General features: G+C 47.6%; 1 long non-coding RNA gene across 1 annotated transcript; it reads right to left on the bottom strand.

Moving 5' to 3' along the window:
- Positions 1-856: 856 nt before the first annotated feature.
- Positions 857-56,822, bottom strand: LOC135278803 (uncharacterized). The gene is made up of 5 exons (XR_010346201.1): positions 56,716-56,822; positions 50,767-50,883; positions 46,652-46,706; positions 43,307-43,486; positions 857-5,320 (listed from the first exon to the last, which is right to left on the bottom strand). It is a non-coding gene; the product is annotated as an uncharacterized LOC135278803 (long non-coding RNA).
- Positions 56,823-57,793: the final 971 nt, after the last annotated feature.

The following is a 57,793-nucleotide window of genomic DNA, read 5'->3' as shown; positions in this document are numbered from 1 at the left end:
TGAATTCCAAACCCTGCTTATCTCCTCAGACAGTGATGACACACATCATAACATCACCTCCACCATCAATTCCCTTATTTGTCACATTAGCAGTGGTGATACTGACACCAGCAACAAGGCAAAGAAAAAAATTGAGGAGATCCTGAGACAGAGGAACAAAGTAGAAGCCATGTCTGGGCACATTAATGAGTTCCTTGTAGCCAGCTTTCAATCAATCAAGTTTATCAACCAGCGGCAGGAAGAAGATAAGAAACAAGGGAAGGAACAAATCATTCTGTGATGTAATTGTGTCATCCTGTAACTCTCTCTTCCAGGAGAAGAAACTGGCTCTGTAGGCCTTAGTGGAAATGCTTAAGGATGCAATGAACAACCTCTCTACCTTAGTGCTAGAATTCCTGAATGGAGACATAGAGGAAAATCAGAAACTAACACAGCCATTAATGTCCTCATGAAGGGGGTGCTGGAAAAATCTGACCACATGCTGATCTTTTGTGCTCCAAGGCAGCCTGATTGCTGAGGGCAAGCCAGATAAGTTTTCTGAGCTGATGGCCAAGTGGCTGTGAAAGATCACATGGCTCCTGCCAGGTGCCATCAGCAGCAGCCTGGATGCAATCCTGCTGGATGCCCACACACTCAGGAAGACTTTCCAAAGGAAACACTGAGGCAGCACACGAACAACCTCCCACTGCAGACCCTGAAAAGTGTTGCATAACTTGTGCAAGCTGACAAAAGTGAGGATGCTGGACCACCTCACCCTGACTCAGGATGCAGCTGGCTCTGAGGTGGAAGCTTCCCTACAGTCCTACTGCCAAGCACAGGGCAAGTGGAACAACTGTAGGAGCAGAAGGGGAGGTGCCCAGGGCAGCTCACAGGACTGCAAAGCACAAAGCAGGTGATATTTCAGAAATCATTTTCTAGAAAGTTTTTTTCCAAATAGAGTTTGAAGGTCTAGAGGGGTTATATATATGAATGTAAGAAAAAGTGTCCTGGGGGAAGTTGGAGTTTTTCATAGAAAACCTCTCCCTGTTCTTGCAGAGCTGTGTGAAGCAAAGCCTGGCCATCATCCAGGCAGAACAGGACACCAGAGAAGCTTCTTCCTCCTCCTCCTCCCTTGGGGAATACCCTGAGGTGGAAACATCTCCTCTTAGATCCACAGAGATCACAGGAGGTTCCAGGAAGGGGAAGGTATTGATGCCATCCTGCCTCCTGGAAGACTGCAGCAACAGCCATTACCCTGCAGAAGCAACACAACCTTGCAAGCTGAACAGCCCACAAGAGATTCCCTGCCAGTCAGGTCCTCTCAAAGGATGCCATTATCATGTTTCTCCCCGGGGTGATGTTCCTGAGGGCAGGAAGAACTACAAGCAGAAAAAGCACTGGGACCTCAGAATTATCCAGGTCTCCTCCACGCACACATCAGCAGGCAGATGGTGAGAATCACAAACAAATAAAGAATAAACACCAGCATGAATAACCATGTGAATTATCTCTTTTTGCCATTTAAAAAAAGTAAGGTGGGTAACACCGATACCTCGGGTCAAAATTGAGCACAGGGCACAGAAATCTGGCCAGGGCAGAGAACCAGCTGTGTGCTGACCCTTCCTGGACAGCCTTCACAGGAGCCCTGCCATGGGATTTTCCAGCATTCTAACATTCCTAGTTAGCAAAGTATCAGACCAACTGTGCCATGGATCCCAGATGAGGGAGAGATCAGGGCATCCAAACAGTATCTCTACCCTCCTGAACATTGACCACCAGTTGCCCAGGGAGCCTGCCAAAGACAAAGGTTGCAAGAGGAAGATCATAGTGATTTGTAAAAGTTGCGGGTTTCTCTTAGGTAAAATCAATACATTGACTTTCAAACCCACTTTCACTTGTCAGACTGAAAGAGTTTGAGAGAGCAGAGCTGTTGTGGACGACTGCAGAATGCCAATGCCTCACCCTGACCATCCATCAGCTCTACTTTTCTGAGTACATGCTATTCTCATGTAAAATCGCCTTAATTTGTCTTTAACACCACTCTTGTCTCTAAGTTCTTAAGGTGGGAGTCCTTAGCTTTGTGTCAGGTATAACAGTAAGCACTTCAATGATGCTCACTAAATTACAAGGCTTTTTTACTCATAGACAATTCAGTCAATTACAAAATGCTATTAAGCATTTGTGCTCAGGCAGAGCGAGCTAGGTGCCTGGTGAACATGGCAAACCAATATTTTTAATTAAAATAAGAAAAAAGGAACACACAGGCTGATTACCAGCCAACAAGAAAATTACCTCCCAGAGATCTCAAAGTGTAATTACCCTTTCTGAATGACCAAAATGACTGGTTTGCTTCAGACTATAATTCTCTCTAATGCTGCTACAAAATCATGGCCACCCTCTCACCTATCCCATTCATCCAGCGCTGTACCTGCCCAGGGGCTGCTCAAGTACTCATGCAATCATGCTTTGGTGCTCATGTGTGGTTTCTGCCTAATTTTCTGGCTGTGTAGCTGGAGGATTCACAATGAGGACATGGCTGATGCCTGCAGAGGTTCTGTTCTTTTGTTCCTTGCTGCTCTGTCCTTGTGACACCCCCTGTTTTTGTGCTAAAGGACATACCTGGAGTGGAGCTGTGTCACTTACATGTAACATAATTGGCTGCCCTGTATGTGGTCCTCTAAGAGCAAATTCATATCCGTGTTGAACTCTGAGGTCAGGCAACTGGATGTGCTGCTCCAGGAGGCTTCCTCCAGTGCTGTGCTCCCTTTTTCCTAGTAGCAAGAGCCCCACGAGCATTCATTCCTGGAAATGCTCTCTACAGATGCCCAGACACCATTCCAGTATAGTTACCTGATAATTCTGTCCATCCACTGCCTTGTGACTCAGTCCACACTGAAATTTGCCCAGTAGGAATGTTCCCTTGCAAAAGCCTCCCCGGCCATGGGCTCTCACCAGGCTTCCCCCTGCCCCACACAGCAGCTGCAGTGCTGCATCTGGCTCAGTGCTCGAGGAAAAGCCATTAAAAATCTGACAGAACTAATATGGTGAGGCCACACACTATGTGCAGCCAGGGGACACGTGCAGACTCCTTTTCTATTATGCCTGAAGGCCTGATCCATTCCTTAAGGGTTCCAGAGACCGTAGGAAACGGGGGAAAGTCAAATGCTTGGAAGTTTTGCAATATTTGCCTGGCAGACAAACTATGCATTCATGTTATCAGAGTGCCTCAGAGCCCTTGCCAGCCATCAGAAGCCTCCTGTAGTGGGTGCAGAACAAAGTCAGAGCAGTGACAGTCCCTGTCCTGCAGATGCTGCATGTGATGGGAGATAAACACATCAGCAGAGATGCCCTGGTGTCCTACAGGAGCAAGCAGCCTTTCAAATATTCTCAGCAGCAGTGTTCTCTCAGCACAGCCCCAGAGCAGCTCTCAGGAGTGCCCTGAGCATCCAGATCATGATCTCTGCAAGTCATTCTTGCTTGCAGCTCCTTCCCCCAGGCAGACAACAACATGCAATGGGGTATCATGGGTCTAAGTGCTGATTCTGGAACTTACACCACAGCAGCAGGTTCCTGCCTGTGAAGCAGTGGTTAAGGAATGGGTCCTAACACACAGGATGATGCTCTTGCCAGCTCCACAGGCTGAGCTTTGCTGGATAACAATTCAATTTTCCCCTCTCCTGCCTCCCAGCCAGACAGTCCTCCAGGCTGTTCATCTTCCCCCACAGCCCTGGGGAAGACAAAAGAGCAGAAGAGCACCTGAGTCGCGAGACAAAGAGGGAGAGCTGCAAAGATCTCATAAGGGAAAGCTGACCTGATACCTTTTGCTCTTTCCTGGTTCAGTCCTCTTCCATTTGCTGGAATCACAATCAAACTGTGTTCTCAGGAGGTTGCAGGGTCAGGGAGATCAAGGAATTATAAATAAATACAGTATAAACAAATCAATCAGAGGGATAAAAACATTCGACAGAGACACACTAATTAAAAATATAATAATCCAGATAGTGGACATTTATTTTAAATGGTGCAATTACAGCTTTTAATCATCCTGGTTTAAATTAACAGCAGCAGTGAAGTGGCTGCGCAAATGTGTTCTCTGTAATGAACTGATATTAGAAAGCCAGCCTGGTGATCTCTCCCTCTCTCGGGCTAATTCTCCCTCCTCTCATTGTAAAATAACCTTTTGGTGTCATTTTCTTGTAGAGTCTTGAAGATGAAGACACAATATTGGAGCTAAATTAAATCCCCTTCACATATTTCTCTTCTTTCAAGCTGTAAAAATTGCTGGTATCAGTCATTCAATCTCTAGTGCTGACGCAACCACACTTGAGGAGAACATCTGGGGGCCCCAAGAGTCATTATAGGCAAAATAAAATCCTATATTACAATCAGTCAGCAATTAAAAGGCAGGATGCAGGAGGGCAAATCCTGCAAGATGCTGAGCAGGCTTGATGGGGAAATCAAATGTTAGACCTGTGATGCTCTGGGGCTCTTTTCTTCTCAACCAAGTCATTTGAGAGGAGATTAGAACATTTCTACATCTGCTCCTGCCCAGCACAAATGGTCTTGGAAATAGCTTTGTTATCTGAGTCAGTACTTACCCAGAGGCCACAGGTTTCATACCAACTGGCCCCGTCTGCAGGGCTGTGGGGCCAATCTTGCCTTGGCTTGGCAGGTCCCAGCCAGGCTTGGGATTCAGACAGCCATGGTGTGATGAAGGCAACACTCAGCTTGCCACGGTTACATGGGGTTACACATGGTTACAATGGGCTTGACTCAGGCACAGGAAAGTCAGAGACAGGAAAGCTCTCTGCCCCTGGTATGGTTCTGACTTGGGAACACGATGGGTCTGATCTGCCTGGGCAGCTGCCATGGCCTTTCTCCCACATGTGGATCTCCACTCCCCTGTTGATGCACCTTTCCTACAGAAAGCCCTGTGTCCACCAGACAAGATGCTGAGGATCTCACTGCACTGGAGGAATGGAGCAGAACTACAGACACGTGGCAAGTAAAACTGTTGGAGGAGAATCCTTCAGACATGGCTGTCCTGAGATGGATTCAAACTCACAGCCAAGGAGAGACAATTCTGCAGTGCCTGCTAAAGCTCTGCTGCTCTGCAACCCCTGCTCTGCCAGCCAGCAAGAGCAGCTCTGCCCTGGCCCTGCCTTCACTGTGTCATGCTCTGCACAGGGAGAGTCACAGCAAGCCAGAAACCAACCTAAAAGTTCCTGAACTCAAGATTCAGCCTCCAGCAGTGTCCCACAATTCGTGCTGGTGACAGCACAGGGCTGGTCCTGCTCACAGTGTTAGGATGCTTCACACCTCAGCTGGATGTGCTTCAAGACTGCAAGAAAAGGGACAAGAATTAAAAAAAAAAAAAAAAAAAAAAAATTGACTACCATGCAGGAGAGTAGACGTGTGACTCTGCGTGTGTGGATGACATAGCTTCTCGCAGAGCTGCTCACCCCCTCCTGGATTCTGACCATGGTCACCAAACACCATTACCTACCTGCATCCCTTAGTCCTGGGTGCATGATTAAAATCAGGAGCCCTTTGGAAAGAGAATTTCATCTCATTAGCACCAAACCTTCCTCTCCTTCCTGTTTACCCGAAGGGTGTGCAAACATACAGCAAGAGAGCAAGAGTCACGCAGCCCTCACTGCTGTGGTGGGCACTGCAATTACCTGGCATGCACATTAAGATTAATAAATATTAACTTTACTTGTGTTTATACTGTCCACTTAAAATGGAAACAACACGCTTTGCTACTTAATCAAATTAGAGCTATAAAATTATTTCCCTTTTAAAAGGTTCATTTCTGTTTGGTTGGCAATTAATGCTGATGATTTGAGTCCCATCTTTAAAGCATTTTGAAATACAGAAAAATGGCAGAAGTGCAACAGAGCTTTAATGGAGTCATAGCACACATCAGGTAATAAAGCATAACAGACCATTTACTTTGAGTACTCTAATTATTTGAGAGCTTTTTTAAAAACAGAAAACCGACATATGAAAACTGTAATTTCACTTGAATTAATTTTTTAAAAGAAGCTGGAAAAACCAAACAAATCAAAAAACAGAAAACCTGTTTCTAAAATGTTTCTTTCCAATTTTCTGCAGCCAGGCCAAGTTCCAGGCTGACACTGAGGAGCAAATTTTCTCTTTTGTTTTTCTCTAGCTTTTCTCTCTTCAGGGTGTGCAGGACAGGGATGACCAGTTACACACTGGGTCCTCACACAACTCCTCCTACACCATCACTGAAAACATCTCAAGGAATCAATACTCCTTCGAGTAGGTGAAGGTGCATTGTGCCACCCCTCTCTGAGCTGCAGGGGCAGAGCCACTGTCATTTCCTCATCTGAGACACAAAAACCCCTTCAAGATGTTTAGCACAACCAACAAAGTATTTATCAGCTGTACCTCAGTCTGGGACACAACCCTCTGGTGAGGCAGAGTGCACCTCCCACAGCTTTCTTGCCTCTGCAGGACTAGCAAGGTTTAATTGCTCTTCTTTTCCAGCCACCACCAAAGCAGCAACACAACTGAGGCAGGATGGGACCTCTGGAGGTCTCTGGCCCTCTCCTCTGCACAAAAGGTCCAGATTTACAGTTAGGCTGTGTTGCTCTGGTTTCATCATGCTGAGTTTTTAATATCTCCAAAGACAGAGATTCTCACAGTCACCATTTACTACAGCCACAGAGAAGACAAAATTACGTGGAAGGCAAAATTACAGGAAGAAAGGCTGGTTCCAGCAAGAGGAAGCAAGACCACACAAAGAAGAGGGGGGTGCAGAATCTGGCCCCAGATCTGGTGGCCTGGTTTCCTGCAGCACAGCTGTTCCCCCATTGCAGTACATGGGTTGCTTCACAACTAAATCTATTTGCAAGGCAGTACAAGCCAAGACAAATTTGCCCCCAAAGTAATAACTTTTCAATTACCTTCGTTATGCCTTGCTCAACACAACAGCACAGCACCTCTTGAGGGAGCAGCTGAGTATTTCTCTCCAGGGTGCACATTTATTATTTTAAGAATCATTTAATTTTCCATCTGAACAAAAGGGGCAAATGTAGGTCCTGAATGACTCCAGGGCCCTGTTCAATACAGTACTGTGTTATCCATCACAGCAATTACATGTGGTAATTCATCTCTGAGAAACTTCAGTGCGCAGATCTGAGAGCATTTGACATATCTGGCATGGCTCAAAGGTCTGGGAGCCCATGGGGAAAAAGGGATCATGACTGGGAATGTGCCATTATGCCCAAGAAACTCAGGCAAAAGTTTCAGTAGTAGGACTTCTGGCACACCAGCAGCCTGCAGCCTGGCTCCCAGTAACTTTCCCAAACTCTGGCTTCCCATAGCACACACTCATCCCTGCAAGCCCATTTACAGTATTTGTGTGGTGATGTTCTTCACAACAGGTTCCCTGTTGGCTCTGATAGTGAGAGAAATGTGACTAAACACCACCACAGCAAATAGTCCATCAGAGGCACCATTCACTCTCTGAGGTCTGTGTGTCTGTTATTCTCTGAGTGTCCATAATTCACTGGCTCTTCATCAGGGACCAAAACACACCAAGGGACAAAAAGAAAAGTTACCATTTCCATACCTAAAGGAATTACCAAGACAGCTCTGATCTTATAGCTGAGATCTCTCCATGCTTCCAACCACCCTCTGCCATCTTTATTTGCTTCCCAGGATCCATTTAGAAAAGGCTGCCTGGGACAGAGGTGCTACTGTGGCTTGTTTTTGGCACAGATCTAGCCAGGATCAGATATTCAGGATATTCTCCAGATCCTCCTTACCTGGCTGCCTGTCAGTGGTGAGAGCACAGTCCTGGTCTCTAAGGCTGGGCCCTGAGCACTGCACACAACTTCAGGGGGCTTATTCAGAAACTCCCCCTGCCAGCTGGGAGTGGGTGGGCTCCTGCCAGCTCCTCAGAAACAGAAGGAACAGTCTCAAAGGAGGCAACAGAGTTGTGGCCAGGCTCAAAAAATAATGAGAACCTCAGCTTGCTTCAAAATGCTTCAGCTACAGGTACATGCTGCAAACTGGGCACACGAGTGGTGTCCTGACTCTGTGATCACACATCTAAGGAATATCCCCTCTCCAGAGCCCTGAGCCCATCACACAGGCTGGGGTCACCAGGCACAAGAAACTGCTGCTTCATTGGAAAGTTAAAGGTAATTTTCATTGGGTCACATTTGGCTCCTGATGGTTTTTCGTTGTCCTGTCCTGCCCAGGCAGGTCACCAGAGTGAGCATCGTACAGATCCCAAGGAAAGGGTGGTTTGAGTCCTTAGTAAAGGAAAAGGTGAAAGTCAGCCCCTGGGATTCAATTTCCCTAAGTCCCAGGAAGATTAAAGATAGTGAGTAGAAAGTCTGGTTTCGTGTTGGTCTTTGATCAGGGAAAGCCAAACAACAGAGAAGCAGTGGGTTTTAGTAAAGTCTTAAGTTTAGAAACATTAATCTGACCCTTTATTTTGACATTGTGGACTACACAGTTTAGAAAGCTCCACCCAGATATCCAATGAGCCCTCATGATTGAATGGACCATATATTTTCTGGAAGGTTTCCCATCAGTGTTCAGGCTATTGAACCCCTGCAAACCTGAAAAGTCCTGGTGCTGCTGCAATTTCAATTATAATTCAGAACAGCCTGTATGGAGACTTCAATCCCCTCAGCCAGGGAACTCTGGCAGACACAGAATGTCCTGCAGGCTGTATTGGAAAGGCCACGTGAAAGCCTCTGAGATGCAGACTCAGAGAAGAAAACGCATTAAATAAGATGGTACTCACAGCCCAGGTCTGCTCAAAGCAAGATCCACCCATGAGGCTGTGGCAATTTGCATCCAAGGAATTGCTGCTGTGAGGCGGTGGATTTCTTCCATTTTCACCTGGACAGGCAGGTCTCTCTGTAGCTCTGCAGGAGCTGATGGAGTTCAGTGGGTGCTTGAGGACCAGCAGATCCTCTCCCTGAGCCCAACCCTTTTGCTACAGAGATCCCTGAGACTGGCATTGATCCTGTAGCATTTGCAGGAGTCCAACACTCAGGACAAACCCCAGAGAGAGCAGTAGAGCTCCCTTTGCCTTCATTTCTTCCTCATTGCTACGACTGTTGTGAAGCAGATCTCTGGCATTTTCCTGGATATTGAACATATTCAGGTATGAACCTGTTCCTGACTCTCTTAGTTTTTGAAGAGCAGAAATCAAAGGGTAGAAATGACAAGCAGATCTGCATAATGCATTGGTGAGTTCTCCACAGATCTCTCATGAGGTGACCTGTTAGTTTGGCTAATTGGAAAATAATCTCTGCCAGGTAAAGGGCTGCTCCTGAATTATCATTTCTCACAGTATCATTACTAGCAGGGGAGCAGAGAACAGATACCTCAAGTGTTTGCATTCCTGGTTGCTCACCTTTCTCTATCCAGCTGGTAAACAATTTATTTCTTTACAATTCCCCAAATTATCACAAGCCTGGAAATGCCTGGCTGCTGTGTCATTTAGCAAACAGTCTCTCACAGTGCCAGAAAAGCATGTGTCACTCGGCTCAGTGAGGAGAGAAGCATGGCAATGCTCAGATGTTGTTATTATTCCCAGTATCATGCCCTATCAAATTGTCCAAGGAATGTGGCTTTTCCATAGCCCACCCGAGGTGGCTTTTGCTGGATGTGTGTGCAACTGGGAGCCATCTCCTCTGCCTGCAGGAACAGGAGCAATTCCCTGCTCTCTGCCTGGTGTGACTGTGTTTGTGCCTAGAAGGGCAAGAACAGGTCTGAAACAGGGTTTAATTTGTAATGTCCATCTTTTCTGCCAATGATGAGGTTCCACATCTTCTGAAAGTGCCATGTACCAAGCAATTATGTCCTGTATGCACAGTTCCTCCCACTGCTGAGGGTTTTGCTCTGTGTAGCAAAATATTTGGCTGGGGTTTTTAAGCCAACACCTTGTCGTCTGATACAAACCAGGTTATCACATTCAAGTGAAGATTTCCCAAACTCTTTTTAGATTTACAAGTGGATTTCTTCTCCTCTTACCACCTTGGTGCACTTCTGCCACACGCAATTCATCGATGGCTCAGTGAGGCAGAGTCAGGACACAAGTGCCTTTGCCAACAGGGTCCTTCAGAGTGGCCATAAGAGCCTCTTTGCTGCTCTACTTAAACCTCTGCAAGGGCTAAATCAGGATGAGTGCAAATACAAAACAGGAGGCATGTGTAGCTCTCACCTGCCTCCATCTCCCTCTTGAAAAACAAAGCACTTAAGTCTAATTGTGTGGACTGGCTGTCAGCTACAGGGATGGCAGCAGGGTGAGTTGCAGAGCAAGGAGCTTAGCAGATTTTTTTAGCAGTGTGGGGTAGGCATTATCCAGGAATATCAGAGCATGTGAGCACTGCCAGACACATGAAACAGGGAGAACCACTGTATTCTGTTAGCACTGACAGGCCAAGGAGCTCTGCAGAGATGCTGATCTCCTGGAGTCTTGCACAGATTAAGATGTGGTAGAATGAACTTTCTTCCAGCATCATGTTTAGAGGATGCTCTTTGTTTCCTTTTGCTGATGATTGGAGTATAGCGACTATAAACATTTGATACCATGCAGGGTACACAGAAATAACAAGAAAATAACATGCCTAATTAGCCTCGTGGATTACTTTAACCAGCTCCCTCTGGAATACCCTCATTGAGCAGGGTTAGATTTCTTCCCTTCCCCCTACAACAGATCCTCACATTTAATTAAACTGGAAACCTGGCTGTGCCTGGCTCAGATGGAGTGTTTTACCACTTATATCATCTTCACAGACAAGAGACACTGCTACTATGGCACAAGTGGAGATGTGGCTGCTTTGTACATTTCCTCTGGGAGGCTGCAGCTCCAGCCACCTCAAACAGTGGCAGATGAAAGCAGAAATCCAAGATTAGAAGCACTAATTTCCATGCCTTCTATAGGCAAAACAATGCTGTTATTGATCCTTGATCCATTCACCTAATTGGAGGGGCTAAAAAAAAAAGTCAGGTGAATGGGACAGAAGAGCTGGGTCCAAGCTCAGACCTCACAAGGTCTGTGAGCTTCTCCAATAGCTTACTCCCAGAATGATGTCAGGCAGTTTTGGAGCAAACAGGATGGTCATCCCTTCCAGACAAGGGTACTCCAGGCAATGAAATCTGTATAATTAACAGCCAAGGTGAAATTGCACGATACAAAATCCTCTCTCCCACTGCCTGATCAACACATTTTCAAAGAACACACAATCAAGTCCCTCCAGAGAGGAAGGGATCATCCCACGAATAAGACAAGATACTGGGCTGAAAACTCAGCATGTCATCTGGGCTAGCCCCTGATAAGACCTTAAAAAGGGAACAACACAATTTTTTGTTCCCAAAAAATATTTGTTTATTTAGATCATAAATTCTTTAATGTCCAGACCTAGACCTTATCCTTTTTTCCATGCTGTCACCATTTGTCACCCCATTATATGTTGTGTCCACCCACAGCCAGAGACTCTGCCCCAAGGCAAGACTTGCAGAGGGCTGAGTGGCATCCTGGAGCTCTTTCTGCTACAGTTGGATTTGGTTTCGTTTTAGACTAGCAATAATTATGTTTGAATCACATAACTGTACAAAATTTTTGTCTTCTCAAAAGTCATTTTCTTCTGACAGGCTGAATTCCTCCCCTGCGTCTCTTCTTACACTAATGTGGAGCTTTTCAGACAAAGACTTCAAACTAATTGTGAACAGCAGCAGGTTAATATGATCAAAGGAGCTAATAGGCTTTCATATGTATTTACATGATTTAAGCTCCTAGATTCAAAAACTGGATCAAGAGATTTGAGATAAATTGCATGAGGATTATTTGTCTGCCTGTTGTGCAGCAGAGAACTTGTTTCTGCTCTGTTGGAAAAGTCAATGGAGTATTTGCCTGGGCTGGGAAATTGAAGCTTTCTCAATAACACCACCCAACTTTCCTCATCCATCATAAACACAGGGAAAGCTGGGTAGTGGCATTACCCTGACCAAGGTCCTTGTGCAACAGAAAAGAGAAACAGCCAGGCTTGGGAAGGGGGTTGGGAAGGTGCTCACAGGCAGAGTCTTTCTGCTGAGCAAGGAACACTGAGGGAAACACAAGAGGAGAAATGGGCAGAGGCTGGAGACATGCCAAGAAATGTGAGGGGGTTTAATTGGAGGACTGGGCAAATTTCACCTAATGAAAGCAATGGCTTCCTCTGGCTTCCTCAGACCAAGGAAGAGGAAAACACCCAGATGGAGGGACGCTGCTCTAAGTAGGGTCTAGGCAAAGCCTAACAGGTCTGTTCAATTTATCTTGTAGAAAAGTGAAACAGTTTGAATAGGACAAAATGAGAGAAGCCCATGACAGAAAAATTAAGCATTTGTTTTGGTTTTTAATAAGAGGCATCCAAATCTGTAAAGTATGCAGGTGAGGGATGTGAACTCTGGTTTCCTTCTTCCATCATGCCAGTCCATCAATAGAAGAGCAGTGTGGGAACCCCATATTTTTTAATTGAAATTCCACAAGTCTTTCTCTTGTTCCCCCCACCCCCAGTTCTGAAGTAGAAAACCATGAAGTTTTAAACTCTTCCAATGTTCTCAGCTAGTAAAAGCTGTTTTAATTGTAATGTCTAGTTTTAGTAAATTCAAGCTGCTTTTTGGTTTGACCTTTAAAGCTATATGAGAGGTACACACATTATAAACTGTGAATTTGTTTTTGAATCAAAACAGATGAAAAATGAAAATCATCCAATGCCAGCATATGAATACAGGATAATTTGAGCCTCTTTTCCCTAGACAATATTGTGCTGAAATGGATATGTTTTAGATTTTCATTTAAATCAAATAGCCTTTTTTTCAACCAAAACTGTAAAGATTTTCTGGCCAACTCTATTAGGGGCACAGCTGATTATCATCTCCCCTCTCTGGGTATCACTTTACTGAACATAGTGGAACCCACACCTGCAGCAGGGAGCTGTGCCTTTCAGCAATGCTGGTGCAGCAAAGGGGGACAGTGGGATTGAGGAGGGAGGAAAATGTCCCAGTGCCAGCAATGTGGCTTTGTAATGCCCCCTGTGTCTCAGTTTTTGACCAGTTTCTATGTACCAGTAACCAGTACACTGTTACTATTGTGACCTTATGGATCTGCAGAGCTTTGCAAAGCTCTGCAAGATCTCCCCAGGAAACATGCTGCTTAACAAAGCCTTTGCATGGCCTTTTTATTTCACCATCAGATTTGTGGTTTGGTTCCAGAATAGCACTGTCTCAAATGAGAAAGATAGTCTGAAATTTGTCATCTACTTTAAAAACAGAGAGAAGAAGAAAAGAGAGAAGGAAGGGAAGATGTGCTTTTCTGACATCCACACCGCATGGAGAACAGTGCTCAACAGTCCAGCCCCAAGACCTCCCAGCATCCTGCATGGGCAGAGGGTATTAGGCAATGAATTCCTCTTCTAACATAATTGTTAATTCTTTATAGAGATACATAACCTTTGGAGATGAAAGCCCATTTCCCATTGCTTTCCTGGGAGCACATTAAACGTGCTGATCCTTTTTGGAGAAAGAGATAGAAGGGACATGTCCTGGGAGATAGGGAAGAGGCCAAAGCCAGTGAGATGGGAGCTTTGGTGTCAAGCAGTGTCTAAAATATCCTCCTTGCATCATATTGGTTCTTTAATTGTCACCAACCACGGAGGAACTGATTGAGCCCAGCAAGGGTCCAGAAAAATAGATAATTTCTCTTAGGCATCTAAAATTCATGAACGCGGTGGTGGTCCTGTCACACCATTGCTATGTTGTTCCACGGCCCAGAGTCTCCCTTGAAGGGCAAAAATATCCAGGGTAATTTTTTTTCCCTGAGAGTGGAATACATTTGGGTTGTTAATGCAGGGCTCACACTTCAGGCAGATCCTCAGCGAAGGGCCGAGAGCTCGCCTCAAACCGCGTGTCGTAAATTAACTCTTAATGTGATGAATGCATTAAAGGGCTGTAAGGCCTGAAGGATGTGCTCGGAAACCCGACGTCCTGATTAAGGCCTTGATTCATAAAAGCTTTACGCACCATTTGCGCAGGTTTCCTTATTGGAATTGTTACTTGGAAAGAGCTCTTGAGTGGCTCCTTCCAGAGAAATGGGGTTAGGAGTCCGGACACGCAGGCTCACACGTGTGCTGGCAAGCACATGTACCTGCAGAGGCAAGGACAAGGAGTGGACACATGCAGAGACCCACAGGCACTCCTCACACACTCCTGTCACACGTGGCTGCTGGCCCTGAGCTTTGTGGAGTGGCCCAAGGTCCTGCTCCAGGCTCAGAGCCAGGCACTGCTCAGCCCACAACTTCAGTCCTGCTCAGGGATGTGTCCATGCATGGCTACTTCAGGCTGTGACTGGGCTAGAGACTCCCCAGCCACAGGGCTGCCTCCTCTCCTGGGCCTGTGGGGCACAGAGCTCCCCTGGTGCTCAGGGTTGGGGCAGCAAATCCTGCTGGGCTGGGCTGGGCTGGGCTGGGGTTAAGAGAGTTAACTCTCTTCACAGTGGCTGGTCTGGGGCTGTGTTTTGGATTTGCGTTGGATGCAGGGCTGAAATACAGAGATGTTTTTGTTATTGATTGGCAGGACTTAAGCAAACCCAAGGCCTTTTCTGCTTTTTGTACTGCCACGATGAAGTGGAGGGTGGGGGAGAGGCTGGGAGGAGATAACAGCCAGGCCAGCCGACACAAACTGACCAAAGGGGTGTTCCAGACCTTGTGACATCATGTTCAATATATAAAATTGTGAGAAGAAGGAGGAAGAGTAGGAGATTTGGAGTGATGGTGTTTGTCTTCCCAAGTCACAGTATGTGTGATGAGGCCCTGCTCTTCTGAGATGGCTGAACACTTGCCAGCCCATGGGCAGCAGTGATTTAAGTCCCTGATTTGCTTTCCTCATTTTACCACTTTTTGCTTTCCCTATTGAACTGTCTTTATCTCCACCCATGAGTTTCCTGGCTTTTACCCTTCTGATTCTCCCCTTGATCCTGCTGGTGGGGAAATGAGCAAATGGCTGTGAGGGTCTTGGATGCTGGCTGGGGTTAAACCACAACACCTCAGAGAGGGAAACCTCAGTGGGATGAATGAGGTGGTGCTGAGCCAGGGTGGATTTGAAGGGAAAAACCCAGAGAAATTCTGGAAAACACTTCCAAGAGGAAAAGCTCTGAGAAATGACCCATGCTGTGTGGGGCTGGGAAGTGTGGATGGGATCCCTTTGCTTATGTCTCATCTATACAAATTTGGGGCCTTCACATTTACAAAAAGATTCAGGCATCTCATGATGCAAGAATTGCACCGGAGCCTCCCTGGCAGGATTTTATCTCTTTCCTGTCTTTTCCTGGCATGAAAGAGAGGTGGAAGCCTGCTGCAGTGGTGCAGGGGTGCTACCTGGGCTGTGGGGCACAAACAGCATGTGTCCCCAAGGGGCTGTGACCAAGGCTGTGTCTCTGAAACCAGAAGGGACAAAGCAGCTCTGCTACCTGGGCTCCTGCTCGGGGGAAAATCTGTCCCTTGAGGAGGTAAGATGTTTAATTTCTACACTGGCTGCATGAAAGGAGCTATATGGCATTTTCTATATCTCACAGATCTATAGAGAGGAGCAGTCAGAAAATTGCTGGAGGAAAAAAGATAATTCATATTAAACATGTCATTCCAGGGGGATCTGGATGAATCAGGTTTTAAGTGACACCCCACGCTGCTCATGACAAACATCCCACATGCAAAGCAGCCTCAGGAATTGTACAGCCTTTACTTGAATATCTTACACTGGGAAAGAAGGAGAGTTTGCTTAGCTCTGAGCAGTGGGGTGGTGCTGTGCTCCTTGCTGCTTCTGCCCCGTGCTATGGATTGAAGGACAGCCTCAATAACAGCTGCTCTTGCACCAGCCCTGCTGACACTGTCAGAGTCCACAATCTCCAGGCAGCATGTTCAGGACATGTTCTGCCTCTGTGCAAATCCTTCTACTTGTTTTAAATTGGTGTCCTGCTAGTTTCAGTGAGGATGCTGTGGGGTGCAGTTAACAAATCACCTTACCTAAAACCTTCATGCTTACATCCTTCTCAAGCCCTCTCCTCTCCCTGCTAAAAATCCCAGCTTTTTTGTTGTCTATGGCAGCTCTCCCATCTTCTCCACTACTTCAGTCTTCTCTGTAACTCCTCTAAATATTCCACATCAGCTCCAAGACCAAGGCTGTCCACGGTGCTCAAGTGCATCCCCAAACCCACAGCAGGGCTTGGACTCAGGGTCTCACCCCCCAACTCCTGTGCCAGCTTCTATGAACCCAGACCATGGCAGGTGTTATTGCTCTGGGCAATAGGAACAGGTCTCATCTAATCCTTCAAGTTCTGAATTATTTTATGTTTTATGCCCTAAAATCTCTAATCCACCACTGCAATGTGTTCCCTTGTGCTGAAGGGAAAGGAACTGGAGGAAACTGCAGAGTCTGTCCTCTGCATTTCACCCAACATGCCTGCATGTGCACAAAGCCAGCAGCTCTTTTCATCAAAATTTAGTGATGACATTTATCCTGATTTTAATTATAACATGCTTCTGTGAGTCTGCTGTTAGCAGGATAGAATAATGGCCCGTTCAATCCAAGCAGTCTGCTTGATCCCAGAGATGTTTAATCAGGCAGCAGCAACTGTACCTGAAATCATCACATTAGCTATATGGCAACATCCCTCCTCTCAAGATGCTGCAATAATAAGTCCCTGTTCAACAGGAGGAGAGTTTTATTTGAAGGGCATAAGGAAAATGATGGATTTTTCTGGGTTTAATCTCAGTATTTTTTCTTATCAGCATCTGCTTGGGTCTCACAGCCAGTGTCTGCTCCAGAGCCCTGGCACAGCAAAGGGGCAGCTGTAGGTGGCTCATGTGCTGCACCCACTGCAGTCATGTCTGACCCCAAGTGCCAAGAAGTGAAAATGAAGAGGAAAAAGCAGTCAAAGGATAGGGAAAAAAAAAAAAAAGTGATTGCTCTTTATGACATTTAGGAGTGCCTAATTTTCAAATGTTCTGTTAGAAATTTGCTCAGCAGGCAAATACAGGGATGCGGCAGCCAGGAGTGGAGAATTGGCTGTGTCCAGGCTGTAATTCCATGTGCCAGGAAGGATAACCACATAGCCCTGCTATTCCTTAGCACCTTACTAGGTCTGTCCAAGGCAGCTCCCATTTGGGGTACAGAGTGTCTGAGCAGCCAAGAGAGCAGGACTGAGCCAGCAGAGGGGTTTGCCTGGACAAGGAGTGATCCCCACACCTTTGTCCTGTGCAGCCAGGGCTCAAGGTCCCTGTCTTGCTCTCCTCTCCTCTGCCCATGCAGCTCAGAGTCAAGCTGAAAAAATAAGAACCTGAACAATGGCAAAATGAAAAAAACAAATTTGTTTCCCAACATTGATTGTATTAACAACAAAATATTTTTTTTAAAAAATTAGTCTGGCAATTTTAAAGTAAACCTCAGAACTTTGAAGATGGAGGAGTATGTTCACTTTGAGAAGGTACAAGGTGATCAGGACAAACTGGAGGGCTTGTCCTGAGAGCTTGTTTACAAAGCTACTTTTTTCCATCTTTTTTCTTTTTTTTTTTTTCTGGCAGCATAAAGCAGTTTAATCACTGTTTGCCGAGGAACAGCCACAGGAAGCTCTGCTCCCAAGAGCAACAACCAGAGACATTCAATTTTGAAGCTGCCAGTCAACAAAAGGGCATGAAGTTATTAGCTCTGAAGGCTCCATTACCTGTCGGTTCAGACCCCAGATACCATCTTTCATAGATTTTTCTGGGGATTCCCATTTTGATTACAGCTAGAGGCCAGATTACTGCTAGGCAGTTTCCAAAACGCCTCCAGAGGGGTAGTAAACACAATTTAATGTTCAGTTAGTGCATTTTGATAAAAACAAGCATATTAACAAAGTAAATGTGCACAAGGATGTTTCCTTCCAGATATGTGAGTGCTTTTAGGACAAGCAGATGAAATGCATAATGATGGGAAATTTTGTGGGCAGATGGGGCTGTCTTGCTTCCTGCATCCCCTGTGGTTCCCAGACATCCCCCAGAGCATTCCATGCTCAGTCAGGGGATTCTCCTCAATTCCCAGGGCAGGTTGATGCCAGAACTGCCCTTCAGCAGAGGATGGGTCTGCAGGGGCAGGATGAGCTACACCTCAAAGGAACAGCAGGAAAAGTCTGATTTGAGCATTGAGGAGAAAATAAATGAGGGTTTGCTGCTTAATCCCTGCTCCAGCCAGGACTATTTCACATTTTTCAGCTGAACTGCGGGAGGATTTATCTCTCAAAGAATAACTTTGAACACCTTTAAAAAATGCAGGCAGAGGCCACAAAATGATGGTGTCAGACAGAGGGAAGTCAGCAGATAACAGGGTGAGGAGTGAGAGAGGGGTCAGTCCCTGTCCATCTGCCTGTCTGCCTATAAAAGTAAGTGGATTAAATCAGGAAAGTGAGCAAAATCCCCTAGAGTGGTAAATAAGGTTTAAACTGAGCAGCTTCAGTACACCCTCCAGGTTTTGTGGCTAATAGACTGGGGGGGGCTTTTTAGTACATTCCTCTTGGAGTATTTCCCATTATTTTTATCTTGAATAATCACATGTTCCCTGGTCTCCAACCCTTCCTTTCACAGCACAGCATTAATAAGGGTTTCTGAGCTGCAGAAGCTGCTCAAAGCACAGCCTTCCAGCTGAAGTACAGGGCTATCATTTTACAATTTGCCTGTGGGTAATGGAGTAAATAGAATGGAGTTCAGATAGTCACGATTTAAAAGGAAAAATATCTGTATTTATGGGCAGAAAGGAACGTGCTCACAGCTACCCTCTGCTGTGAATCTCTGCATATCAGGGCCGGGTGATGCTGAGCAGCTGGATGCAAAGATGCTGTAGCTAACAAGTGGTGGTGGCATCTGGACAAGATCAGAGAGGAGGTTGAGGATCACAGGGAATTGTAGAAGCACCAAGCAGGCTCGCCCACACTGGAGGCAGCTCGCTGCCTCTCAGGACTTCAAACAGGATAAATTCACAGGGGGTCCTTCCTTTGCTTTTCATGCAGCAGAGGAGGAGGAACAATGGCTCCAGGGAGCAATTTGGAGATGGCACCAGGCCTGAAGTCCTCCTCATGCTCTGACAGACCCCTTTCTCTTTCCAGTGCCCATGGAGTAATTAGGGGAACAGACAGCTGGTACAGCCAGACAAGGACAAGGCAGCATCTGGGTACAGAACAGCCTGAAACCACCACCATGAAACTCAGCACTGGAACTGCTGCTCCCCTCTGGCCCCTGTGCTCTGGGCAGAGTCTCACAAAAGCCTCCTTCAGCACCTAGGAGGAACCTCTGACAGCACTACCAAGCATTACAAAGCACCTGAGAGCTGTAATCTAGCCTTGCTGACACTTTAGGCAGAGCTGCTATCCAATTTATCTCTACTAATCCGCTCTTACACAGGTCTGTAAGATAGAAATCTCCAAAATGAAGGGAGAGCTGCCAGAAAGCTTTTGAATTGACTGTGGGTTGTTCAACTGTTTTAGCAGACTATCATCCTAAATTGCCTGCTGCTCAGTGCCTGTGCTGGCTGCCCTAATGGCACTCCTGTACGACACAGAACTGGAGGCTGCATTCTCCTGTGCTTATGAGAAACCAGGACATTACGTGAAGGGGGAATAAAACATCTCCAAGATCAGTTGTTAGCACCAAGGATGTTTGATTTGTTGGTCCATGGGAAAAACTTTGGAAGAGCAGTAGGGATGCCCCAGGGGCTGAGCAGTCAGACACACAGTCATCACCAAGGGCCAGGAGCGAGCCCTGCATCATGAATTCATGGAGCTGATAAAGCACTGTTGGCAGCAGAAGGAGGCTCATTTAATGGGGTTTGGCCATGGCTTGGAAGGATCAGCCCCAGCATAGCCTTTAACTGCCAATAATTTGCTTTTTTGTTTTCCAGTTCAGGGAAGAATACATTCCCCACACCTGCATGGGGTCTCTCCAATGGCCCTGCAATAGTCAGAGCTCACAAAAACCATCCTGAGCATTGGCTTTATCAGAGAGAAACACTGCTAAGACCTGGGTATGTAGTAGCTTCCAGGAACCTCCCTCAAACCAGTTTCTTTGAAACCTTTTTATTAGGAGACAAGTTGGAGCCTGGCTTCTGGAAGCTTGTTTGCAGGCAGTGATATAAACAAAGCTGTTGAGTCAGAGAACTGTTGCCTTGAGGAAGGGTTTTTCTCTGAAACTGGCATAAATGAACTGCAAAAATTCTTGTTTTGAAATACATCTGTGATGAAGGGGGCAGTGAGGAAGGGAAAACCATGCAGGCCCTTCTTGCATGGGGAGTAACAGGTCTTCACTCAGACTGAGTGGAGGGCACTGTGGGTCTGCTTGGAGCAGGGTCAGAGTGACTCTGAAGCCTTCTGCAGAGGACCAGCCTCTCACTCTTCCATATCTGTCTGTTCCAGACAGCCCCAGGCACAGTTTTGGGGCAAGCAAGACATTTCCAGCATGCTCCTTACACAGAATGGGCACAGCTACACAGGGTACAAGGCAGCTGCCAGACACTCACAGGCATTAGAGACAAAGCTCCAAAAGAGCTCAGAAAGGAATGAAAGCACCCTGGTCCCGAGATGCTCAGTGGACAGCTCAAGACAGCCAAATCCCTGTGGCAGGATGAGCATGCTCTGCAGACATGGCTCCTCAAGCCTCATTCAGTCTGTGTGGTTGTCACCCTCTTCCCTGCTGAGCCTGGCCAGACCATGCAGAAGGTTAAAACAGGGGCTCTTGGAGGCAGAGCAGTACTCCTGTCTTGCTGCACTAAAGGCATCGTGTCACAGCTGTGGGTGGGAAGGGGTGGTCTCCCAAGTCATGAGCAGGAAGAACACAAATCTGTGTTGCACCCCATCGCCTGATGTGCTGGGCTACAAAGGCATCCCACATCCTGATTGTGAGTTGCCAGATTTTTGTTTCCTGCAGCCCTCAGCCTTCCTCTAATTCCTGTCTTAGTTAAGCCAGAGCACTTTTTAACAGGAAGCCACATGGGAAAGCTGCAGTAGCTACAAGGAGCGAGCCAATGCCTTCATATATCTCCCTGAGATCCCTCCTTCTGTCGGAGGGAACAACCTTATTCACAGCTCCAACTTACACATATCCATAATTCCCAAGCCTCTGCTGCCTGGTCAAAACATGGGGCCTGGGGACAGCAGCAGAGACAGCTGCAGCTCACGGAATATTTCATGAAGCTGATGCCACAGAAGGATGGTGCCTCTTGCTGCAGGGATCGCTCGGCGCCAGCGTGTGAGAGCCACAGAGCGCCCAGCCCCGTGTGCTGCTGCACTGAACTGATGAATTATGTGCATTATGTTATTTCAGAGGCTGTTGTAGTGAGGAGGAAACAAGAGTGTCACATTAGCAGCAAAGGCGGGTCATCAGTGTAATAATTGAGTACAAGATCTATCCAGTGGGGGGGTAATAGAATAACAAGCAATCAACAGCAATACAGGAAGAATAAATTAAGCAGCGTGTGTCTGCTTTCATCCAGGCACAATTAATGTCATTAGTCCTGAGAGATCATCTGGCTTTTCTGCAGAGAACTTGTGAGACAGGTAACTGTGCCTGCACCCAGAATGCAGCTCCAGCCCCAGCCAGCCCCTGGGGCAGATGGGTGCAACAGGGACACGGCTGCATTCCCCTGGGTGTGCCTTCCCCCTGAATGTTCCCCTCCCCACCTGAGCACAACGACCCAGCAGAACCTCTCACTGCAGCAATTCCCAGGGGATGCTGTGACCTTCAGGCCACACAGAGATATGAATGTCCATCAGGTGTAAAAGACTGTCCACAAGACCAGTAAAGCTATGGCAAAAAGCTCTGGGTCAGATATGAAAACCCAAGATATCCAGAGCTCTGAATTTTACCCCCAGCTTGAAAGCAGATATATTGTTCACAGGGTGAAACAACCTGTTTACAGCCTCTTTGCTCCCAGCCAAACAGTCAAATTGCCTCTTGCCTGCAAGTTATATTTGTCACCTTATAAATTAATCACTTTTAGCCTGTTCCTCAGCTAAAGCTGTTAAGATCTGGAGAGTCTAGGGCAGTTTAATCTAGAGTAAACAACTCTGCAGGAGCTCTTCTTATTTCTGCCTTGGCTTTCTTTTTTACCTCTAGCACAGAAAAAAAAATTGGTTGTATTAATACTTAGGAAAGATGTTTCCTCTCAGGAGCAAAACTTCAAAGTGATTTCACAGTCTAGCTCACTCCTGAAAAGAAATAAATCACGAAGTCAAAGAGGCTGGTGGTGGAGTGGTGGCAGGGATTGTTAAAAAACCTGTTTCCAGCCTTCTCATTCCTACCTCACTGATTAATGCAACAAAGGAGGGAAAAGGCTGCAAACCAGCACACAGAGCACATGGGCACAAGGGACAGAGGGGCTGGGACATTGCTGAAAACAGACAACAGAGGGACTTCTGACAGCAACACAAATCATCCCTTCCTCCCACAAAATAAGGAAAGAGGACCTGAGTTTTTAAATTTTTTCAATCTCTAACAAAGAAAGATGCTTTGAGCAAAGTGGCTCAATAAATATTTGCACCACATGACTTGGAAAAAAGAGACTTAATGAGGCTGCAATTTGGACAGTGGATGTAGGATGCATCTGGTGGATGTGGAAGCAGCCCCCCTTTGGTCACAGGTGATCTTGTAAGTAGGATGCTCTGAAGAAGACCAAAGGTTTCCTTTTGTTGTGAGCCAGAACCGCCGAAGGGGTGGGCTATGAGAAAGCTTTGTGATAAGAGCTCAGCTAATGGGTTGAGCAATAGCAGGGCTGAGGCAGAGGCTGTACTGATTAGTGTACTGCCAGTGCTGAGGCCTCCCACACAGACAGCTCTGTCTGCCTTCCCTTCCTTCACACACTCAAGGATGCCACATTCATTAGCGTGTGTCTGAGCTCAGCGCCCTCCATCCCTCACCCGGTGTCCTCTGCCTGTTTATTCAAGCTTAATGCCAAGGCAAATAATCCTCCTACGAGGCACTTTTTCACACTCCTAGCTAGAAGCTCTGTACTCTGGGTTAAAAGAAGAAACCCCCATCACTAGCTCATCCTCGAGAGGGCTGGGGATGGCAGAGTCAGAGCTGGCTGCCATGCCTGTCCCGCACTGGGGGACGTGTGACTTCAAGTGCTTCAAAGAAACATCACCACCACCTCCAGGCAATGCTGAGATGCCTGCAGGGAAACTTTCCTCCCATCTTATAGCTGACTGACTTTGAAAAGATTGAGTGTGGTCCTCCATCCTGCTAGAATTTGGACTAAACAAGGGGTTTGAGCCAAGGCAGTGAGGGGTCATTGCTTAATGCAGAACTACTAATGCTTTTAAAGGGATCATGAAATTAAATTCCCATCTCTGCCCAGCATAGCCTGGGGAGTTTTACGAGCTGCATAAATGGTGGCTGCTTAGAAGATACCCTGCCCCAACAAGAAAAAAGGCAAGGGGACGTGTGCAGCTGGCCATGGGGTGCAGAGACACCGGGCTGGAGGCAGCAGGGCAGTCTGGGTGCTGCTCACCTGTAGTGTGCACACTGAAGAGCATTGTTAGTGCTCAGCAGAGCTCAGGGAGCCTGTAAAGCTCCCTGTAGACCAAGATCTTCTGCTCACCTCCAGCCTCCTTTTACTCAAGTAATATCCAGAAAGTGTAAAATATCTGTCTCACTTCCATCACTGCCCCAGCGCATCATCTCCCACCTGGGAACGGTGTGAATGCGGCTGCTGACATGTCATTTCACAGAAAATCCTGAAAAACATCCGCCCCTGGAGTTCTGAGATGGATTTGGGTCAGTCCCAGGGAGATTTTTACTAGGGGAGCTTCAGAGTCCCCTGCACCAGTCCTCATTAACGGAGGCTGCAGCAAGCCACCGCCGCAGCGCCAGGGAAGCCGAGGCAGGGGGGACCCAGGGAAGCCAAGGCAGCTGCTTCCCTTGTGCAAATCCAAGGTTTTTGGTACAGGCAGGACAGCATTTTAAAGACAAGATGGTGCAGGGGCTTTGGGGCAGCAGGGAAAGACGGGGATAGAGAGAAGCTGGACAGAGAACAAATGTCACTGGGGCGGTTCAGACAAGGTCCTGGAGAGACATGCAGGGGGGGACCAGGAGCCAGGGCATGATGGATTCAGGAAGGAACATGCTCAGAGGATGCTCTGGCTTTGTTTCAGCATCCCAGGCTCCTAGAAAAGATCTGCAATAGCATCCCAATGGTTAAACAGCAGCCAGGCTCATTTCCTCGCTCTGATGTGTCTTTATGTAAGGCAGCCCAGGATGCACAGCATGTGCTGGGGATCTGGAGGTGGGAGCCCCTCGGAAATGAACCGTGCTTTCCTCTGATTGCCACCTTCAGCAAGAAAATTGTCCTTTCAGTTCTAATTAAAATTTTTTCAAAAAGAAGATCAATATATGTGTGTGCATAGATATAGAAAGCAATTGCAGCCCCCACAGAGTGAAAGGAATAAATAAAGAAGTGGGAGAATGATTCAGTAGCAAAGGCTGGTTATGTGTGTGCCCATTAGCAAAACTTGGAGAGGAACAGGGCTAATGACATTGAAATAATAAAGTCATTAAAGTGAACAGCCAGAGCCGGTGCTTACACCTGTAAGTGCTGCTGAGTCTTTGAGTAGATTAAGTTCATTTTAGTGACCAGGCTGCCTCTTCTAAAGTAATTATTGACAGATCCATGAGCTGTTTGCTTTGCATTTAGTGATCAATTAGTATGCAAACACTCTCGCCTTCTCAGCCAGGCCTGTGGGATGTTTCTGTAGTTAATTATTTAAATACTTAGGTGACAGGATAACGGATTTCAGGAATTTTGTTGTATTTAAAGCCTGGCTGTGCCTTGTGATGTGGAAACAATCTGACTCTCATTTTAAAATTTCCATCCCAGCAAGAATTTGCTCAGTTAGAGAGGGGAAGTATCTGCAGATGCGTCATTAAGAGCATGCAATAAAATGGAGCATTAATGCAGTGCTCTGAGCTGGGAATGTGGAGATGGGGAGGGCTGGTTTGAGGGGGAGGAAGAAAGGGGATGCCAGGAAAACCAGGAACTTTCTGACTCAGTGCTGGAGTTAGTAAGGATTTTGAGGAAGCACTCGTGGTGGTTGTAAGAAAAGGATCCTGAGCAGGGTCAAATACAAGCATTAAGTAGAAATACAGAAAAACTTAACTCTTTTATTGCCTGCTTGCTACCCCAGTGTGAGAGTCTTTGAGGGGCTTTGAGCATGACCAATGTGTATTCCTGAGATTGTTCCAGGCACTGGAGGACAGCAGTGACATTCTGGTGCTATCCCAGCATCAAACACCGTGGGTGTGACAACAGCCAGGACCATCTTGTTAGGCAGGGATAAAGTTGCCCTGACCCAGAACTGTTCCTCTCAGACTGCCTTGCCTGGCAAAATCTCAGTTTCAAAAGAAAACCTCTGCCCCTTTATTTGTGGTTGAAAAGGAAGAACCAACCAACACAGCCCAGCAGCACTCAATGTAAAGCTGAGGCTGCACTGCAAGCCTTGGTCAGGGATTCACAGGTGCCTTGGGCAGCCCTGAGAGATAACCCTTGCCAGGGTGGCTGTCTGCAGGAATCTGCTCTTTGGGAAAGAAGGTGCTGCCATCCTGGGGAATGATGTCTCATGACACCACCCTGGGTGGAGCTGCTGCTGCCAAAGGTGGAACTCAGCCTTAAATGCCTGTCAAGGAGAGACCTCAGAGAGCAGCTGAAAGAAGCCTGATGCTGAGCCACCACCTGCAGCCCCATGTGCTTGGCCATTTCCCTGCCCATGTGGAGCTGGTATTCATGCAGAGGCACCTGCAGGTCTGTCCTCCCCATCTCTTCTGGAGTGGGCATTCAGAGAGTCCAGGCTGGCAAATTGGCTCTGGCCCTTACTAATGAACGCTGTGGCCCCTAGTCTCTTCCCTGGTGCACAGGTGTGGGTTTCTCACCCACACACCAGTAGAGAACTGCCATCAGCCACCCCTGGATCCTGGCAAATTACTGGATCCAGACAGTGCTGTGGCTGGCAGGGGTTCCCCTGTGCCAAACGACGTGGCAGCATGAGCCAGTTTGGCCTGAGCTGCAGGTTAGCCAGCTCCTGCTGCAAGCCTTACTGTGCCCATCACCTGGATGAAGGCACCTGGCAGGGGACAGACCCACTCTGACCATGCCAGAGCAAGGTGGGGCCATGCAGCCCCACACCACAGCCCTCATCAGCCACATCCCAGACAGCTGCAGAGCCCCTCTCCCCCACAGATGGATTAACGTGGCAAATCACAACCAAGCAAACTCTCTCTATCCCATTATCCATCTCCTCAACCATCCTGTCCTCCAGTGCAGCATTCTTTGCAAAGCAAAACAGCATTGATTTCAGTGCCAGCTCTCCAGCCCTGTTATTTATTTAGCATGAAAAGGCTAGTTTGCACGCTTCTTCCCTCTCTGCTTATCAGTCAAGGGATGTTTACACTGTGAAAAGCATCTGTTAAGACAACAGCAGCTTTCTCCATAGTAATTTATTGTCCTCAAAAAAAGAGTGGGGCAGTTTAGTATCTTGTTAATGAGTCTGTCAAACTGACTGTGATGGCTGGGGAAAAATACAAAATAAAAAATGGAGTTTATATTGAAATCAATGGGAGTCTAACTACTTTTTAAAATGACATTTTTCCCATTGGGTGTCGATTAAGCTGTCAGACTTAATAGGCCTGTCCCAGAAAAAAAAATATATCTTCAATAAATAAACGGCCTAGATAAATACATTAATAACTGGTATGTACTGAAGACTCCTCTGCTGGTACTTATTATCTTTTTTTCCTCCTCTCTGAAGTTTACATAACTGTCTGAGAGCTAAAAAGCATTTAATTCTCTCCTAGCATATGGCTATTAAGTAGGATTTACTGTAAAAAGTGCTTTCTGACATGTGGCTAATGAAGTCTGTGTATGTCTCGGCTCTTTAATAGGCTCTTGAACTGCAGCCACACTTCCATGCTGCTGAGGACTGAGCAACAGTCTGCCTCTGCCATCTCCCAGCTCCAGACTAATTTGGCAAGTTTGAGGAGCTCCTCATCACTTCTTCCTCCCTGGTCACAGCTCCCCATCCCTGCCTTTGGAGGGGACCTGGACCAGAGTTCCCAATCAAGCAAGAGCTCATGGGCTGGCTGCCAGGAGGAGAAAGCACATGGAGGATTTTAGGCACCTATGGGACCTCCTGAGTCCCCCACAGTCATATCAAGGCCAGGACATAAAGAAGGAAGTCATCAGGATGCATAAAATAAATGGTTTTGTCCTGACTTTTTATCCCATGATTTCACCTTCTTTAATTTTCCTGTCCAAAGACTCCATGGGAAGAGGATATCAAGACACAGAGATGTAAAACCAAATCAAAGGCTTTACCTTCTCTGGATTTAAGTAGCAGCAGACATCTCTGAATTTGCTGGAATTACCTTGGGTGTACAGTCACGGCTGAGCCTTGAATTTTGCAGACTCTGTGTCCATGCCAGTACACAGCTGTTGGTGCAAGAGGCTCGGGACACAGCCTGCTCATCCTTCAGGGCTCATAGTCCCTCCATTCTGGGTGTTTGGGACTGCCCCATTCACAGGTGGATCTGTGGTGCTCACTACCAAGATGTCCTTCCAGATAAGAACGTTTTCCCAGGCTCTGTACAATTGAAACAAGCCGCTTACTGAGCAATGACCTGCTAGAGCTGTGCTGCCAAAAGCCCTGTGCCTGCTGAGCCCTCTCTCCCAGGACTTCAGGTTCTCAGGCAAGAACCTTCATGGACTCTTCCTACAAAAGGCAAGTACCCTTTCCTACAGAGAGCCACTCCTTGCTCCTCTCAGCAGCAGATTTTTCAGCAAATAACTCTTCTGGATGAAGTAAATGTCCCTGTCAATTCTCCTGTCTGAGTGACACACAAGGTCCTGCTGAGGCCCATCAGCCACTTCTGGGGGTGACAAGGCCGGATGGGGCTCCTGAATCCTGCTGCCCAGAACAGCCAGCCAAGACACCCCGTCCAGGGATGCTCGTTAACACCCGGCCATTCCCATTAGAGCAGGGATGACTGCGAGTCACGGCAAAAACAGAAACTCCCATGGAGCAGGGAGCATCTCTCCCTGGCAGGGCTGATTGGCTCCCTGAGATGAATCGCTTGCCGTGGGGCATTGGGGGTCCCATGTCGCAGGGCTCGGAGAGGTGGCAGTCCCTCCCCCTCCCTCCTCCCTGCCGGGGCCAAGCTGCCGTTGATACAACTAAGTAGAGTTACTTAAATATTCAGACTCTTTCCCCCATGGTGTTTATTAGGAATTTACATTGCCACAAGTACTTTGATTTCACCACATTTCCTTTCATTCTTCCCCCAGGGAAAGGCCACCAGGGGAGGTTTCTTCTCCTTTGCTTTTCAGCAAAGCTTCAAGCCCTCCCAGTTTCAATTTGGTGTGTTTCCTTTTTCCTTTCCTCTCTTCACTTTTCTTCAAAGAAAGAAAGCAAAGAGACAACAGAGGGGAGATGAAGGAGACCACCAAAGTCCTCCCCCACCCCAAAAAACACCACATAAAAACCCCCCAGCACTCCCAAGCATCCCAGACTGATGAAAGAGAAGGTCTGCAAAACTTCCAGAGCTAAACCCGTCGCTTGAAAACACTCGTTCCTGTTTTACACCCAGCTTTGCCAGGCACCGCTGCTCTCCAGAGGGATGCGTCCCTTCCCGGTGCTCCCTGAGTGCCACCTTCCCTGGCAGGCAGCAGGCAGCGTTTGCAGGCAGGAGAGCTCCCACTCGCAGCCTGGCACGGTGTGTTGGCTGCCAAGGGGAGCTCCTGCTGCTCGGGCAGCTGCCAGGCTGTGGCTCCCAGGCTGGCCGGGCAGGAGGGGCTCTCTCCGGCTCTGCAGGCAGCCTGCGGCCAGATGCTGCGTAGGTCTGCGCTGCAGTAATGACCGTAATTAATAACAATAACATGCCTGCAAAGCATGATGACAGCAGGCACTAATCTTTCATAATACTTTTAAGACAGGAAGGGGAGAATCCTGCCATACAAGTCCTGCTCTATATCCGTTTGGAGCCAATGCTTAGAGGAAGCAGAAGACCTCTTAAATGGCATGCAAATTTGTTTTTCACTGAGCCAGGTTCTATCAAAACCTTCTGTCTTTACGCTGTCACTGAATTTACTTTGTCCCAGCCTGTGTCTATGGCATTAGGCAGCAAACATGGTCCTTGCAGGCAGAAAAATATTCAGGAAAATGGCAATTTTATATGGTTACAGCTGCTTCACTAAGGTGGGAATCAGAGAGGACTTACTGCTGTGCTGACTATGAGGCAGTTTAGTGCTGCTGCCTCTTCTTCAGTAAGGTGTTTGACTTGATCAGCTGGGAGCAGGGTGGCAATGCTGCTACCTGAACCCAGGCTGCTGAAGCAGTGTGCGGGACACCAGCTCCCAGGAGCACAGCAGCTCCCAGGGATCAGGAGGTCAGGGCTCGGTTTCCCCAGCCCTGCCGTGTGTCAGTGTAGAGGGCAGAGCTGTCCCCTCTCCACTCCACAGCCCCCCGTGCTGCTGTCTCACACCTCCCCATGCTGCTGTCTCATTTCTTTCAGGGTCATCAGCCAACTCTCATCCAGGAAAACCTTTGGTGTGTTAAATTCCCTGCACATGAAAGGATAGAGCACAGGCAGCTTCGCTAGCTCACCTCACCCCCTGCCTCCCCCAGCCTTTCCCTCCAGTGCCAGCTCCATTAAAACCTGTTTTGCCCCCACTGTGAGCCAGAAGTTTCTTGCCCCACGGCATAGTTGGTGTGGCAGATGTGGTAGAAGGTGGACAGCCATACCCAGACTGTCCCAGGAAGAAAGGACACCTTAGAGAACCCACACCATGAAGCTGCTGCTCCCTTCCCCTGGCTCTTTGGAAACAGCTTTGGAGGGAGGTTTTCTGAGGCAGAACTCTCCACATCCACCTTTTCTAGCCCCACAGTCCTCCAGGGGCAGAGAGGAGACAGCACTGTTCCTCTTCTAATTCACACCCTTCTGCCTCAGTTTCCCTATCTGTGACACAGGGGTTGAATAACTACCTCCCAGTCCCTGAGGATAAATTGGAGCTTTTCATAACTGTAGACAACCTGTGGGATCCTAGATACAGTGGCAAGCATTTATGAAGAGAGTGTAGCTCCAGGGGCAGAGGCGTTGCAACACAGGCATCACAGAAACAACAGACGCTATTTCAAAAGTGCTGTTGCAATGTTTGCAGAGCCCTGCAAGGAGTGGGTGCAGAAGGTTCCCGTGAGGTGTCAGAGCTGATGGTCTCTCTCACCCTGCTGTGTCTCAAGTTACAGGACTGGCTGCCTCAACAGCCGGGTGGTTCAGCGGCTGGGTGGGCTCTGCTAGAGTGGAAACATCTCCCAATTACACTAATGAGGTGCAAGTTCCCCATAGGGATCTGGAGATGAGGCACATCATTTTAAGAGGATTTTAATTGGCCTGGGAGTCTGAGGGCTACTGGAGGTGCACAGCAGCCAGTGGAGGCTCTCCAGGGTCCTGCTCCTCTCTTGTGCTGGAGGCAGACAGGAGACTCTGCACACTGGCCACTGTCATGGCTGGGGTGGACACTGGGCAACCCCAGCGAGGACACAGAGTGGTTTACAGCCACCTTGTGCAGCAGGACTCTCCGAGGCACCTGGGTTGGGTTCTCTGTTGCCCTGAGGACTGCAGCTCTCTGTTCTCCCACATGCAAAGCATCAACTCCAAGCACCCACAGAAAATGGAGCCTTGCTCTTCAGAGGGTCCTCTCAGCATGTTTGCTCCACAGAAGCTGCCAGGAGAGCTGCTTTAGCTGCTGTCACCCACAGAAGGGGAAATCCAGTGTTTTATCCTGCAGAGCCCTCCCGGGCTGATGAAGGCTGCCTGCTGCTGTGCATTGCAGGGGCAGGACTGAGGGACCAGACACAGGTGATGGAGCAAGCCTTGGTCATGCAGGGCTGGGACTGCCCTGTGCAGTCTCTGAACTCCCAAGAAGGAGAAGTGGAGCTCTTGCAGGGGTGATAATGTGGCAGTGTCACAGGGAAACATCTCTCATGGACAACTACAAAAGCCTCCCCTGCTGCTTGCTGCGGGGGGTAGATGCTTGCTCAGCATCTTCCCTCCTGGGCTGGTGCCTCTGCAGGGGTGTAGATTCTTATCCCTGCCCTCTGTATGCCAGGGATCAGCTGTCCCAGCGTCTTCCTCCTCTCTCTCATGCTGTCCCTCTCCCTCATCCCATGCCTCCCTGCTTCTTCTTCCCCAAGGAGAGACAGTGAGGATGGGGACAGCATCACTCCCCCTGCAGGGAGCAGAGACGAGAGTAGTGGAGAGATGAGATGGGAGCAGGACAAGTGAGATGTGCAGGGGTAGACAACAAATGCAGGGCAGAAGATCCTGGCCCTGCCATGCCCTGCCTGCTACACCTGTGCTCCCAAACACTCTTCTGGAAGCTGGATCAGCTGCACATCTGGATATGAAAATTCCCAGGGAACTTCTTTCATTCACAGTGTGACAGCTCTTGCCATGCTGGGACACGGGAGTCTATTGAGAGGCTGTGAGATATCATCCAAGGCAACCCTTTAGTGTTTGATTTATCAGAAAAGTGACCTTGGGAGGACCAGTGTAAAATTTGCTGGAGAAAAGATGGTTTTCCTTGACTAGCACCACAAGGTGCCAGTCTGGGAGCTCCTGCTGCACTACCAGCCCCAGTACAATATGAGGTGGATGGGTGGGCTGGTGTGTTTGTGCAAAAATAATGGCTGTACTTCAGTGCATAGATAACTGCGGGGTTCACTGCAGATGGATGGATGCATGGATGGATGGATCCACTAAATAGCAAAATAATGCAGATCCTCAGAAACAAGATATTTGAAAAGTCTTGGTAATGTCTGCTGTGAACTCACTGTGACTGTCTGCTTTGTCAGTCTCAAATTCAGAGAAATGGAAAAGCTTTTATAAATCTCCTTCATATGCCAAAGGGGTAAACAAAAAGGATTGCCTGCTTCTGTAACTTGGGGTGAACTTGTCCATCAGGTGATTGGAAATCTGAAAGTAATAGAACCTTTAGAAAGAAATGCCATTATCTATCAGCTTTGCATTTGTACTCTGTGTTAATCCTTTTTGTTTTAAGTCAGAGAAAAGCAGCCCTTCATTTTGGAGTGATTTTCGATGTATGAGAGATATTTTATAACACTGCAGAAAGTGACCAATCTGAAGTGGAGGATGAATATTATTCTTCCTGCTGGGAAAATTATTAATAGAGCTGTGGGATTTGTTCACCTTATCTTTATTTCAGGTACAGAACTACTGCATCATGCATCAAGTTTAGTATCCGTATCTGCAATACTAACACAAGCTTTCTCCAAAAGAGCTGTAGGTAGGATCAGGAAAGCTTAGGTATAAAAATACATATATATATATATAAATATATATATTTATATAAATGTGTAAGTGTATAAAATTGTCTATACTTTAAACGTAGGTAGAATTTACTCATTCTCTCTGAGTAGAAGCACTGAAAAAAACTCACAGAGCATGACAAGCTCATCATCATAATTAACATTTTCTACAACAGTTTAAAGGAAATAAATTCAGTTTGGTTTCTTTGGGTTTTTGTTCTTACTTTCAAAAGTAACTACTTGTTGTCTTAAGAAAAGCCTACAGATGAAGCAGAGACAGAAACTGCTTATTTAGAATGCTCCTTATTATGGAAATGTTTGACTACCCTTTTGGGATTGTTTCAGAGGAATTAGGCACACAAGACTGGAAAGGAAGAAAAGGGACTTCAAGCCACATCCCCGGCAACTGCAGCCCCGGGGCAGCCACATGATGCAGGAGAGTCCCCAGAGCATCTCATCCACATCCCGTGTACACAGCACGTCAACATCCCCTTGGGATGCTGCAGCTCTGGCAGAAAACAACCACAGCTCCCCGGTGGCACAGGGAGGGGGAACAAGAGGTAGCAAGTGTGTCTGAAAATGCAGTGGGTTTGCCTGGGGAAGTTCAGAGATGCACAGCTCAGGAGATAAAACGCTGGAGCTCTGTACCCACAGCTAGCACAGCCCAGGTTTTGCCCAGCTGCTCTGTGCTGAGCCCACCTGTGTGTGACAGGGGTTGTGCTGCAGCAGGACCTGCAGCCTGGGGCAGCAAGCACTGGGAGAAGAACAGGCAGCATGCTCCTCTTCCAGGTAGAAGCCACTTTGTTAAAAACGCCTGACTCATGGAACAATCTGTCTTCAGCCCCCAGCTGCTTGCTCCTCAGTTGCTCCTCTCCACCTGGCCACAAAACTTTCCAGTATTTGGTGCTGCTCCCCTTTGCCCTGCCATCAGCTCACTCTCCAGGCTGCCAGGTGAGGAGATGTGCAGAGGTCTTGCCGAAATATGGCTTTTGCCATCTGTGCCATCCACACAACAGATGGACATGCTAAATAGAGGTCCTTAGCAAAGGCCCGTTTGAGCCCTGGATTTTGATGAGCTGTCTATCAAGCCCATTAGCAGCACCAGCTCTGTGCACAAAATTAAGTCATTGGTAAGCCAACACAGTGATGAGAATGATACAGGGGCTGAGGACCCATTTCTTCCTCTGGCAAGAGCAATATTTCACAGAGTCAGATTGACTGTGACTGCTGCCAGGACATGGGTCAGAATGTGGAGCCTGTGGTGGCTTCATCCACAGGGCAGAAGTGGATCTATGCAGCAGCTGCAGGCAGGACAAGTTGTGGTGTCCTGCCTCTCCTCATGGCTCTTTCCTTTGTGCATCCCTTCCCACTCCCACGGCAAGAGTAGCCCAACCCCAGTTTGTCATCAAGAGCCATGATTTGGTCTTAGCCTACAAATGCAAGGCTTGAAAGGAGCTTGATTCAGCAGAGACAGGAGGAGCTCGATTAGCAGACACAGATCCTCCTTCAATGAGGAGGATCTGTGGCATCAATATCAGTGATTGTAACATCAGTCAATACCAGTATGGCCTCAGCTCTGGGAGTGTGTCACAGACCTATAAATACAACTGTGTGATCCAAACTCCTGACTACAGGAATAGTCACAAGGGCTGCAGGAGCCTGCTGTAAAATCCCAGCCCACAGAACAGGAAGCTTTCAAGCAAGGGGACATGGCCCTTTCACTCACCCTTTGTGCAAGGAGACTGACTCATGAGTGACTTCATCCCCCACGACATTCATCAGCCTCATCTCATCTGCTCATCCTGCAGCCAGGGACATCCTTCTGGTGTTACTCCCCCTACTCAGACCCCTGCATCTCCCTCCTGCAGTCATGCCCCACCTGAAAACGTGCATTTTTCTGCTCTTGACTCAACAGAGCCAGTAGCAGGGTGAAGGAGCAAATAAGCTTCTGTTCTGCCTTGCGCATTAGCAACAAAACATGACTGAATGCATCCCGATTGCAAACACTTTATTCTTGGTGACAGCAAGGCAGAGGCACAAAAGATACAGTTGGATTTGCAGAGCCCAAGATGAGCTCTGCAGAACTGATAATTAGAAGAAATCATCTTTTTGACTTGTGAGCTGAGCACATTTGAACTGAGATCAGTGAGGGGGAATAAATATGAAAACCAATTATGTCATTTGAACCAAGTCACTTCCCTGATTATAATCACCTCCCTGTATGGACATAAAAAAGGTGAAAAAATGCCCATGTCAAATTATTAAGGAATTAGGGTGACCAGACTGCACTTAATGACTCTGTTGCTCGTAGAATTTAAGTGAAGTTGTCTGATGGGATTCTGAAGTCAGATGTGCTCTGAGAGGGATAATTGGAGCATTGGAGTGAGGATTTATGGCACCGTTGTGGTGGAAGTCTCAGCTCAGGTTGTACCGTGCTGCACTGCTACAGCAGGAAATCTCCCTGCTGGCACAGGCTGGAGAAACAGCAGCAAAGTGTTCCACAGAGTTCCTGCCATATGGCAGAGCTCCTGCCATAAGGTTTGACTGTGGTGAAAAACACAGAGTAACACAGCCTGATGGTCCAGCACCACTCCTGGCATCCCAGCAAATACTCCTGACTGCAGCAAATGGAAGAAGTGGGGACTTAGCTCAGAAAAACGTGAGAGGTCAGGTGAATGCTGCATGAAACAATCAGTTGCAATCTTCTTGTGAATGTGGCTGAGATCCAGCAGGGTCAAAGGTCCACAGTCACAATCCCTAAAAGTGGAGATGATCCCAAAGGATGCATTTCAAACCCACTTATTGCCAGTCTAAGGCTGGACCTCAATGATGCTGAGCATCCATGAAGAGGTACCCAGTTTCCTCCCTAGAAACACATCCACATTGCTCATCTCTCTGGTCCCAATTCACCAATATTATGTCAAGAATATTGCTATATACAGCTGTGCTGCAAGCAAAGGAGAAACCCTGCCAGCAGCATGCAGCCCTTTCACCAAGCTCCAGCACCCATTTCACCATCATAACCCTCTGGAAAGCCTTGAGATGAGATAAAAACTTAAGAACTGTTCACTTTTTCTTGCTGTTCTGCACGAACCAAGGCTGTGCTGAGGAGCTTTCTGAGCAGTGTTTACACACTTACATCCTCTAAGCCTCAGCAGCTTTGCTATCTCTCAGTGGAGATGTTTTAAGAAGTACATTTTTGATCCTTTGTTAGCTATCCACTGGAGGTCTTGTGGAATCTAAATTAAATACCATTAGGAGACCTTTAATCTGCAGTGCTTCCAGTAAAACCAGATGGTCTCTCCTGAGCACACAGACTCTCCCGGCACGCTCACCCTCCCCACTGCAGCTCGGAAAGCCAGCCAGGAGCTCAGCAGGCTGGAATTGGCTGGGTTCCCCTGCCGTCAGAGGGGAAAAGCCAGTCTGTGCCAGCCAACAGTCTGAACCAGTATTCCCTCACAGGAAGGAAATCAAGGAATTTGGACAGCTCTTCCCAGTGGACTGCCAGGATCATCTAAGAACCTGCGTTTCTTTGTTTTGCTCACACAACAATTGAGGAGGACAGAAATACTTACGTCTGTCAAACTGTTTAATCTCCCTGGCTTAAGCTGCCTGTCCAAATTTGAAACCTGGCTAGATTTTCCCCAGACTGCTTGTAACTGTGTCTTATCCTTTTATTAAGATGAGGAGGATTATTTGAAGCTTTTGTTCTTTACAAATTCCCCTGTGCAAAGGCAAGGTGGCGCTTTAGATGAAATCTTCATTCCGGGCTGCTCAGAGGAGAGATGCAGTGCTTTCCCACAAAGGATTTAGTGACATTGGATGCTGAAAACTGGTACAGCATTGTTGGGGGGTGGTGTGTGATGCTCTAGTCTCCATGATTGCTGCTTTCTTCCTTAGAGCCTAAGAAGCTGCGTTACTTCAACCCCGCAGAATGAGTCAGAAATCCTCATTTTTGGTGCTAGAAGCATAAAAATAGGCAAATTTTCATGTTAAATGGAGGACAGGAAGAGAGTTCCCTCTGACATCTTACAAACCTGTCTCCTCTGAAAGCCTTTTCTTAGCTGCATCACTTGCTCATATTTCAACTTGCCTTAGTGATTTGCAGTCATTAAATCACTTAGCTAAAACATGTATAAGTCTTAGTGTTGAATCCCTGCAAGCTAAACATCTCTGGGGAAAGTCTGATCAGGTCCCCCCGAGAGGGATCTAAAGGATATTTGCTCACTGGTTCACAGACATACAGGCCTGCTGAAAATGGGCAGCAGTGACATTGGCTGGGCAATTTTATCCTCAACAAAAAGGATAAATCTGGGAGGTGGGTCCCTCCCAGACCAAGGGCTTTAGAAAGCACCCAGATTCACTCGTGTGTTCTGTCCAAGGAGCAGGGCACAGCCATGATACACATGCCTATCTCATGCCTCCTTGAATCCTGTAAGAGGCAGGGACTGACTGTTCTGGTTGGAAAGGTAGATAAGGATTTGCATCTGCAAAACTGTCAACAACTAGCAAAACTGCAGGTGTGGAATGGGGGAGCAGGACCTCTACAGAGACACACACAGACCCAGTGCAAGGCACAAAGCCCCGTTCCTGCAGAGCAGGTACTGTGATGAATCACTTCCTCAACCAGTTTTTCCCAAGCATTTATCAAAAAAAAAAAAAAAGGCAAAAAAAGCGCCCCCTTTTTGGTGGGATACCCATCTGGGAGGTGTGCCAATTTTGCCTTGGCCTCCAGGGATTTTCTGAGCATTGGTGAGCATTTGAGGTTCTTAGACACCTTTTTGAAGTTGGGTCTTCATTTCTCTGGGTTTCCAGCCTCTCTCCTTTGTGTAGCCCTTTCAGACTGTAACTGCCTCAGAGCAGGAAGTCTCTTTTATTATGTACAGCACCTAGCACCGCAGAGCCCACTTGATGATGCCATCAAAAGCCTGCTACATACCAGCAAGGGCAAAGAGGGATGCTGAATCAAAGGAGCCCTCATTAGCAAGCCAGGCAGGGAATGCTGGAGGAACTGCCACACTTCGTGACACTCTGCATATGCACCCAAGAAGTCAAGAGCTCCTTTCAAAGCTGCCTGACATCCCCCTGTGATCTGCCTGCAGGATGCTAACAGGGCCAGCAGGGAAGCCATGTCTGACAGACAGAGTTTCTGATTGCTGTCGTAACCTAGAGTGCATCAGTAGGATTGGGTGCTGGGTCCATCCCTCGATGCTTTTCCATGCTCAGTATTCTCATGCTGCTGTGGCAGAGCCTCCCCTCCTAGGTAATCTTCTTGGGAAGTTGTGGTGACTTTGGCTTACTCTTTGGGAAGTCGTTCTGGGGAGCGTAAAGGGAAGAATTCCGTGAGCAATTAGCAGGAGGAACACGTGCATTGCAGATGGTTAATCTGCCTGCTTTCATGTGAACAAAGGAGAAGTCCCTTGAATGAAAGGAAACGGGTAACTTTAATGCAGGCTACAGTAAATGCAAATTAACTCCACAAATAAAGAAGCTTTTCTTCTTGGAGCCAAGAAAACATTTCTCAAAGTCTGTATTTTAAATATACAATAATCTCTTTTATACCTCAGAAAGCTGTCCCTGCCGTGAGCAGTCTGATATCTTCCTTGCAGACAGTAATCAGTCCATCACCAGTGCTCAAGGATGAATATTAATATTTGATTGTTCTCTTTGTATCCTGGCACATCCAGTTGCAGGGCTGGAACCAGACTGACTTCCCTGCAGCCTGCAACCTGCCTGGCCTCAGGTTTTGGCTGGAGTCCAGGGAGGTGTCTCACATCAAGCTCTGGAGCATCCAAAGACCTTGATATGGGCCAACTGCCCTCCTAAGCACTAGGGTGTATCAAAGTTTTGATCCGTGATGCTGTAAAGACCCCATATCAATTCAGCAGGTGCAGGGGAAGAGAGTGGAGCCAGATGGACACAACAGGCTGAGCTAGGCGGCCCAAGAGTCTGGGGAAGCTTTGCTAGAAGATATGACCAAGAGCAAAAGCTCCCAGAGGAGTAACCCTGGCCCCACTCAGCACCCTTAATACTGAGTCACACTCCAGGCCAGTGTGACACAGAAAACAGGCACTTCAGACAGTGCAGGAGGGGTTATGGAATACCAGACTCCAGCAGTGGCTAAGGCAGTCCCAGCACTGGCTCCTTCCAGCTGAAGTTTGAAAGGGACATGAAGTCCAAAGCAGTGTCAGGGTTCTTAGCCCACTCAAGCACAACAGATTTGTAAGTCAGTGAAGCTGGTGGTGCTTGTGAGGATTTGGTTGCAGACAGATCAAAGAAAAACCATCCCAGGAGAGAACATTTGCAATGAGAAGTGGAGTGTGTGTGAGACAGGGAGGAGGGAGCACAGTGGGGGTAGAGGAAAGGCCACAATGCAGAAGATTACTTTAATTTCCTTCTCCTTCAGGCTCTTTATTAACACCCAGCCAGATCTCTCTCCCTGGCTGTTGCAGCAGTGGTAGGGGCCAGGCTAAATGTGATGGCAGGGCGTGCAAAGCATCTACACATCCTGCTTCTCTCACAGCAGCCATGGGATCAGATGGGGCTGGAGGGGACATGGGAATAAAGGACCAGTGACAAGCTTTTGCTTTTCGTGACCAATCCAAGTGACCTGCTGCAAACACAGCTCTGAGAGGTGCTAATATGCGAAGATGTAATTTCCTGGCCAGTCCACACCTGCTCAAGCCTGCACATCACCTACTGCCAGCACAGCTGTGCCAGTCCAGCAGCCACTTGCCTCCAAGGCTTGGCTGCAAGGTGGCACTCATGGCCTGATCCTAAGCAGGACACACAGGCAGGGAAGGAGGAGAAAGCCTACAGAAGCTCTGGCTGGTTCTGGGGTTAAAGTCCATCCTGAGGCTGTAGAAAAGGGGATCTTGTGCAGAAAACAGCAGCCAGTTTCAGCCCCCAGGTACAGAGCTGCTGCCCCAGTGCTGCCAGAGCTGCTACCTCTCCCTTGGCTTCCTGGAGAGGTGAGCCTCATAGGGACCTGCTGAACCTTGGAGCACCATGCTGCCAAAGGGCTGCCAGTCCCTCCACTGATGCTTTACACCCTCAGGCCATTTCCAGAGAGGAAGACATCCTAGAGAAGTGAAGTCCCCACAAATGTTGCAAGCTAGCAGGTGTGACTAAGCTGAGGAGGGGCTCCTGCTATTTTTTCCACCAAGGCAGAGCAGCTGGAGCTCAGCCTCTCGGTCCAGCACAGAGAATATACACATATACCCACAGAGACAAGCACACAGGCACAGAGCCAAGCTGGGATGCACTTTCACATCTTCTGGATGCCAGAGAGTGCAATTGTGAGAGATGGAGGCACAGGAAAGATGGCTTGATATAGCTCAAAGATAGCTCTATTTCCGAAATAAGAACACATATAAGTAAAATAAAGCCAGGGCTGAGGGAGATGATAAGGAGAGGGAGCACTTTCCAACTCTCCTTGAGGTGCCTCAGCGGGTGGGCAACTGAGCAAGTGCCTGGAAGCCTCCACTCCGTCAGAGGCAAGGGAAGTTAAAGCACCACCAGCGAGGCAAGCCCTGGAGTATTAGTGCTAATAGCCATCCCAGCCAAATTAATTCCAATTGCGTTCAGCCGACCATGAAAGCGTTGTTGGTGGCAGCGCTTCCCCATCCGCTCACATTTTCGTGAAGTAATTAAAGCCATTAGAATGTAAACCAGCTCTTTTGGCTTGGGAAGGAAAGAAAGCAGGAAGGGAAAAGGGAAACTGAATGACAGCTTAGCTAATTCAGCTAATATTCCCACTATTTCCGTATATACTGATTAGTTCCCATTCTCCAGCCGTTTCCATACCGATGCAGAGGCTCGGCTCCTCTGCAGAGGTTCCAACACCTCCACGCAGCAGCACCCCCTGACCCCAGCTCAGCATCCCCTCCACGCAGGATCCTGGCAATTGGGCTTTCTTTCTGCCAGCCCTCACCCCGTAAGCATTCACATCCCAGGATGCAACTCAGTTCTCTCCCCCACCAGGAATACGTGGAAGGAGGAGAGATAGCAAACAGGCTTTGTGCTCAAAGGAAAGAAACCCCACCACGAACCTCGAAACAAATGGACATAAGCAGCAGATCCGAGGCAACCACAGTGCTCTGGAAAGTCACTTCATGTCTGAAAAATCCTGCACATGGCATTCAGCTGCCTCATGAATCACCTCAAGTGATGGAGCTACTTCTTCAGTGTTTTTATTTATTGGGCAGGCAAAGGGAAGCAGCCTTGTGGATGGCAGATGGCCAGAGCTGGTACCTGGGGCTTGCTTCTTTGCCTGGTGCTGCCCTGCATGCCAGAGGGCAGGCAAAGGTCAGGGCCAGCAGGACCTGCAGTGAGGGTGGTCTTGTGGCAAGTCCAGGTTAGAGGGAAATGAGCTTGAAAGCAGAGAGGCAAAAGAAGGAGATGCCAAGCAAGGTGCAGAGGGGTGCAGGGGAGAGATAAAAATGGCAATGCCAGGAGGAGGAAATCCTGCTGGACCCCAAGGCCAGATGTCACCTGTATCTAAGCTGGTCTTCACTAGTGCCACTGTGCTGGGCCAGTGCCCAGGACCCTGTGATCCTCCCTGGACAGTAGCTGGGAACTGCTGTCTCCATGTGCATCCCGGGCAGATGCTGCCTGCAGGGCTGGCTCTGCCTAGGGACACTTCCTTACACTATCCTGGTTAGACAGAGGTGGAAAAGCTCTGGTTACAGCAGCAACTGTCCTGCTCATACAGCTTTTTCCTGCCTTCCACCCACTTTGTCCCTGCTGTGCCAGGGCAGGTGTCTCAGGCTGCAGTGAGGACCTGGGCAGCACAAGCTGTCAGTGAAGCCTGAAAAGCAGGACTAGCCCCAAGTGCTTTCTGTGTGGGCTGGAGCCAAGCACAAAGTGCTGTGATGGACAAAGAGAGCACAATACAGTCATTCAAATACCTGCAGAGAAGTTCTTTGTGGAGGTGCTCTGCCTGCCTCTGGCTCTGTATCCTTCCCTCATCAGCCTGCCTCTGCTCCATGCAGGCCATGGGGGGCTGTGGGTATTCTGACATTTCTTTTCAAGGCAGAAGAGTTCAAGAGCATCAGAAGGACATATTTTGTCTGTGAACAGCAGTAATTCCCTCTTTGGGAAGACCTTGTAGGAGACCAAGGGGCAAGTTATATTGGATGCAGCAGCTACCTGGGGGCTCTTCTGTGCTCAGCCTGTGCTTTATTGCACATCTCTCCCTTGGTGGACTTCTCTCAACACTTCAGAGCTAAAGGCCTGGCAGCATCATGCAGTCTGCAGGACCCAGAATGGTTTAACCAGCTGGCCAGTTGTGTCTCTCACACTGGCAGGCTGGAGCATTAGACTGAGAGTTCAACTTTCCCAAGGGGTCAGTCTACCTGGAGGACGATTTCCCCACAAACCAGCTGGGCTAGGAGGCTTGTGAGCACTGCTGCAACCAGCTCAGCTGGTTTATTTTGCACAGGACTGACCTAGGAGCACAACATGGATTGTCCTGTGTGCCTGCACTGGGACACAGCAATGGGGAGCTGTGGAGGGCTCCTGGGACCGAGTGCATGCAGGTCAGTGACAGGATCTGGACTGAGAAAGGTGCTCTTTATCTGTATACTTGGACAGCAAAGAAAAACTCCAGTCAGGAAGCTAAGGAGCAGCTTTACCTCTAGGATTACTGAGATAGCAGGTACTAGTGCAAAATCAAAGGGGTTTGCCCAAGAAATACAATATTATTGATCCCAGTGGAGCAAGCAGTGCAATCTTCACACTGAGATTCCCACCAGTAGCTGCTCATTCACACATGCCCCAGAGACCTTGGAGTAAGAAGCATGGGGAAACAGCAGGAGGAGGAAGGAGCTGCATTTAACTGGCAGATCTTTGTAGTGGGATTCCACTCCCAACTCCCCCCAGTGCAATCCCACCACTGCTGTCACAAAGTGTGCCTCGAGGAGCACAGCACAATGCATCCATCACCCAGGCATTCATCCCACCTGGGCCTCCTGGCGCAATGTGGCGAGCAGCTCTTTCAATCAGGCAACATTAAAATGAGAGAGATTCACTTTTTCATTGACATCAGCAAAAAAAAATAAAAATAAGAAGAAGAAGATGACACCAATTGAACCCAATGGGCTAAATAACATCTTTCACTCAATTTTCTATGGGCTCCCAAAACTATGGGAGAAAATTGAAATCTGTCTCTTTCTGTCTCCTTTTCTTCCTTTTTTTGTAATAATTCCTGGTATGCACGGCCTTGTGCCAGGGCTGGTATTGTGGGTGATGAATCCTGAGTCAGGCGGCGGGGAGGTTTCTGTCCTATCAGAGCACGCTTGCCATGGTTTGGGATAATGTGCCTGCGGCTTGTCAGGTGCTGATGGGGAGCAGGAGGGGTGGGGGGATGAATGCATTTTTGATTGCTATAATTGCCACAGATTGGATGCTTGAGAGGAGCTAATTAACAAGGAGGCTATGGGCGGATTATACTTGCAGAACAGAATCCCATGCAGATCCTTTCCCTTTGTGCCACATGTATGAGATCATTGGTAGGTGATTATGGCTGTGAATACGGTGCTAATTTACTTTGCACGTCTGACGAAAATCCTGTACATAATAAAACGCGGAGGCAACTTAAAGTAGCCCGGTTCAGAGGGGAAGGACAGCCCTGCTGCTAAAACACTGAACCCAGATCTCAGCTCCTGAGGTCTCCTACTTTCCCTGAGTAACCGTGGCTGTGTGACAGCTCTTCCCCCTGCCTCAGTTTCCCTCTCCACCAAAGGGAGAAGGCAAGCTCATAAGTGTGGATGTTTGCAAGGCGCTGTGCACCCTGTCAGGGAAGATGCTGTAAAGGATAGAACAGAAATATCATCACGCCACGGGAGCAGATCAAACAGCGCAGCAAAAATAGCATCCAGAAAGCTGTGCACATGGAAAAAATACCCGTCTTTGTGAGGGCTCTGGGTCTCTGAAGAAAGGAGTGTAAGCAGTAGCTCCAGCTGTTTCTGCAGCCTCGGGATTAGAAAGAACTGACAGGCAGGAATAGCTCTGTCATGCTGGTCTTGCTTCTCCAATCTTGTTTTACCAGCATATCTCCTACATTCTCACAGGCTTCCTGGGGCCCTGAGGGAAAAAGGAGCAAAGGTTTCTCCTTAAACGTAGCCCTCATCCAGCTGGAGATGTTTGGACTAGGGTTTAACCAGGCTCTGACTTCAGGGCAAGGCTACACTTGTTTTCCTCTCTCGTATCTGGGCATTCATAGTGCCTGAAAATGGGGAATTATCCTGTAGATTCTGTGCCAACACACAGCTGGAACATCACCAGCCAAGCAGGGAAAAGAGTTACTGGTGGGGGATGATGAGCATCCATCCATCCATCCATCCATCCATCCATCCATCCATCCATCCATCCATCCATCCACCCATCCATCCTTCTCTCCTTCCCTGCAGATTTTAAGAGTAGTTTGAACTACAATTCCCATTTTTATTTGGAGAGCTGGTGAAGAGTTTGCCCAGGGTCCTTTCACTGCTGTCTGTGCTGGTGGGAGTTAGGCTGGGCAAGCCTGCAGGGCTTTAGTTTTTCCATGCAGGAGCACTTTGCTGGGAGTCAGGCAGCTTGATGAAGCACTGGTAGACTTTTTTAGGAAGTTGCAGTGTTCCTCACAAATAAATCACATCTTTACATTCAAAAATGGAAATGATATTTATAGTATTGGATAATTTTCACTTGAAATATTTTCTGCATTTTTCAATGGAATTTTTTTGAGGGGGGGAGCATTAAAGTCAGCATTTTCAGAGGAAAAGAAACAAAACCATATTCCAACCTTTTTTCCTTTAAAGTCAGCATTTTGGATTCCAAATTATATACAGGGATTTAGACCTTTTCTTTCCACAGATCATTTTACCACAGTAATTTTTTATTAAGGTTACTGTTTCCATAATAATGGCTACTCATTGATTCCAAAATGAAAATATCACTTGCAGATCTCCTAATAAGAATACTCTGATTCATAATATTCCCTTAGTTTTATTTCATTTTGTGCTTATTTACTATGCTCTGGATGATGACTCCTAGAAAACAAAACTCCACAGCCAGCCTTCTACAGTCAAGAACTGCTCACCTAAATTTTACATTTAAATTAATCAAGACCAAGAGAGAAAGCAATCTGTCTGCAGGTTTAAAAAGACTTTCAATGTTGAACTCATTTCAACAACAGGAAAGGGTTTTCTTCCAGACAAAAAGCCCACGAGGTGTAAAAATGGATTTCCACTTCTGTCATGACTGAATTTGAGGAGAACAATCCATGAATGAGAAAGAATTGTTCTGCTGAGGGAAGAGGCTGCTGCCTATTAGCAATCTGGGCTGCTGGAGTCCAGGGAGATAAACTGGAGAGGAAATACTTCATTTATTGAGAGACAGGATTGACTGTCTGTGAATGCTTTTAGACAAGATAAGAATTGAACCTTGCCTCTGTGCAGCTCCTCTGTTCCTACAGAGATGGGCACAGAACATCCATGGACTGTCTCACTGCAGAAAGGAAGAGTTGCCTAAAACATGAAACAATATAGAGAAAGGAAAAGGCAGCCAGGATAAAACCTTCTTCCAAGAAAGAACTCCAGTTTCTTGCCAAAGCAACCATTTGTGACACTCTGGTTCAGGTCCCAGTTTTACTGCTGGCAATTTTCTGACAATGTCTGAATCCCAGGTTTTCCTTTGGACCATTTCAAACAATGTCCCTCACCGTGCTGAAGTTTCTCTCTTTGAACAAACCCTCCATTCTTCTTCTCCTCCCCTTAGGAAAATATTTTCCATCCCTACAAGTCAAACTCTGGATATTTGCCTTTGGAAAGTTGGAGAGAGGAGCAGATGGAAGGCAGGGATCAAACTCAAAACCATGGAGTCACTTCCAAAGAGACAATGTGGTGGGAAGCTCAGCGGGGTGAGGGTGATGGGTGGAAAGAAAGAGGACACGTAAGAGCATGGAGTAAGGGTGTTGGCCTTTTTTAATCACTCATTTTGAAACATTGGCATGATTTGCCCTAATTTCTGTGCAAAATATGTATCTCTGGTACTGAGGAGAGACAGGTTGTCACAGATGTGGAACCAGCAAGGTAGAGATGCTGGCAGAGAACACTGCTAAAGGACCAGCATTAGCATATTGGCATTTGGGCTGACTTATCTTGGGCTGACTTCTGAATGAAAAGTAATTCCAGGTATTCTCCTTCTCCTGGAGTGGTCTGTTACTTTATTATTGAGATTGACTTTTGTCCTGTTGAGCTCTGCCTTCCCCCACTGAGTGACCAGAGAGGCCAAGTGCTGCCCTGGGGAGAGGAGGGGTGGTGGTGGGGGCACAGCCTTGTCTCCTGACAGCACTGGTGGGTACAGAAGCACGGGGCTGGCTGATAAGGGACACAAGGGGAGCAGAAGAAAGGCCCAGTGATGAATTTGGCACAGGCAGAAGTGCTATCCAGGCATGCAGGCTGGCAGTGCTGGAGTGCCCAGCCCAGATAACAAAGCACCGTCCTGGTGCAGAGCCTGTGACTGCCTCCCCTGCCATGCCAGGGTGCTGCTGTCCCCTCTGTCACTGCCCAGCATCCCCAGCCTCACACATGGCTGGATGAGGTCCAGCTGCTGCTCCAGCTCTGACTCCCTCTCTCCAGCCCCCCTGATGTGTAGACAACGTTCCTCCCTGCTGACAGCTCTCCCCGTGAGATTCTGCTTCCACAAAGGGCTCTTGTCCCTCCCATCTTTAAATAAAGAAGAGTCCCATTAAATACTATAAAGTATTTATTGGCCAATGGGTAAAATGAGCAGGTTTCTTTATGGCTGCAATGATCATTAATGAAACTTCAGGGTCCCTGTTGGGACCACGGAGCAGAATAAATGACCTCTTGCTAGTCATCTCCCTGGTTTCTAGGACTCTGCACCAGAAATGATCCAACTTCATTTAAGGAAAATCAAATTAAAAACAGATTAAAGTAAAAGCACCTCATGCCCCTGTTCTGATTTAACTGTGATGAAAAACAGACCATGGAGTAACTTTATAATGGGAGGAAGCTCATTTAAATATTCCCCTCCCAACAGAAAGAGATTTAAGAATTAAATGAATGAGGAGATTTTCCTTTTAATGAGATTAGCCTTTTATAATTGCTCATTATGGACCACTCCAGAGATTTGGAAGAAAAAAAGTTATACAACATACCTGGAAAACACTGAATTAGAAACCAGCCAACCCTGCCCCTTCACCGTCAGTTCCAAAAAGTGAAATTCAAACTAGTTTCTACTTACAAGTCACTCATCTCAAGTGGCTCCAGCTCCTCCAGATCCTCTCTGCAATTACTGGCTTTGTAAAGAAAGTGAAACAGAGGTTTGAGATTAGCAAGCCTTAATACATTTGCTAAAAATTCTCCCCTTTTCCCATGGAAACACATTTATTTTTGACTGTCAGCTGTCTGGCAAAGCCATGTGATTTCATTTCATCTTTCCAAATTTCAGTCCTACCTAAAATAAAGGCTGGACAGAGCCACCCCTTCTGGCTTGGAAATGCTGGCCTGATTCAGGGGCACTATGGGGAGGTTAGACCAGAATTTTTTGTCTGAACTCGAAGCATTTGGCTCTGAAGTCCCAGCTTTGTCTGTACAATAATAGCAGAGTAAGGACACATACACATGTATAATTTCATTCATCTCTGTCTGTGATTTATGTTTAGTGTTAGGCTCTTTTGGATGACCTGAAACTAATACTCAGGGCAGGATTTTCTGACAAAGTGGGACTGAGCAGCTCTTTGCTCCATTCCTGTTGGCAGCACTGAGCAGTAAAAGAGATCAATGTCTCTGTTTCCTCCGTGTGCTGGGTATTCACAGCAACCAAAGTCTTGCTCCTTCTCCTTATCTCTTCACCTGCAGTGGCTGCAATGGATGAGCATTTGGCCATGCTGGTATGCAGGGCTGCAGGATGGATTTGCACCTTTCCCACTGGGGCCCCTAGATGCCTTTCCCATCTGTTCCACTGGGGTGTGAAAAGCTACTAAATGCAGGAAAATACTCCATTCCCTGCAATCTGGCTGCCTTGGAACTGGCCATGTCTGCTCTCCCTGCAGTCAGAGGGGAGATGGGCACTCCCAGAGGATGTTTTGCTCCACTCCAGGAAGGGGTTTCAAGGCAGATGGGATGATGATGTGGCAGGACACCACCTTCTCTTGCCCTCTCCTGCAGGACAGCTCAGAGCAGACTCCTCATTGTCAGGGCCTGAAGTCCAGAGAGCTGGATCCTGGTCCAGGATCTGCTTGGTTTTGAGCAGGCACAGTTGAGTGCAGCCACACAGGCCCACTGGCTGTGACACTGGGAGCTCAGGCTGGGTGACCACAGCCATGCCCTGGGATGCTCACACTCACAGGGAATGGCCAAGCCAGCTCACCAAGGCCATCAGCCATCTGGCACTCAGCACTGGTCAATGTGTCAGTGGCTGCCAGAGCTGCTCAGCCCTTTTCTGTCAAATCATTTGGCTCTTAAGGCAATATTTCATTCCAGTGTAATTTTGTTATCAGAAGTCAAGTCCATTTCTAGAGCTGTCAGTATTAGTTTACTTTGATTTATACTTCCTTTCCATATTTGCAAAGGCAAACAGAGTCAGTTTTCCAAGCATCTCTGCTACCCACTGACTGCATTCCTTTGCAAATCTGTGCTGGTACCAGAACCAGGCAGAAAGGGAAAAGTGTCATTAATGAATCCAACCTCTCATTCCCATCCACCCACCATCAGATACTGTCTGCTCCCTCCCATCTCATCAGGGCTTTGGAGATAAGAGGAACTCAGCCTAACTTTGGCCTTTAATGCATACAAATAGGCTTTTTGTTAATGTTTGCAAATAGCTTCTCAGAGGAGCAAGCTTCCCATCTTCTGGGGTTCTCCAGGCAATGGAGTGGGACAGATGAAGTCATCAGCACAGCCCAAGGATGAGGTCAGAGACAGAATCACAGAAATTCTGCCTAAATCACCCAGCTGATGGGGAATTTAGAAGCCCTGTGAGGTCTTGGCACTCCAGAGCACTCTGTGAGCAGCCTCCTGAGTGGTCCTGGGCAACTTTATCTGGTGAATCAAGAGGGGTGTTTTTGTTGAAAACCAGACCTTCAGGAGGGCCAGAGCTATTTGAGAATTCAGGTCAAATGCAGCAAAGAGTCTTGGTGGAGACAAAAGGATGGTGTTTGGAGACAGAATGTCAAAACATATTCTCTGTCTTTCTCCCCCCCCTTAAAAAGTGGGTTTTTTTTCTTCAAAAATTGCCCTAATTTTCTGGAGACACTAAAACAAAACACAGACAAAGAAATCCATCTGCACAGGATAGAGTGAAGATGGGGGCTGACTGGAACCCACATTTTCCTATCTTTTCTTTCACATGGGGAGCACAGAGGGCTCAGTGAGAAAGGGCTGCTGTCGTAAAGAAGAAAAATAACCCCTTTTATCTCACCCAGATCATTCTCCACAGACAGACACTGACCTTCCCTTGCTGTTAGTGAGACAGCTCCTCCCCTGGAGCAGGTAAGGATGGAGTAGCTGGGACAACATCCTGCCAAAGACCCCTGTAGCTAAGGCTCCAGGGTGTCCATACAGGCTGAGTTTGGAGGCTCCAGATCACTTTTTTTTCAGGCAAAGAGAAGGAATTGTCATGTTCATTGCTGGGTTGGCAGTGTCCCAGCCCTGCCCTGCTCCCTTAGGTGGCTGCCTGGGGACTGATACCTGTGGCCCCAGCCCCAGTGCATGGCAAAGGAGAGCCTTTAACTCCTCCCATGCTGTCACCCTGGCACCGTCTACGCCTGCCAGAGACGTGGAAATTAAAATAATAAACAAAGCAAGCAACACTGCATGTGGAGGCTAATGTACCATAATGCTCTGAAACTCAGGCAGCTGCTGCCTCACGCTGAGCACAGAGGATGTGTTTGAAAAATGTATCTTCCTCCGACAGCAGTTATTTCAACAATATCTTTCTCTTTTTTTACTTCAAATAAGACATTTACTTTCCCCCAGCTCATAATCTCCATATGGAGAAGAGCAGAGGGCAGTGGGGAAAGGCAGAGAAATTACACTTTTTAACACAGTGGGATTTAAATCATAGGAAAACAAATGGAATTTAACTGCCTGGCTGAAGTCACATTCGTGTTGTGGGTATTTATGGCAATCATCACTAACAACAGGAAGAGATTAGATATTGCTGAGAGCCTGAGTGCTGGCTGGGGAGCAGGGACTGACTCTGTCAATGTGTGTGATCTCAAAAGCAAGGACAGGATGTGTGCCTGTACACACATCCCTGCAAGTGGGGGGGATTGTGCTTGGTCCCTGTGCTCAGTGGCCATTCCAGAAAGGCCTTTACTGCACAACATCAATTTCACACTTTAATCTCAACTTCCACCTGAGATTTGATGAAGAAAGGGGAGCTCATTTTATTGGAACTGGCAGAGAGTGACTACAAGATTAACTCCAAATGTAGATGTGGGTGTACCTTGAAGTCTCCACCAGCAGAGATGTGTACTCATTTTCTAGCTAAGAGTGAATCTAAATAGGAACTGTAATGGATATGGAGAGCCTTCTGAGATTGGAAAGGTGGTTTATCTCAGATCTGAGAGCAAGCTGTTTGTCTAGCTGATGCATGCAAACACTGCTTACACTGCAATGCAAACAGTGCAATGTGTTGTACAGAGAACCTCACCTCCAGCAACTGCCCCAGGAGCCAGGTGAGCACACAGCATCCCTCACCTTGTCCCCATGCTTGGAATGGGTCAGGACCCAGATTACCCTTTCCCTGCAATGTAGATTTGACCAGGGGTGCAGCAGCACCTAAATACTGACTGCTGGTGTTTTACTAACCTGAGCATGTCCCCCCAGCCAGCTGAGCAGAACCCCACGGGTCAGTTCCCCAGCAAAACCATCTCATTCTTACTCTAGGAAAATAAACCACAAACAGCCAGAACCACTGCATTGTTTCAGAGGATAAAATTCACTCAGAAATCCTCTTTTCCAATTCCCAAGCAAACATGTCCATATTAATAAAGCAAAGTGCTCTCACCCAGAACAGCTCTGGCAGGGAAAAGCATTTTAATGGACTGACTGGGAGGGAAAATTGACTTGCAAGAAGAAGAGTCCTGGCTGGGTCCCCTGAGCCTGAGCAGGGGCACGGTTTAGAGACCTGTTTTAATCAAATTGCTTTTAAAAAGCAGAAAGGGAAAAGCTCTCTGACAAATGTGACCTTTGGGCACCTCAAAGATGAGGGCATAAAATGTATTATACACTGGCTCAGGGGAAATAAAATAAGGTGGGAATAGATGGAGTCTCATCTTGGGAGTGGAAAGTAAAGGAGGGAACAGGACAGACAGATCATCTGCTGGCTGGTGGTGTTGGATTCAAACCCACCTCAAGGTTCTAAATGGGACCCATAAGTCATCCCCAGTGGGAGCAGCATCAGCATCCTCTTGGTCAGCTCCCTCCTATGATCTTACTCCATGCTTGGGTTTATTTGTGTTGGAGGCTCTGCAAGGAAAGACAGCCATGAGAACTCACTGCACCTGGGGGGAACCAAACAAAATAATTAGCAAAAACATAATAAAAAATAAAATAAACATGCACCAAAGGAATGGGAAATCTGCACTGCCCACCTCTGCCCCCTGAACAGCACTCCACAATGGAGAGGTTGGAGACAGTGGCTGATGTAAAACTCTCTGGTGCAATGTGGATATTGAAATCCCAGAGGCACCAAGCACATCTGGCCAGATGGGAAAATCAGAAGTTACAGCACTTGGGTGGTATGATAAGTCTTTTCTTTTGCACCCTGAAAAACAACTCAATGTGGGAGGAATGTGTCAATTGTAATTTTGCAACTTAATGAAATAAATCAACCAGATGGAAAGACGAGATGAAGATGAGCCCACACAGTCTTGTGGGAACACAAAGGCCACATGGAGCCAGCTGCTGGGAAACCAAGAGCTTGTCAGGAAGTTTTGGGAGCCCCCTTTGTGGTGATGACAATGAATTTCCCAAGTGAGGAAGCATCTTTGAACTTTCTCCAGCCAGTGGGGATGAGGCTTCAGGAACACTTGGTCACTGAGCCACAAGAGGGCAAGAGCTTGCTCAGCTGAGCAGTGATATCAGGGGACTGTAGAGTCCTGCTCCTCCTCACCTGCCAGGGTGTCTCCTAAGGGGAGCAAAACCTGAAAACTAGGAGGCTGAAATCTGTAGGATGAGCAGGGAGCAGCAGCAGGAAGAGCCAGAGCCATGAAGAAAGGTTGGGACAAATGGCACGGCTTGACCCTGCAAAGCTGAGGAGACTCTGCTGGCACCTCCTGGACCCAAGTCAACTGAGTAAACCCAGACCTGAAGAGTCAGAGCAAGGCCTGACCAACGCTTGTCACTTGAAGGAGGCAGAAAATGCATGGCAGTTAAATAAGGAGCATCTTTCCACAGCAAAAGCCTAAGACAGAACATCCTTTGGCCAAGAATATGGAATGCTGCCATCCTAAAATAAACCCCAAAGGCCCACAGCACCCAGCTCTGCAGAAAGGAGACTTTACAGCAGCAAATTGATTTCTAGAGGCTCCCTCATTAATTTTCATGGCACCCAGAATGTGGTTTTAGAACAAGCAGAATTATTAATGTTTAAAGTTGCCCAAGCACTGTCGGGAGCACAAGGCCCTCTGAGAGTCAAAGCAGGGCTGACAAACTGAGGAACAAAAAGGCAGAATTGGGAAAGTGCATTCTTCAGGGTTCAGCCAGGCTTGTCCTTGGAGGCAGGCAGAAGGAGAAGAGCAAGAACCTTGGAGAAAAGGTCCTGTGACCCCTTGATGGCTCTGCTATTTGGAAGGAATAAAATATAGCAGACACTTAGCTTTTAAAAGGATATAAAATTGTCTAATTGCACTAATTCAGAGCTGCCCTGCTTCTGAGCCAGTCCTGACTTTCAGGGAGTGGGACAGCAGGCAATTAGGAAGGGCAAAATATTCACAAGGGGTAGAGCTCACCACTGGCTGGCAACACTGCTCATGCCCTCAAAATCACATCTGAGCTTTAGTGACATTTCAGCTAATTAATGAGAAAGCCAGCCCAAGTCTCCCTGATTGAAGAATTGGTCCTGGACAGACATAAGTCAGTATCCCAAAACCATCCTGGATGATCTCCTGGCTCACCTGGGAGGGAGGATAGGAGCCTTATAGCTGCAAAAGTATCTCTGTCTAGCTTTCCTCCTCCTGTTTTTGCACCCAGAGCCTCATTCCCAAGCACCTCGGTGCTGCTGGGCTGCCCCATGCCCACAGCCTCCTCCTGGCTGCCCCCAGCTATTCCTGATCCCAGCCACTTCTTTGCATCTCCAAACACAAGACCCAGCCATGGCAAGCTGAAGGGTTTTGCTGTGCCAGGGGATACTCTCTGCCTGGCACCACATCCCTCTGATCTCGCCCCGTCGGAGCAAGAGAAAATAAGTGCCATTTGTTAACATGCCAATCGTTCTTTACACTGGCTGATTAAAAAATAATTACCCACAGCCATTATTGAGCACTCTTGCAAATGAGCTGTGGGAAGCTGTGACCGTGTGCTTAGCACACAGTGTGTCTTGCTTGTTTCAATATTATTTTAATTAAGTATCTGGGTAAAAGGCCTTTCTAATGTAACTTTCTTTTCACAAGCAGAGAGCCGGGCTGTGAGCTGGGCTGAGCGCTGACGGACTGCTGGAGCCCGGCATTGCTCCAGGCTGCTCCCACTCTGGTGACACAGTGGGACACGCTGCTCATTGGAATTCAACAGGACTAATCTTAGGCAGAGCCATGATGGGAAGAGAGCTCTCTTTACCCAAAGGACACGGCCTCAGCACGAGCTGTGATAGCTCTGGCAGCCCATCACCCTGAGACCGACCAGCTGGGACCACCTGGTTTGGTCTGGGATGTGGACAGGATGGAGAAGGTGGCCCAGGACATCATTTGTGGGTGAGGGACTTTGGGCCACCTCTTCTGCTGGCACATGGGAGCAGAGGAGAGCTGGCCCTCTCAGCCAGGTGAAGGAGAGGATCTCAGGAGAGCTCTGCGGGAGCTTCATCCCACAACAGGAGCACAAACCCCAGCACAGCTTCACTTGCCAGGGACTTCTTTCTATTCTTTCCACAAAAGATTTTGCAAAGGAAAAAACAGAAGAGGTGGAGGAAAACCCACGTGTTCTGGTCGCCCATCCACCTCCTGTAGCTGCCTTTGTGCATGACTCAAAGCAGTCACATCAGACAATCCCACCTCTTTCTTATTTACGTGTTTTCCACTTTCTGCATCCCAGCTGGAGCTGTATTTAGCAGAGCACGTGGCCACCATCCATTATTTTGGGGGGGTGTTGCTTTTTCACATCAGCTTACATTCTCTCACGTAGCATTTAAGCTGCAGCACTGGTGTCAATTGTCTGTTGTTTGCAAGCAAATTAACCTGGCAAACAGATTTCAGATCCTCAGCTGGTGTAGGATGAACATGGCACTGGAGAAATTGAATTACTGCACAGGTTCAAGCAGCACAAAACAGCCCCAGAACTTGTTCTTGATCTTTCTCTTATCAGATGAAATTTCCTCTCCAGATATTTCTAGCAGGATAAAAAGAAAGCCCCGAGCAGGTGCACAGTGAATTCCCTCTCAAACCTGGAAACAGGGAATTGAAGTTGTTGCTGAGGCCTGGGTTGGGTCCTGGTGACAGATTCTGTTTTGGGGGATGCAAAACCTGAGGATAAATAAGATTATTGGACACAAAAGGAAATCTTTTCACTATGATAATAATTAGCCATTGGAATAATCTTCCCAGTGGCAATTCCCCATCGCTGGGCACTTCGAACATTCAGCTGGAGACAGTTCCAGGCCATCTTGTCTGGACCATGCTTTTGCCAAGAATGTTGAACCAGATAATCCCTGAGGTCCCTTCCAGCCTGGTATTCTCTGATTCTAAATAGGAAGGTGTGGAGAAGGGTGCAGCCATAACAGACTATCATCACCTGATGAGTTTGCAGCAGGGTGGATAAATTATCTGACTGATTTTTGGGCAGAGTCAGACCCTGTCGTGTTCTACTCCTGGAGCAACACACAAATAAAACAGCTTTTTGATCAAATGGACACTTAACATTTCCCCAGACAATTCCTCTCTGTGAGTTGAGAAGTGCAGTAATTCCAACAGACACTCCAGCAACCTGAAACCCTGAGCTTCAGCTTTTGAATAGACTAAATAAAAATCAGAGGGCTTTTCTCTTGCTTCAACAAAAACATATGTTCTCACCAGACGTTTTTGATGGGAAAAAAATAACACATTTCCCAAACAGCTCTAGTTACTGCAGACAACTTCATTTCCCATCTCAGACACTGCTGTGGCAGGAATGTAAAAAGCAGAATTGATTAGACCAGATTAGGTTAGATAGGGAGCCTGGTGATGAAAAGCTGCTGCTGCTCTCCTTGCACCCATCCAGGGCCATTAGCAGCCTCCATCCTTCTCACTCAGGGATGCTGCCCCATTGCTGAATTCTGTTCTAAGCAGCTATTCCATGTCTCTCAATTTCTCACTGCAGTCTCTGTTTTCAAGCACAATTTTCCCCCATGTGTTCTTCCCCCCCTGGAGGTGGAGCTCCAGAAAAATGGCAAGGAATTTCTGTACACACAATTTGACAACACACTTTGGGCTCCCTTGGGATAAAGGTTGCTAGATTGGTCCACTTTACTATCACAAGGATGATGATGACTATCCATTTTCCCCTGAAAGCCTTTTTTTTGTTTGTTTTTCTTTTTTCCTTTTCTTTTAATGCAGCAACACTTCCTTGTAGCTTCCCCCAGGAAATTGATCTTTCCTAGCTTCACACTAGGTCACCCAAATAAGCTGGAAAGAGCCATTTTACCAGCCCCTCCTGTCTTCAGCATAAAACCACTATATCTTATTTGCCAGTGCATTAAGCTGGCTGAGAGTGGAGCAGGTTGTGGATGCAGTGCAGTTTGCTCTAACTCTCTCCTTCTTTTTTCTTTCCTCGGATAATTTCACGGTCCATTAGTTTCCTGTAGCTGCTTGCCACAAACGCACAGGCATCACTGTGGTGTATGAGCTTCCCTCTCACCACCACAGGCACTGGGCAGGATACCCATGTAGCTGCCACACTGCTCCAGGGCACAGGGAGAGCAGCTGAGCCGTGCCCAGAGCAGGATCCCCAGGGATGCTGATGGCCAGAACAGCCAGCACATGCTACCTGGAGCTGTGGAAATGCTGAGCTGAACCACTGGGGGAGGATTGGTCCCCACTGACACTGTCCCAGCACAGTGTGGTTTAATGAGACTCATCTGGCACCCACTGCATAGAAAATACAGCAGGGAGAAGGATTAGAGGGGGTTTTCCCACCATCCAGCCCTTCAGCTGCAGCAGGAGCTGGAGCATCCCAACAATCCCTGGCCAGAGCAACCTCTGGGCTGCCCCAGCTCACCCTGAGAAGGCAACAGGTCCAGTGCCCACAGCACCCTGCCCTTGCAAAGAGAGCAGCTGAAGCCTCATTAAGACTCTTGCTCTGGAAGACACAATTTTGTGTCTCTTATTTTTAAATCACCTGGAGGGAAAAAAAGAAACAAAACAAACCTGTGCATGAGGATTTTGCAGCTGCATTTCACCGCTCAGTTCTGAAACGTGCAGATTTGGGGAACCACTTGCCAACGGAGAAATCTGTGCTCAGTAGATGTGAGACTGAATTTTCAGGGAGAGGCTTCCCCGTCCCTCAAGGAAAGGCTGGGGGCAGCCCCCTGGACAGGCATGGTGTGGGTGGAGGGGACTGATGAGATTGGTGTCTCTCCAAAACAACAGCTTTTACTTGGAGTACAGTTTTTACTTGGAAACTACAGTTTCATCCTCTGACAACTGAACTTTGGGAAGGAAAAAAAAAAAAAAAAAAAAAAGAGGCCAGAGCAGAATGTGAATCCTGCAGGGAAAGGATAAAAATAAACAAAAAAAACCTCTCCAAACAACCCTCAACAAAACAAAGGAAGGTGGGGGTGGGGGAGAGAGCTGATGGGTCTAACACACAAAGAAATGTTATTCACAGGCATTATTGATTAAGTTTTCCTCACCAACACATACATAAATACTTATCTCTCAAATGAATAAGAGGCTCTGTAATGCTGGAGGGAAGGAGGAAAAATATTATTGAAAACATGAGGGTCAGAGAAGCATCCGGCTGCAACAGATGCACTGAGAAGATAAACGAAGACGTCTTTGTCAACACGTTGGTCTGCCAAAGACCAAATGTGGTAGAAGGCAACGACTTTCAGCACTGGAAACCATGCTTGGACTTTGATAACAATGAAATAGAGACTATGGAGCAGATCCTCACCTGGGCTAATTCAATGCCAGAACCCTCATCACAGGGCAGTCACATCAGTTTACACCACCTGAGGATCCTGCAGCCCATTAGCAGCAGGGCAGGAGCAGAGATTTATGACAACCTCTGCAGGGCACAGGAGAAAAGAGAAGAGCAGCGATGAATGAGATCAAAGGAGAAACAGAGGAGTGGTGGCTCTGACCCATGAGCACTCCCATGACCCCAAACCTGCCTGACTCCCTGGGAACCATCCCTCCCCAGCTCCGCCTTGCCTGCTGCCACACGGTGGAGCACACAGCTCTTTCTGGGATGGCTGGGACATCAGGAACTGTGCCAGATCCAGTGACACTAGACCTGGCCCATGAGCCAGCCCAGTGTCACCTGTGGCACCTTGCAAACCAGGGCTGGGACCCACACCCACCCCTGAAATGAAAGGGAGCAGAGAGGAAGGTTTGGTGCTGAGCATTTGGTGATATCAGCCCAGAAGTTTTTGAGCCATCTGAAGGCTATGAGGGACCATCAGGATAATCTGTTCAGCACCCCCATGGGATCACCTCATGCACCCTGCCTGGAATTCACATCTCCATCACCATGGCTTTCTCTCAGGGCAGCAGGATTGTCTCAGGGATTTCCAACCCACTCAGCACAGCTCAGGTCTTACCTTTCTACAGCTACATCTCTGCGTCTGCCACCATGCAGGGCAGAAATTCCTGCATCATGCAGGCAGGATTTTTGTCAAATAGAACATTGCAGTAGGTGTGTTGACAATGAAGTTAAGAAGTGAGCTTCCCCCAGCACAGTGGCTTAACAAAAGGGGTGTTGGGCTTGCACAGGACTGAGGGTGCATCTGCAGCTGGAGACACTACAGCTCTCCCAGAGAAGCTCTGGTGTTTCAGGTCCCAGCCATCAGGTTTGCCCAGCTGTTCCCAGAATTGGGTCCCCCCAAGCTCTCCCAGCATGTCTGAGAATTTTGCTGTTATTACACACACACAGACAGACACACAGAGACAGAGACACATACAGGGTGTGCTCCTGCCCCACAGGCACTGGGCTCTGTCTGTGACAACATCCCCCATGCAGCTTTCCTCTG

This window comes from Passer domesticus, chromosome 11 (assembly GCF_036417665.1).
Source record: "Passer domesticus isolate bPasDom1 chromosome 11, bPasDom1.hap1, whole genome shotgun sequence".
NCBI classification, from domain to species: Eukaryota; Metazoa; Chordata; class Aves; order Passeriformes; family Passeridae; genus Passer; species Passer domesticus.
This window is presented reverse-complemented; position numbering and strand designations above follow the sequence as displayed.